Source organism: Argiope bruennichi, chromosome 11, assembly GCF_947563725.1.
Source record: "Argiope bruennichi chromosome 11, qqArgBrue1.1, whole genome shotgun sequence".
Lineage (NCBI taxonomy): Eukaryota > Metazoa > Arthropoda > Arachnida > Araneae > Araneidae > Argiope > Argiope bruennichi.
The window spans coordinates 10,493,035-10,565,123 of NC_079161.1; the positions used below are offsets into that span (position 1 = coordinate 10,493,035).

Here is a 72,089-nt window from a genome sequence, read left to right on the forward strand (position 1 = left end):
TTTTAATTTTTAGTATAGTTAAAATAATTATTTTTCTTTTCAAGTAGTAAAATTTTGAGAAGAATTTACAAAGATTTCAATATATTATTTAAAAAATCTTCCAAAATAAAGAAATTGTGCAAATAAAAGTCTCAGTTTGGTTCGAGATTCTGGGCATGCGCAGACTTATCCCTTCTCTTATACACATGGCTTTCATGCATGGATTTGCACCATTATAGAATAAAAATAAATAAATAAACGTGTGGCTTTAAATTCGGTCTCCAACAGGTCGAATGCTGCCTTGTGGTCCGAGTGTCGGCCTGCAAACTAGTTGACGCAGGTTCGATTCGCGCCATCGGAATCATTTTTATTTTCACTTTTCTACATACTATTTATTTTTTATTTTTTTAATTTTTAGTATAGTTAAAATAATTATTTTTCTTTTCAAGTAGTAAAATTTTGAGCAGAATTTACAAAGATTTCAATATATTATTTAAAAAATCTTCCAAAATAAAGAAATTGTGCAAATAAAAGTCTCAGTTTGGTTCGAGATTCTGGGCATGCGCAGACTTATCCCTTCTCTTATACACATGGCTTTCATGCATGGATTTGCACCATTATAGAATAAAAATAAATAAATAAACGTATGGCTTTAAATTCGGTCCCCAACAGGTCGAATGCTGCCTTGTGGTCCGAGTGTCGGCCTGCAAACTAGTTGACGCAGGTTCGATTCGCGCCATCGGAATCATTTTTATTTTCACTTTTCTACATACTATTTATTTTTTCTTTTTTTAATTTTTAGTATAGTTAAAATAATTATTTTTCTTTTCAAGTAGTAAAATTTTGAGCAGAATTTACAAAGATTTCAATATATTATTTAAAAAATCTTCCAAAATAAAGAAATTGTGCAAATAAAAGTCTCAGTTTGGTTCGAGATTCTGGGCATGCGCAGACTTATCCCTTCTCTTATACACATGGCTTTCATGCATGGATTTGCACCATTATAGAATAAAAATAAATAAATAAACGTGTGGCTTTAAATTCGGTCTCCAACAGGTCGAATGCTGCCTTGTGGTCCGAGTGTCGGCCTGCAAAATAGTTGACGCAGGTTCGATTCGCGATATCGGAATCATTTTTATTTTCACTTTTCTACATACTATTTATTTTTTCTTTTTTTAATTTTTAGTATAGTTAAAATAATTATTTTTCTTTTCAAGTAGTAAAATTTTGAGCAGAATTTACAAAGATTTCAATATATTATTTAAAAAATCTTCCAAAATAAAGAAATTGTGCAAATAAAAGTCTCAGTTTGGTTCGAGATTCTAGGCATGCGCAGACTTATCCCTTCTCTTATACACATGGCTTTCATGCATGGATTTGCACCATTATAGAATAAAAATAAATAAATAAACGTGTGGCTTTAAATTCGGTCTCCAACAGGTCGAATGCTGCCTTGTGGTCCGAGTGTCGGCCTGCAAACTAGTTGACGCAGGTTCGATTCGCGCCATCGGAATCATTTTTATTTTCACTTTTCTACATACTATTTATTTTTTCTTTTTTTAATTTTTAGTATAGTTAAAATAATTATTTTTCTTTTCAAGTAGTAAAATTTTGAGCAGAATTTACAAAGATTTCAATATATTATTTAAAAAATCTTCCAAAATAAAGAAATTGTGCAAATAAAAGTCTCAGTTTGGTTCGAGATTCTGGGCATGCGCAGACTTATCCCTTCTCTTATACACATGGCTTTCATGCATGGATTTGCACCATTATAGAATAAAAATAAATAAATAAACGTGTGGCTTTAAATTCGGTCTCCAACAGGTCGAATGCTGCCTTGTGGTCCGAGTGTCGGCCTGCAAAATAGTTGACGCAGGTTCGATTCGCGCCATCGGAATCATTTTTATTTTCACTTTTCTACATACTATTTATTTTTTATTTTTTTAATTTTTAGTATAGTTAAAATAATTATTTTTCTTTTCAAGTAGTAAAATTTTTAGCAGAATTTACAAAGATTTCAATATATTATTTAAAAAATCTTCCAAAATAAAGAAATTGTGCAAATAAAAGTCTCAGTTTGGTTCGAGATTCTGGGCATGCGCAGACATATCCCTTCTCTTATACACATGGCTTTCATGCATGGATTTGCACCATTATAGAATAAAAATAAATAAATAAACGTGTGGCTTTAAATTCGGTCTCCAACAGGTCGAATGCTGCCTTGTGGTCCGAGTGTCGGCCTGCAAAATAGTTGACGCAGGTTCGATTCGCGCCATCGGAATCTTTTTTATTTTCACTTTTCTACATACTATTTATTTTTTCTTTTTTTAATTTTTAGTATAGTTAAAATAATTATTTTTCTTTTCAAGTAGTAAAATTTTGAGCAGAATTTACAAAGATTTCAATATATTATTTAAAAAATCTTCCAAAATAAAGAAATTGTGCAAATAAAAGTCTCAGTTTCGTTCGAGATTCTGGGCAGGCGCAGACTTATCCCTTCTCTTATACACATGGCTTTCATGCATGGATTTGCACCAATATAGAATAAAAATAAATAAATAAACGTGTGGCTTTAAATTCGGTCCTCAACAGGTCGAATGCTGCCTTGTGGTCCGAGTGTCGGCCTGCAAACCAGTTGACGCAGGTTCGATTCGCGCCATCGGAATCATTTTTATTTTCACTTTTCTACATACTATTTATTTTTTCTTTTTTTAATTTTTAGTATAGTTAAAATAATTATTTTTCTTTTCAAGTAGTAAAATTTTGAGCAGAATTTACAAAGATTTCAATATATTATTTAAAAAATCTTCCAAAATAAAGAAATTGTGCAAATAAAAGTCTCAGTTTGGTTCGAGATTCTAGGCATGCGCAGACTTATCCCTTCTCTTATACACATGGCTTTCATGCATGGATTTGCACCATTATAGAATAAAAATAAATAAATAAACGTGTGGCTTTAAATTCGGTCTCCAACAGGTCGAATGCTGCCTTGTGGTCCGAGTGTCGGCCTGCAAACCAGTTGACGCAGGTTCGATTCGCGCCATCGGAATCATTTTTATTTTCACTTTTCTACATACTATTTATTTTTTCTTTTTTTAATTTTTAGTATAGTTAAAATAATTATTTTTCTTTTCAAGTAGTAAAATTTTGAGCAGAATTTACAAAGATTTCAATATATTATTTAAAAAATCTTCCAAAATAAAGAAATTGTGCAAATAAAAGTCTCAGTTTGGTTCGAGATTCTGGGCATGCGCAGACTTATCCCTTCTCTTATACACATGGCTTTCATGCATGGATTAGCACCATTATAGAATAAAAATAAATAAATAAACGTGTGGCTTTAAATTCGGTCTCCAACAGGTCGAATGCTGCCTTGTGGTCCGAGTGTCGGCCTGCAAACTAGTTGACGCAGGTTCGATTCGCGCCATCGGAATCATTTTTATTTTCACTTTTCTACATACTATTTATTTTTTCTTTTTTTAATTTTTAGTATAGTTAAAATAATTATTTTTCTTTTCAAGTAGTAAAATTTTGAGCAGAATTTACAAAGATTTCAATATATTATTTAAAAAATCTTCCAAAATAAAGAAATTGTGCAAATAAAAGTCTCAGTTTGGTTCGAGATTCTGGGCATGCGCAGACTTATCCCTTCTCTTATACACATGGCTTTCATGCATGGATTTGCACCATTATAGAATAAAAATAAATAAATAAACGTGTGGCTTTAAATTCCGTCTCCAACAGGTCGAATGCTGCCTTGTGGTCCGAGTGTCGGCCTGCAAACTAGTTGACGCAGGTTCGATTCGCGCCATCGGAATCATTTTTATTTTCACTTTTCTACATACTATTTATTTATTTATTTTTTTAATTTTTAGTATAGTTAAAATAATTATTTTTCTTTTCAAGTAGTAAAATTTTGAGCAGAATTTATAAAGATTTCAATATATTATTTAAAAAATCTTCCAAAATAAAGAAATTGTGCAAATAAAAGTCTCAGTTTGGTTCGACATTCTGGGCATGCGCAGACTTATCCCTTCTCTTATACACATGGCTTTCATGCATGGATTTGCACCATTATAGAATAAAAATAAATAAATAAACGTGTGGCTTTAAATTCGGTCTCCAACAGGTCGAATGCTGCCTTGTGGTCCGAGTGTCGGCCTGCAAACTAGTTGACGCAGGTTCGATTAGCGCCATAGGAATCATTTTTATTTTCACTTTTCTACATACTATTTATTTTTTCTTTTTTTAATTTTTAGTATAGTTAAAATAATTATTTTTCTTTTCAAGTAGTAAAATTTTGAGCAGAATTTACAAAGATTTCAATATATTATTTAAAAAATCTTCCAAAATAAAGAAATTGTGCAAATAAAAGTCTCAGTTTGGTTCGAGATTCTGGGCATGCGCAGACTTATCCCTTCTCTTATACACATGGCTTTCATGCATGGATTTGCACCATTATAGAATAAAAATAAATAAATAAACGTGTGGCTTTAAATTCGGTCTCCAACAGGTCGAATGCTGCCTTGTGGTCCGAGTGTCGGCCTGCAAACTAGTTGACGCAGGTTCGGTTCGCGCCATCGGAATCATTTTTATTTTCACTTTTCTACATACTATTTATTTTTTCTTTTTTTAATTTTTAGTATAGTTAAAATAATTATTTTTCTTTTCAAGTAGTAAAATTTTGAGCAGAATTTATAAAGATTTCAATATATTATTTAAAAAATCTTCCAAAATAAAGAAATTGTGCAAATAAAAGTCTCAGTTTGGTTCGAGATTCTGGGCATGCGCAGACATATCCCTTCTCTTATACACATGGCTTTCATGCATGGATTTGCACCATTATAGAATAAAAATAAATAAATAAACGTGTGGCTTTAAATTCGGTCTCCAACAGGTCGAATGCTGCCTTGTGGTCCGAGTGTCGGCCTGCAAACTAGTTGACGCAGGTTCGATTCGCGCCATCGGAATCATTTTTATTTTCACTTTTCTACATACTATTTATTTTTTCTTTTTTTAATTTTTAGTATAGTTAAAATAATTATTTTTCTTTTCAAGAAGTAAAATTTTGAGCAGAATTTATAAAGATTTCAATATATTATTTAAAAAATCTTCCAAAATAAAGAAATTGTGCAAATAAAAGTCTCAGTTTGGTTCGAGATTCTGGGCATGCGCAGACTTATCCCTTCTCTTATACACATGGCTTTCATGCATGGATTTGCACCATTATAGAATAAAAATAAATAAATAAACGTGTGGCTTTAAATTCGGTCTCCAACAGGTCGAATGCTGCCTTGTGGTCCGAGTGTCGGCCTGCAAACTAGTTGACGCAGGTTCGATTCGCGCCATCGGAATCATTTTTATTTTCACTTTTCTACATACTATTTATTTTTTATTTTTTTAATTTTTAGTATAGTTAAAATAATTATTTTTCTTTTCAAGTAGTAAAATTTTGAGCAGAATTTACAAAGATTTCAATATATTATTTAAAAAATCTTCCAAAATAAAGAAATTGTGCAAATAAAAGTCTCAGTTTGGTTCGAGATTCTGGGCATGCGCAGACTTATCCCTTCTCTTATACACATGGCTTTCATGCATGGATTTGCACCATTATAGAATAAAAATAAATAAATAAACGTGTGGCTTTAAATTCGGTCTCCAACAGGTCGAATGGTGCCTTGTGGTCCGAGTGTCGGCCTGCAAACTAGTTGACGCAGGTTCGATTCGCGCCATCGGAATCATTTTTATTTTCACTTTTCTACATACTATCTATTTTTTCTTTTTTTAATTTTTAGTATAGTTAAAATAATTATTTTTCTTTTCAAGTAGTAAAATTTTGAGCAGAATTTATAAAGATTTCAATATATTATTTAAAAAATCTTCCAAAATAAAGAAATTGTGCAAATAAAAGTCTCAGTTTGGTTCGAGATTCTGGGCATGCGCAGACTTATCCCTTCTCTTATACACATGGCTTTCATGCATGGATTTGCACCATTATAGAATAAAAATAAATAAATAAACGTGTGGCTTTAAATTCGGTCCCCAACAGGTCGAATGCTGCCTTGTGGTCCGAGTGTCGGCCTGCAAACTAGTTGACGCAGGTTCGATTCGCGCCATCGGAATCATTTTTATTTTCACTTTTCTACATACTATTTATTTTTTATTTTTTTAATTTTTAGTATAGTTAAAATAATATTTTTTCTTTTCAAGTAGTAAAATTTTGAGCAGAATTTACAAAGATTTCAATATATTATTTAAAAAATCTTCCAAAATAAAGAAATTGTGCAAATAAAAGTCTCAGTTTGGTTCGAGATTCTGGGCATGCGCAGACTTATCCCTTCTCTTATACACATGGCTTTCATGCATGGATTTGCACCATTATAGAATAAAAATAAATAAATAAACGTGTGGCTTTAAATTCGGTCTCCAACAGGTCGAATGCTGCCTTGTGGTCCGAGTGTCGGCCTGCAAACTAGTTGACGCAGGTTCGATTCGCGCCATCGGAATCATTTTTATTTTCACTTTTCTACATACTATTTATTTTTTCTTTTTTTAATTTTTAGTATAGTTAAAATAATTATTTTTCTTTTCAAGTAGTAAAATTTTGAGCAGAATTTATAAAGATTTCAATATATTATTTAAAAAATCTTCCAAAATAAAGAAATTGTGCAAATAAAAGTCTCAGTTTGGTTCGAGATTCTGGGCATGCGCAGACTTATCCCTTCTCTTATACACATGGCTTTCATGCATGGATTTGCACCATTATAGAATAAAAATAAATAAATAAACGTGTGGCTTTAAATTCGGTCCCCAACAGGTCGAATGCTGCCTTGTGGTCCGAGTGTCGGCCTGCAAACTAGTTGACGCAGGTTCGATTCGCGCCATCGGAATCATTTTTATTTTCACTTTTCTACATACTATTTATTTTTTCTTTTTTTAATTTTTAGTATAGTTAAAATAATTATTTTTCTTTTCAAGTAGTAAAATTTTGAGCAGAATTTACAAAGATTTCAATATATTATTTAAAAAATCTTCCAAAATAAAGAAATTGTGCAAATAAAAGTCTCAGTTTGGTTCGAGATTCTGGGCATGCGCAGACTTATCCCTTCTCTTATACACATGGCTTTCATGCATGGATTTGCACCATTATAGAATAAAAATAAATAAATAAACGTGTGGCTTTAAATTCGGTCTCCAACAGGTCGAATGCTGCCTTGTGGTCCGAGTGTCGGCCTGCAAACTAGTTGACGCAGGTTCGATTCGCGCCATCGGAATCATTTTTATTTTCACTTTTCTACATACTATTTATTTTTTATTTTTTTAATTTTTAGTATAGTTAAAATAATTATTTTTCTTTTCAAGTAGTAAAATTTTGAGCAGAATTTACAAAGATTTCAATATATTATTTAAAAAATCTTCCAAAATAAAGAAATTGTGCAAATAAAAGTCTCAGTTTGGTTCGAGATTCTAGGCATGCGCAGACTTATCCCTTCTCTTATACACATGGCTTTCATGCATGGATTTGCACCATTATAGAATAAAAATAAATAAATAAACGTGTGGCTTTAAATTCGGTCTCCAACAGGTCGAATGCTGCCTTGTGGTCCGAGTGTCGGCCTGCAAACTAGTTGACGCAGGTTCGATTCGCGCCATCGGAATCATTTTTATTTTCACTTTTCTACATACTATTTATTTTTTCTTTTTTTAATTTTTAGTATAGTTAAAATAATTATTTTTCTTTTCAAGTAGTAAAATTTTGAGCAGAATTTACAAAGATTTCAATATATTATTTAAAAAATCTTCCAAAATAAAGAAATTGTGCAAATAAAAGTCTCAGTTTGGTTCGAGATTCTGGGCATGCGCAGACTTATCCCTTCTCTTATACACATGGCTTTCATGCATGGATTTGCACCATTATAGAATAAAAATAAATAAATAAACGTGTGGCTTTAAATTCGGTCTCCAACAGGTCGAATGCTGCCTTGTGGTCCGAGTGTCGGCCTGCAAACTAGTTGACGCAGGTTCGATTCGCGCCATCGGAATCATTTTTATTTTCACTTTTCTACATACTATTTATTTTTTATTTTTTTAATTTTTAGTATAGTTAAAATAATTATTTTTCTTTTCAAGTAGTAAAATTTTGAGCAGAATTTACAAAGATTTCAATATATTATTTAAAAAATCTTCCAAAATAAAGAAATTGTGCAAATAAAAGTCTCAGTTTGGTTCGAGATTCTAGGCATGCGCAGACTTATCCCTTCTCTTATACACATGGCTTTCATGCATGGATTTGCACCATTATAGAATAAAAATAAATAAATAAACGTGTGGCTTTAAATTCGGTCTCCAACAGGTCGAATGCTGCCTTGTGGTCCGAGTGTCGGCCTGCAAACTAGTTGACGCAGGTTCGATTCGCGCCATCGGAATCATTTTTATTTTCACTTTTCTACATACTATTTATTTTTTCTTTTTTTAATTTTTAGTATAGTTAAAATAATTATTTTTCTTTTCAAGTAGTAAAATTTTGAGCAGAATTTACAAAGATTTCAATATATTATTTAAAAAATCTTCCAAAATAAAGAAATTGTGCAAATAAAAGTCTCAGTTTGGTTCGAGATTCTGGGCATGCGCAGACTTATCCCTTCTCTTATACACATGGCTTTCATGCATGGATTTGCACCATTATAGAATAAAAATAAATAAATAAACGTGTGGCTTTAAATTCGGTCTCCAACAGGTCGAATGCTGCCTTGTGGTCCGAGTGTCGGCCTGCAAAATAGTTGACGCAGGTTCGATTCGCGCCATCGGAATCATTTTTATTTTCACTTTTCTACATACTATTTATTTTTTATTTTTTTAATTTTTAGTATAGTTAAAATAATTATTTTTCTTTTCAAGTAGTAAAATTTTTAGCAGAATTTACAAAGATTTCAATATATTATTTAAAAAATCTTCCAAAATAAAGAAATTGTGCAAATAAAAGTCTCAGTTTGGTTCGAGATTCTGGGCATGCGCAGACATATCCCTTCTCTTATACACATGGCTTTCATGCATGGATTTGCACCATTATAGAATAAAAATAAATAAATAAACGTGTGGCTTTAAATTCGGTCTCCAACAGGTCGAATGCTGCCTTGTGGTCCGAGTGTCGGCCTGCAAACCAGTTGACGCAGGTTCGATTCGCGCCATCGGAATCATTTTTATTTTCACTTTTCTACATACTATTTATTTTTTCTTTTTTTAATTTTTAGTATAGTTAAAATAATTATTTTTCTTTTCAAGTAGTAAAATTTTGAGCAGAATTTACAAAGATTTCAATATATTATTTAAAAAATCTTCCAAAATAAAGAAATTGTGCAAATAAAAGTCTGAGTTTGGTTCGAGATTCTGGGCATGCGCAGACTTATCCCTTCTCTTATACACATGGCTTTCATGCATGGATTAGCACCATTATAGAATAAAAATAAATAAATAAACGTGTGGCTTTAAATTCGGGCTCCAACAGGTCGAATGCTGCCTTGTGGTCCGAGTGTCGGCCTGCAAACTAGTTGACGCAGGTTCGATTCGCGCCATCGGAATCATTTTTATTTTCACTTTTCTACATACTATTTATTTTTTCTTTTTTTAATTTTTAGTATAGTTAAAATAATTATTTTTCTTTTCAAGTAGTAAAATTTTGAGCAGAATTTACAAAGATTTCAATATATTATTTAAAAAATCTTCCAAAATAAAGAAATTGTGCAAATAAAAGTCTCAGTTTGGTTCGAGATTCTGGGCATGCGCAGACTTATCCCTTCTCTTATACACATGGCTTTCATGCATGGATTTGCACCATTATAGAATAAAAATAAATAAATAAACGTGTGGCTTTAAATTCCGTCTCCAACAGGTCGAATGCTGCCTTGTGGTCCGAGTGTCGGCCTGCAAACTAGTTGACGCAGGTTCGATTCGCGCCATCGGAATCATTTTTATTTTCACTTTTCTACATACTATTTATTTATTTATTTTTTTAATTTTTAGTATAGTTAAAATAATTATTTTTCTTTTCAAGTAGTAAAATTTTGAGCAGAATTTATAAAGATTTCAATATATTATTTAAAAAATCTTCCAAAATAAAGAAATTGTGCAAATAAAAGTCTCAGTTTGGTTCGACATTCTGGGCATGCGCAGACTTATCCCTTCTCTTATACACATGGCTTTCATGCATGGATTTGCACCATTATAGAATAAAAATAAATAAATAAACGTGTGGCTTTAAATTCGGTCTCCAACAGGTCGAATGCTGCCTTGTGGTCCGAGTGTCGGCCTGCAAACTAGTTGACGCAGGTTCGATTAGCGCCATAGGAATCATTTTTATTTTCACTTTTCTACATACTATTTATTTTTTATTTTTTTAATTTTTAGTATAGTTAAAATAATTATTTTTCTTTTCAAGTAGTAAAATTTTGAGCAGAATTTACAAAGATTTCAATATATTATTTAAAAAATCTTCCAAAATAAAGAAATTGTGCAAATAAAAGTCTCAGTTTGGTTCGAGATTCTGGGCATGCGCAGACTTATCCCTTCTCTTATACACATGGCTTTCATGCATGGATTTGCACCATTATAGAATAAAAATAAATAAATAAACGTGTGGCTTTAAATTCGGTCTCCAACAGGTCGAATGCTGCCTTGTGGTCCGAGTGTCGGCCTGCAAACTAGTTGACGCAGGTTCGATTCGCGCCATCGGAATCATTTTTATTTTCACTTTTCTACATACTATTTATTTTTTCTTTTTTTAATTTTTAGTATAGTTAAAATAATTATTTTTCTTTTCAAGTAGTAAAATTTTGAGCAGAATTTACAAAGATTTCAATATATTATTTAAAAAATCTTCCAAAATAAAGAAATTGTGCAAATAAAAGTCTCAGTTTGGTTCGAGATTCTGGGCATGCGCAGACTTATCCCTTCTCTTATACACATGGCTTTCATTCATGGATTTGCACCATTATAGAATAAAAATAAATAAATAAACGTGTGGCTTTAAATTCGGTCTCCAACAGGTCGAATGCTGCCTTGTGGTCCGAGTGTCGGCCTGCAAAATAGTTGACGCAGGTTCGATTCGCGCCATCGGAATCATTTTTATTTTCACTTTTCTACATACTATTTATTTTTTCTTTTTTTAATTTTTAGTATAGTTAAAATAATTATTTTTCTTTTCAAGTAGTAAAATTTTGAGCAGAATTTACAAAGATTTCAATATATTATTTAAAAAATCTTCCAAAATAAAGAAATTGTGCAAATAAAAGTCTCAGTTTGGTTCGAGATTCTAGGCATGCGCAGACTTATCCCTTCTCTTATACACATGGCTTTCATGCATGGATTTGCACCATTATAGAATAAAAATAAATAAATAAACGTGTGGCTTTAAATTCGGTCTCCAACAGGTCGAATGCTGCCTTGTGGTCCGAGTGTCGGCCTGCAAACTAGTTGACGCAGGTTCGATTCGCGCCATCGGAATCATTTTTATTTTCACTTTTCTACATACTATTTATTTTTTATTTTTTTAATTTTTAGTATAGTTAAAATAATTATTTTTCTTTTCAAGTAGTAAAATTTTGAGCAGAATTTACAAAGATTTCAATATATTATTTAAAAAATCTTCCAAAATAAAGAAATTGTGCAAATAAAAGTCTCAGTTTGGTTCGAGATTCTGGGCATGCGCAGACTTATCCCTTCTCTTATACACATGGCTTTCATGCATGGATTTGCACCATTATAGAATAAAAATAAATAAATAAACGTGTGGCTTTAAATTCGGTCTCCTACAGGTCGAATGCTGCCTTGTGGTCCGAGTGTCGGCCTGCAAACTAGTTGACACAGGTTCGATTCGCGCCATAGGAATCATTTTTATTTTCACTTTTCTACATACTATTTATTTTTTCTTTTTTTAATTTTTAGTATAGTTAAAATAATTATTTTTCTTTTCAAGTAGTAAAATTTTGAGCAGAATTTATAAAGATTTCAATATATTATTTAAAAAATCTTCCAAAATAAAGAAATTGTGCAAATAAAAGTCTCAGTTTGGTTCGAGATTCTGGGCATGAGCAGACTTATCCCTTCTCTTATAAACATGGCTTTCATGCATGGATTTGCACCATTATAGAATAAAAATAAATAAATAAACGTGTGGCTTTAAATTCCGTCTCCAACAGGTCGAATGCTGCCTTGTGGTCCGAGTGTCGGCCTGCAAATTAGTTGACGCAGGTTCGATTCGCGCCATCGGAATCATTTTTATTTTCACTTTTCTACATACTATTTATTTATTTATTTTTCATTTTTAGTATAGTTAAAATAATTATTTTTCTTTTCAAGTAGTAAAATTTTGAGCAGAATTTACAAAGATTTCAATATATTATTTAAAAAATCTTCCAAAATAAAGAAATTGTGCAAATAAAAGTCTCAGTTTGGTTCGAGATTCTGGGCATGCGCAGACTTATCCCTTCTCTTATACACATGGCTTTCATGCATGGATTTGCACCATTATAGAATAAAAATAAATAAATAAACGTGTGGCTTTAAATTCGGTCTCCAACAGGTCGAATGCTACCTTGTGGTCCGAGTGTCGGCCTGCAAAATAGTTGACGCAGGTTCGATTCGCGCCATCGGAATCATTTTTATTTTCACTTTTCTACATACTATTTATTTTTTCTTTTTTTAATTTTTAGTATAGTTAAAATAATTATTTTTCTTTTCAAGTAGTAAAGTTTTGAGCAGAATTTACAAAGATTTCAATATATTATTTAAAAAATCTTCCAAAATAAAGAAATTGTGCAAATAAAAGTCTCAGTTTGGTTCGAGATTCTGGGCATGCGCAGACTTATCAATTCTCTTATACACATGGCTTTCATGCATGGATTTGCACCATTATAGAATAAAAATAAATAAATAAACGTGTGGCTTTAAATTCGGTCTCCAACAGGTCGAATGCTGCCTTGTGGTCCGAGTGTCGGCCTGCAAAATAGTTGACGCAGGTTCGATTCGCGCCATCGGAATCATTTTTATTTTCACTTTTCTACATACTATTTATTTTTTCTTTTTTTAATTTTTAGTATAGTTAAAATAATTATTTTTCTTTTCAAGTAGTAAAATTTTGAGCAGAATTTATAAAGATTTCAATATATTATTTAAAAAATTATCCAAAATAAAGAAATTGTGCAAATAAAAGTCTCAGTTTGGTTCGAGATTCTGGGCATGCGCAGACTTATCCCTTCTCTTATACACATGGCTTTCATGCATGGATTTGCACCATTATAGAATAAAAATAAATAAATAAACGTGTGGCTTTAAATTCCGTCTCCAACAGGTCGAATGCTGCCTTGTGGTCCGAGTGTCGGCCTGCAAATTAGTTGACGCAGGTTCGATTCGCGCCATCGGAATCATTTTTATTTTCACTTTTCTACATACTATTTATTTATTTATTTTTCATTTTTAGTATAGTTAAAATAATTTTTTTTCTTTTCAAGTAGTAAAATTTTGAGCAGAATTAACAAAGATTTCAATATATTATTTAAAAAATCTTCCAAAATAAAGAAATTGTGCAAATAAAAGTCTCAGTTTGGTTCGAGATTCTGGGCATGCGCAGACTTATCCCTTCTCTTATACACATGGCTTTCATGCATGGATTTGCACCATTATAGAATAAAAATAAATAAATAAACGTGTGGCTTTAAATTCGGTCTCCTACAGGTCGAATGCTGCCTTGTGGTCCGAGTGTCGGCCTGCAAACTAGTTGACACAGGTTCGATTCGCGCCATAGGAATCATTTTTATTTTCACTTTTCTACATACTATTTATTTTTTCTTTTTTTAATTTTTAGTATAGTTAAAATAATTATTTTTCTTTTCAAGTAGTAAAATTTTGAGCAGAATTTATAAAGATTTCAATATATTATTTAAAAAATCTTCCAAAATAAAGAAATTGTGCAAATAAAAGTCTCAGTTTGGTTCGAGATTCTGGGCATGAGCAGACTTATCCCTTCTCTTATAAACATGGCTTTCATGCATGGATTTGCACCATTATAGAATAAAAATAAATAAATAAACGTGTGGCTTTAAATTCCGTCTCCAACAGGTCGAATGCTGCCTTGTGGTCCGAGTGTCGGCCTGCAAATTAGTTGACGCAGGTTCGATTCGCGCCATCGGAATCATTTTTATTTTCACTTTTCTACATACTATTTATTTATTTATTTTTCATTTTTAGTATAGTTAAAATAATTATTTTTCTTTTCAAGTAGTAAAATTTTGAGCAGAATTTACAAAGATTTCAATATATTATTTAAAAAATCTTCCAAAATAAAGAAATTGTGCAAATAAAAGTCTCAGTTTGGTTCGAGATTCTGGGCATGCGCAGACTTATCCCTTCTCTTATACACATGGCTTTCATGCATGGATTTGCACCATTATAGAATAAAAATAAATAAATAAACGTGTGGCTTTAAATTCGGTCTCCAACAGGTCGAATGCTACCTTGTGGTCCGAGTGTCGGCCTGCAAAATAGTTGACGCAGGTTCGATTCGCGCCATCGGAATCATTTTTATTTTCACTTTTCTACATACTATTTATTTTTTCTTTTTTTAATTTTTAGTATAGTTAAAATAATTATTTTTCTTTTCAAGTAGTAAAGTTTTGAGCAGAATTTACAAAGATTTCAATATATTATTTAAAAAATCTTCCAAAATAAAGAAATTGTGCAAATAAAAGTCTCAGTTTGGTTCGAGATTCTGGGCATGCGCAGACTTATCAATTCTCTTATACACATGGCTTTCATGCATGGATTTGCACCATTATAGAATAAAAATAAATAAATAAACGTGTGGCTTTAAATTCGGTCTCCAACAGGTCGAATGCTGCCTTGTGGTCCGAGTGTCGGCCTGCAAAATAGTTGACGCAGGTTCGATTCGCGCCATCGGAATCATTTTTATTTTCACTTTTCTACATACTATTTATTTTTTCTTTTTTTAATTTTTAGTATAGTTAAAATAATTATTTTTCTTTTCAAGTAGTAAAATTTTGAGCAGAATTTATAAAGATTTCAATATATTATTTAAAAAATTATCCAAAATAAAGAAATTGTGCAAATAAAAGTCTCAGTTTGGTTCGAGATTCTGGGCATGCGCAGACTTATCCCTTCTCTTATACACATGGCTTTCATGCATGGATTTGCACCATTATAGAATAAAAATAAATAAATAAACGTGTGGCTTTAAATTCCGTCTCCAACAGGTCGAATGCTGCCTTGTGGTCCGAGTGTCGGCCTGCAAATTAGTTGACGCAGGTTCGATTCGCGCCATCGGAATCATTTTTATTTTCACTTTTCTACATACTATTTATTTATTTATTTTTCATTTTTAGTATAGTTAAAATAATTTTTTTTCTTTTCAAGTAGTAAAATTTTGAGCAGAATTAACAAAGATTTCAATATATTATTTAAAAAATCTTCCAAAATAAAGAAATTGTGCAAATAAAAGTCTCAGTTTGGTTCGAGATTCTGGGCATGCGCAGACTTATCCCTTCTCTTATACACATGGCTTTCATGCATGGATTTGCACCATTATAGAATAAAAATAAATAAATAAACGTGTGGCTTTAAATTCGGTCTCCAACAGGTCGAATGCTGCCTTGTGGTCCGAGTGTCGGCCTGCAAACTAGTTGACACAGGTTCGATTCGCGCCATAGGAATCATTTTTATTTTCACTTTTCTACATACTATTTATTTTTTCTTTTTTTAATTTTTAGTATAGTTAAAATAATTATTTTTCTTTTCAAGTAGTAAAATTTTGAGCAGAATTTATAAAGATTTCAATATATTATTTAAAAAATCTTCCAAAATAAAGAAATTGTGCAAATAAAAGTCTCAGTTTGGTTCGAGATTCTGGGCATGAGCAGACTTATCCCTTCTCTTATAAACATGGCTTTCATGCATGGATTTGCACCATTATAGAATAAAAATAAATAAATAAACGTGTGGCTTTAAATTCGGTCTCCAACAGGTCGAATGCTGCCTTGTGGTCCGAGTGTCGGCATGCAAACTAGTTGACGCAGGTTCGATTCGCGCCATCGGAATCATTTTTATTTTCACTTTTCTACATACTATTTATTTTTTATTTTTTTAATTTTTAGTATAGTTAAAATAATTATTTTTCTTTTCAAGTAGTAAAATTTTGAGCAGAATTTACAAAGATTTCAATATATTATTTAAAAAATCTTTCAAAATAAAGAAATTGTGCAAATAAAAGTCTCAGTTTGGTTCGAGATTCTGGGCATGCGCAGACTTATCCCTTCTCTTATACACATAGCTTTCATGCATGGATTTGCACCATTATAGAATAAAAATAAATAAATAAACGTGTGGCTTTAAATTCGGTCTCCAACAGGTCGAATGCTACCTTGTGGTCCGAGTGTCGGCCTGCAAAATAGTTGACGCAGGTTCGATTCGCGCCATCGGAATCATTTTTATTTTCACTTTTCTACATACTATTTATTTTTTCTTTTTTTAATTTTTAGTATAGTTAAAATAATTATTTTTCTTTTCAAGTAGTAAAATTTTGAGCAGAATTTACAAAGATTTCAATATATTATTTAAAAAATCTTCCAAAATAAAGAAATTGTGCAAATAAAAGTCTCAGTTTGGTTCGAGATTCTGGGCATGCGCAGACTTATCCCTTCTCTTATACACATGGCTTTCATGCATGGATTTGCACCATTATAGAATAAAAATAAATAAATAAACGTGTGGCTTTAAATTCGGTCTCCAACAGGTCGAATGCTGCCTTGTGGTCCGAGTGTCGGCCTGCAAAATAGTTGACGCAGGTTCGATTCGCGCCATCGGAATCATTTTTATTTTCACTTTTCTACATACTATTTATTTTTTCTTTTTTTAATTTTTAGTATAGTTAAAATAATTATTTTTCTTTTCAAGTAGTAAAATTTTGAGCAGAATTTATAAAGATTTCAATATATTATTTAAAAAATTATCCAAAATAAAGAAATTGTGCAAATAAAAGTCTCAGTTTGGTTCGAGATTCTGGGCATGCGCAGACTTATCCCTTCTCTTATACACATGGCTTTCATGCATGGATTTGCACCATTATAGAATAAAAATAAATAAATAAACGTGTGGCTTTAAATTCCGTCTCCAACAGGTCGAATGCTGCCTTGTGGTCCGAGTGTCGGCCTGCAAATTAGTTGACGCAGGTTCGATTCGCGCCATCGGAATCATTTTTATTTTCACTTTTCTACATACTATTTATTTATTTATTTTTCATTTTTAGTATAGTTAAAATAATTATTTTTCTTTTCAAGTAGTAAAATTTTGAGCAGAATTAACAAAGATTTCAATATATTATTTAAAAAATCTTCCAAAATAAAGAAATTGTGCAAATAAAAGTCTCAGTTTGGTTCGAGATTCTGGGCATGCGCAGACTTATCCCTTCTCTTATACACATGGCTTTCATGCATGGATTTGCACCATTATAGAATAAAAATAAATAAATAAACGTGTGGCTTTAAATTCGGTCTCCTACAGGTCGAATGCTGCCTTGTGGTCCGAGTGTCGGCCTGCAAACTAGTTGACACAGGTTCGATTCGCGCCATAGGAATCATTTTTATTTTCACTTTTCTACATACTATTTATTTTTTATTTTTTTAATTTTTAGTATAGTTAAAATAATTATTTTTCTTTTCAAGTAGTAAAATTTTAGCAGAATTTATAAAGATTTCAATATATTATTTAAAAAATCTTCCAAAATAAAGAAATTGTGCAAATAAAAGTCTCAGTTTGGTTCGAGATTCTGGGCATGAGCAGACTTATCCCTTCTCTTATAAACATGGCTTTCATGCATGGATTTGCACCATTATAGAATAAAAATAAATAAATAAACGTGTGGCTTTAAATTCGGTCTCCAACAGGTCGAATGCTGCCTTGTGGTCCGAGTGTCGGCCTGCAAACTAGTTGACGCAGGTTCGATTCGCGCCTTCGGAATCATTTTTATTTTCACTTTTCTACATACTATTTATTTTTTCTTTTTTTAATTTTTAGTATAGTTAAAATAATTATTTTTCTTTTCAAGTAGTAAAATTTTGAGCAGAATTTACAAAGATTTCAATATATTATTTAAAAAATCTTCCAAAATAAAGAAATTGTGCAAATAAAAGTCTCAGTTTGGTTCGAGATTCTGGGCATGCGCAGACTTATCCCTTCTCTTATACACATGGCTTTCATGCATGGATTTGCACCATTATAGAATAAAAATAAATAAATAAACGTGTGGCTTTAAATTCGGTCTCCAACAGGTCGAATGCTACCTTGTGGTCCGAGTGTCGGCCTGCAAAATAGTTGACGCAGGTTCGATTCGCGCCATCGGAATCATTTTTATTTTCACTTTTCTACATACTATTTATTTTTTCTTTTTTTAATTTTTAGTATAGTTAAAATAATTATTTTTCTTTTCAAGTAGTAAAATTTTGAGCAGAATTTATAAAGATTTCAATATATTATTTAAAAAATTATCCAAAATAAAGAAATTGTGCAAATAAAAGTCTCAGTTTGGTTCGAGATTCTGGGCATGCGCAGACTTATCCCTTCTCTTATACACATGGCTTTCATGCATGGATTTGCACCATTATAGAATAAAAATAAATAAATAAACGTGTGGCTTTAAATTCCGTCTCCAACAGGTCGAATGCTGCCTTGTGGTCCGAGTGTCGGCCTGCAAATTAGTTGACGCAGGTTCGATTCGCGCCATCGGAATCATTTTTATTTTCACTTTTCTACATACTATTTATTTATTTATTTTTCATTTTTAGTATAGTTAAAATAATTATTTTTCTTTTCAAGTAGTAAAATTTTGAGCAGAATTTATAAAGATTTCAATATATTATTTAAAAAATCTTCCAAAATAAAGAAATTGTGCAAATAAAAGTCTCAGTTTGGTTCGAGATTCTGGGCATGCGCAGACTTATCCCTTCTCTTATACACATGGCTTTCATGCATGGATTTGCACCATTATAGAATAAAAATAAATAAATAAACGTGTGGCTTTAAATTCGGTCTCCAACAGGTCGATTGCTGCCTTGTGGTCCGAGTGTCGGCCTGCAAACTAGTTGACGCAGGTTCGATTCGCGCCATAGGAATCATTTTTATTTTCACTTTTCTACATACTATTTATTTTTTCTTTTTTTAATTTTTAGTATAGTTAAAATAATTATTTTTCTTTTCAAGTAGTAAAATTTTGAGCAGAATTAACAAAGATTTCAATATATTATTTAAAATATCTTCCAAAATAAAGAAATTGTGCAAATAAAAGTCTCAGTTTGGTTCGAGATTCTGGGCATGCGCAGACTTATCCCTTCTCTTATACACATGGCTTTCATGCATGGATTTGCACCATTATAGAATAAAAATAAATAAATAAACGTGTGGCTTTAAATTCGGTCTCCAACAGGTCGAATGCTGCCTTGTGGTCCGAGTGTCGGCCTGCAAACTAGTAGACGCAGGTTCGATTCGCGCCATCGGAATCATTTTTATTTTCACTTTTCTACATACTATTTATTTTTTCTTTTTTTAATTTTTAGTATAGTTAAAATAATTATTTTTCTTTTCAAGTAGTAAAATTTTGAGCAGAATTTATAAAGATTTCAATATATTATTTAAAAAATCTTCCAAAATAAAGAAATTGTGCAAATAAAAGTCTCAGTTTGGTTCGAGATTCTGGGCATGCGCAGACTTATCCCTTCTCTTATACACATGGCTTTCATGCATGGATTTGCACCATTATAGAATAAAAATAAATAAATAAACGTGTGGCTTTAAATTCGGTCTCCAACAGGTCGAATGCTGCCTTGTGGTCCGAGTGTCGGCCTGCAAACTAGTTGACGCAGGTTCGATACGCGCCATCGGAATAATTTTTATTTTCACTTTTCTACATACTATTTATTTTTTCTTTTTTTAATTTTTAGTATAGTTAAAATAATTATTTTTCTTTTCAAGTAGTAAAATTTTGAGCAGAATTTACAAAGATTTCAATATATTATTTAAAAAATCTTCCAAAATAAAGAAATTGTGCAAATAAAAGTCTCAGTTTGGTTCGAGATTCTGGGCATGCGCAGACTTATCCCTTCTCTTATACACATGGCTTTCATGCATGGATTTGCACCATTATAGAATAAAAATAAATAAATAAACGTGTGGCTTTAAATTCGGTCTCCAACAGGTCGAATGCTGCCTTGTGGTCCGAGTGTCGGCCTGCAAACTAGTTGACGCAGGTTCGATTCGCGCCATCGGAATCATTTTTATTTTCACTTTTCTACATACTATTTATTTTCCTTTTTTTAATTTTTAGTATAGTTAAAATAATTATTTTTCTTTTCAAGTAGTAAAATTTTGAGCAGAATTTACAAAGATTTCAATATATTATTTAAAAAATCTTCCAAAATAAAGAAATTGTGCAAATAAAAGTCTCAGTTTGGTTCGAGATTCTAGGCATGCGCAGACTTATCCCTTCTCTTATACACATGGCTTTCATGCATGGATTTGCACCATTATAGAATAAAAATAAATAAATAAACGTGTGGCTTTAAATTCGGTCTCCAACAGGTCGAATGCTGCCTTGTGGTCCGAGTGTCGGCCTGCAAAATAGTTGACGCAGGTTCGATTCGCGAAATCGGAATCATTTTTATTTTCACTTTTCTACATACTATTTATTTTTTCTTTTTTTAATTTTTAGTATAGTTAAAATAATTATTTTTCTTTTCAAGTAGTAAAATTTTGAGCAGAATTTACAAAGATTTCAATATATTATTTAAAAAAACGTCCGAAATAAAGAAATTGCTCAAATAAAAGTCTCAGTTTGGTTCGGGATTCTGGGCATGCGCAGACTTATCCCTTCTCTTATACACTCGGCTTTCATGCATGGATTTGCACCATTATAGAATAAAAATAAATCAATAAACATGTGGCTGTAAATTCTGTCTCCAACAGGTCGTATGCTGCCTTGTGGTCCGAGTGGCGGCCTGCAATCTAGTTGACGCAGGTTCGATCAGCGTCATCGACGTCTTTTCCATTTTCACTTTTCTTCCTATTACTTTTTTTTTTCTTTTTAATTTTCAGTATAGAGAAAATTATTATTTTTCTTCTCAAGTAGTAGAATTTTGACCAGAATTTACAAAGATTTCAATATATTATTTAAAAAAACGTCCGAAATAAAGAAATTGCTCAAATAAAAGTCTCAGTTTGGTTAGAGATTCTGGGCATGCGCAGACTTATCCCTTCTCTTATACACACGGCTTTCATGCATGGATTTGCACCATTATAGAATAAAAATAAATCAATAAACATATGGCTGTAAATTCTGTCTCCAACAGATCGTATGCTGCATTGTGGTCCGAGTGTCGGAATGCAAACTAGTTGACGCAGGTTCGATCAGCGTCATCGACGTCTTTTCCATTTTCACTTTTCTTCCTATTACTTTTTTTTTCTTTTTAATTTTCAGTATAGAGAAAATTATTATTTTTCTTCTGAAGTAGTAGAATTTTGACCAGAATTTACAAAGATTTCAATATATTATTTAAAAAAACGTCCGAAATAAAGAAATTGCTCAAATAAAAGTCTCAGTTTGGTTAGAGATTCTGGGCATGCGCAGACTTATCCATTCTCTTATACACACGGCTTTCATGCATGGATTTGCACCATTATAGAATAAAAATAAATCAATAAACATGTGGCTGTAAATTCTGTCTCCAACAGATCGTATGCTGCATTGTGGTCCGAGTGTCGGAATGCAAACTAGTTGACGCAGGTTCGATCAGCGTCATCGACGTCTTTTCCATTTTCACTTTTCCTCCTATTATTTTTTTTTTCTTTTTAATTTTCAGTATAGAGAAAATTATTATTTTTCTTCTGAAGTAGTAGAATTTTGACCAGAATTTACAAAGATTTCAATATATTATTTAAAAAAACTTCCAAAATAAAGAAATTGCTCAAATAAAAGTCTCAGTTTGGTTCGGGATTCTGGGCATGCGCAGACTTATCCCTTCTCTTATACACACGGCTTTCATGCATGGATATGCACAATTATAGAATAAAAATAAATCAATAAACATGTGGCTGTAAATTCTGTCTCCAACAGGTCGTATGCTGCATTGTGGTCCGAGTGTCGGAATGCAAACTAGTTGACGCAGGTTCGATCAGCGTCATCGACGTCTTTTCCATTTTCACTTTTCTTCCTATTATTTTTTTTTCTTTTTAATTTTCAGTATAGAGAAAATTATTATTTTTTTCTCAAATAGTAGAATTTTGACCAGAATTTACAAAGATTTCAATATATTATTTAAAAAAACTTCCAAAATAAAGAAATTGCTCAAATAAAAGTCTCAGTTTGGTTCGGGATTCTGGGCATGCGCAGACTTATCCCTTCTCTTATACACACGGCTTTCATGCATGGATTTGCCCCATTATAGAATAAAAATAAATCAATAAACATGTGGCTTTAAATTCTGTCTCCAACAGGTCGTATGCTGCCTTGTGGTCCGAGTGCCGGAATGCAAACTAGTTGACGCAGGTTCGATCCGCGTCATCGGCATCGTTTCCATTTTCACTTTTCTTCATATTATTTTTTTTCTTTTTAATTTTCAGTATAGAGAAAATTATTATTTTTCTTTTCAAGTAGTAAAATTTTGCCCAGAATTTACAAAGATTTCAATATATTATTTAAAAAAACGTCCAAAATAAAGAAATTGCTCAAATAAAAGTCTCAGTTTGGTTAGAGATTCTGGGCATGCGCAGACTTACCCCTTCTCTTATACACACGGCTTTCATGCATGGATTTGCACCATTATAGAATAAAAATAAATAAATAAAGATGTGGCTTTAAATTCGGTCTCCAACAGGTCGTATGCTGCATTGTGGTCCGAGTGCCGGAATGCAAACTAGTTGACGCAGGTTCGATCCGCGTCATCGGCATCGCTTCCATTTTCACTTTTCTTCATATTATTTTTTTTCTTTTTAATTTTCAGTATAGAGAAAATTATTATTTTTCTTTTCAAGTAGTAAAATTTTGCCCAGAATTTACAAAGATTTCAATATATTATTTAAAAAAACTTCCAAAATAAAGAAATTGCTCAAATAAAAGTCTCAGTTTGGTTAGAGATTCTGGGCATGCGCAGACTTATCCCTTCTCTTATACTCACGGCTTTCATGCATGGATTTGCACCATTATAGAATAAAAATAAATAAATAAAGATGTGGATTTAAATTCGGTCTCCAACAGGTCGTATGTTGCATTGTGGTCCGAGTACCGGAATGCAAACTAGTTGACGCAGGTTCGATCCGCGTCATCGGCATCGCTTCCATTTTCACTTTTCTTCATATTATTTTTTTTCTTTTTAATTTTTAGTATAGAGAAAATTATTATTTTTCTTTTCAAGTAGTAAAATTTTGCCCAGAATTTACAAAGATTTCAATATATTATTTAAAAAAAACGTCCAAAATAAAGAAATTGCTCAAATAAAAGTCTCAGTTTGGTTAGAGATTCTGGGCATGCGCAGACTTATCCCTTCTCTTATACACACGGCTTTCATGCATGGATTTGCACCATTATAGAATAAAAATAAATAAATAAAGATGTGGCTTTAAATTCTGTCTCCAACAGGTCGTATGCTGCCTTGTGGTCTGAGTGTCGGAATGCAAACTAGTTGACGCAGGTTCGATCCGCGTCATCGGCATCGCTTCCATTTTAACTTTTCTTCATATTATTTTTTTTCTTTTTAATTTTCAGTATAGAGAAAATTATTATTTTTCTTTTCAAGTAGTAAAATTTTGCCCAGAATTTACAAAGATTTCAATATATTATTTAAAAAAACGTCCAAAATAAAGAAATTGCTCAAATAAAAGTCTCAGTTTGGTTAGAGATTCTGGGCATGCGCAGACTTATCCCTTCTCTTATACACACGGCTTTCATGCATGGATTTGCACCATTATAGAATAAAAATAAATAAATAAAGATGTGGCTTTAAATTCTGTCTCCAACAGGTCGTATGCTGCCTTGTGGTTTGAGTGTCGGAATGCAAACTAGTTGACGCAGGTTCGATCCGCGTCATCGGCATCGCTTCCATTTTCACTTTTCTTCATATTATTTTTTTTTCTTTTTAATTTTCAGTATAGAGAAAATTATTATTTTTCTTTTCAAGTAGTAAAATTTTGCCCAGAATTTACAAAGATTTCAATATATTATTTAAAAAAACGTCCAAAATAAAGAAATTGCTCAAATAAAAGTCTCAGTTTGGTTCGAGATTCTGGGCATGCGCAGACTTATCCCTTCTCTTATACACACGGCTTTCATGCATGGATTTGCACCATTATAGAATAAAAATAAATAAATAAAGATGTGGCTTTAAATTCGGTCTGCAACAGGTCGTATGCTGCCTTGTGGTCCGAGTGCCGGAATGCAAACTAGTTGACGCAGGTTCGATCCGCGTCATCGGCATCGCTTCCATTTTCACTTTTCTTCATATTATTTTTTTTCTTTTTAATTTTCAGTATAGAGAAAATTATTATTTTTCTTTTCAAGTAGTAAAATTCTGCCCAGAATTTACAAAGACTTCAATATATTATTTAAAAAAACGTCCAAAATAAAGAAATTGCTCAAATAAAAGTCTCAGTTTGGTTAGAGATTCTGGGCATGCGCAGACTTATCCCTTCTCTTATACACACGGCTTTCATGCATGGATTTGCACCATTATAGAATAAAAATAAATAAATAAAGATGTGGCTTTAAATTCGGTCTCCAACAGGTCGTATGCTGCCTTGTGGTCCGAGTGCCGGAATGCAAACTAGTTGACGCAGGTTCGATCCGCGTCATCGGCATCGCTTCTATTTTCACTTTTCTTCATATTATTTTTTTTCTTTTTAATTTTCAGTATAGAGAAAATTATTATTTTTCTTTTCAAGTAGTAAAATTTTGCCCAGAATTTACAAAGACTTCAATATATTATTTAAAAAAACGTCCAAAATAAAGAAATTGCTCAAATAAAAGTCTCAGTTTGGTTAGAGATTCTGGGCATGCGCAGACTTATCCCTTCTTTTATACACACGGCTTTCATGCATGGATTTGCACCATTATAGAATAAAAATAAATCAATAAACATGTGGCTTTAAATTCTGTCTCCAACAGGTCGTATGCTGCATTGTGGTCCGAGTGTCGGCCTGCAAACTAGTTGACGCAGGTTCGATCAGCGTCTTCGACGTCTTTTCCATTTTCACTTTTCTTCCTATTATTTTTTTTTTCTTTTTAATTTTCAGTATAGAGAAAATTATTATTTTTCTTCTCAAGTAGTAGAATTTTGACCAGAATTTACAAAGATTTCAATATATTTTTTAAAAAAACTTCCAAAATAAAGAAATTGCTCAAATAAAAGTCTCAGTTTGGTTCGGGATTCTGTGCATGCGCAGACTTATCCCTTCTCTTATACACATGGTTTTGATGCATGGATTTGCATCATTATAGAATAAAAATAAATAAATAAACATGTGGCTTTAAATTCTGTCTCCAACAGGTCGTATGCTGCCTTGTGGTCCGAGTGTCGGAATGCAAACTAGTTGACGCAGGTTCGATCCGCGTCATCGGCATCGTTTCCATTTTCACTTTTCTTCATATTATTTTTTTCCTTTTTAATTTTCAGTATAGAGAAAATTATTATTTTTCTTTTCAAGTAGTAAATTTTGCCCAGAATTTACAAAGATTTCAATATATTATTTAAAAAAACGTCCAAAATAAAGTAATTGCCCAAATAAAAGTCTCAGTTTGGTTAGAGATTCTGGGCATGCGCAGACTTATCCCTTCTCTTATACACACGGCTTTCATGCATGGATTTGCACCATTATAGAATAAAAATAAATAAATAAACATGTGGCTTTAAATTCGGTGTTCAACTGGTCGTATGCTGCCTTGTGGTCCGAGTGTCGGCCTGCAAACTAGTTGACGCAGGTTCGATCCGCGCTATTGAATTCCTTTTTATTTTCACTTTACTTCAAATTATTTATTTATTTTTTTAATTTTCAGTATAGAGAAAATTATTATTTTTCTTTTCAAGTAGTAAAAGTTTGACCAGAATTTACAAAGATTTCAATAAATTCTTTAAAAAAAACTTCCAAAATAAAGAAATTGTGCAAATAAAAGTCTCAGTTTGGTTAGAGATTCTGGGCATGCGCAGACTTATCCCTTCTTTTATACACATGGCTTTCATGCATGGATTTGCACCATTATAGAATAAAAATAAATAAATAAACGTGTGGCTTTAAATTCGGTCGCCAACAGGTCGTATGCTGCCTTGTGGTCCGACTGTCGGCCTGCAAACTAGTTGACGCAGGTTCGATCCGCGCTATTGGATTCCTTTTTATTTTCACTTTACTTCATATTATTTATTTATTTTTGTAATTTTCAGTATAGAGAAAATTATTATTTTTCTTTTCAAGTAGTAAAATTTTGAGCAGAATTTATAAAGATTTCAATATATTATTTAAAAAATCTTCCAAAATAAAGAAATTGTGCAAATAAAAGTCTCAGTTTGGTTCGAGATTCTGGGCATGCGGAGACTTATCCCTTCTCTTATACACATGGCTTTCATGCATGGATTTGCACGATTATAGAATAAAAATAGATAAATAAACATGTGGCTTTAAATTCTGTCTCCAATAGGTCGTATGCTGAATTCTGGTCCGAGTGTCGGCGTGCAATCTAGTTGACGCAGGTTCGATTCGCTCTATCTGGTTATTTTTTTATTTTCACTTTTCTTCCTATTATTTTTTTTTCTTTTTAATTTTCAGTATAGAGAAAATTATTAGAGATTCTTTATCTGAAAAATTAAATAAAAATCTTTGAAATTAAATAATGTAGTGAATTGTAGCATACATATCATGTAAACGACTATGGAAGAGAAAATTACACGCTATACAGCGACTAGATTCTGGTATAACAGCAAAAAATATAACTTTGGAATTAAGAGTTGGGAAATGTATAGAGGAAGGAATTGAAAAAAAAAATCAGACAGAAATTGAAAAATGGTGTATTGCAGAAGCTAGTGGAAATGGAAGAATAGTAAGAAAAACCATGCTGAAAGGTAAGCATAAAGAAGTTGAAGAAGCTTTATTTTTTATGACATGAGCACTTAAGTGGAAAAGTTGTACCATGTAACTAGGCCAACATTCAGAGTTTAATACCAGTGATGGATGATTAAAAACTTTTTTATTTGGGCATAGAACTCTGGCCTGTCCGGCTTTTTCGTTATCCGACCTGCCCTTCTGCCACATTAAGCTAGATACTCAGAAAATCAAAATTCATTAAAAAAGAAAATTAACATAGCAAGTTTGTATCATTTAGGTGATCTTTCAAATGATGTAAAAGATCAATTTTGTACAGTAATATTTTTGAGGCTTACTGTGGAGAAATGCCAAAATCTATATAAATTTTAACTTAAAGATTAAAAAACAAAAAAACTTCCAAGCAATTAATTTCTTTTTTTCCAAATTATATTTCTGATAAATCTGTTCACTATGAATGAAATTACTCCCCTTTAAAGCATCCCACACATGCACACAAGATCCTTTATTAATAATAGCAATTCTTTATTCTCAGATATATACATTTTTTGAGGTTATTTAAGCCTTTTGTGCATGGATAATTATGAATAAGCTGATCTTGTAGAACTCAATACAATTTCTTGTTTAAAAGTATCTCCAATGCAGTATATTAACTCCCAAACTTTCTCTCCACTTAATCTCATAACATCATCCTCTTTTGTTTCTTTATAACATTGTGCACCCCTCAAGGGCTCACTTTCTTTAGGTGAGTACGGGCGTCCCAATCCCGAGGTACCCAGGGATCTATACTCCCTTTATGTTTCCACTCCCCTACGCCTTCTGCTATTTGCTTAATTTTTTCGTTCCCTCGATGGCAAACGAGGGAGCTCTCCATGAGGAGCTGTTGCCGCTCTGTTTGCTTCTTGCTTCTCATGGACAGCCAAAAACCCCACGTGTTGGCCGTGCGTGGCGACCCATTAGACGGGTGGTGCACTGTTGGTTCCCAGTGTATCAATTCGGTCGGTAGCTAACCACCAGAGTGGTTAGTCTGCTAGGGATCAAGCGAAGGGGTCACCTTCTGAACCTCTGCGTTAAGGGTGGTAGACGTTCCTGGAAGTGGCCCTTAGCGTATAAGTTCTGGCTAGCATCAGAGTAAGCGCCGAGGCTGGAGGCAACCAGAGCCGGTGGCTGCCTTCCCTTGTTGGGCTCCGTGGTGGGCGGTGCCGTCGGGGCTTGAATTTTTTCCCCTTTTTGCATGGGTTTTTCAGACACTTTGCCACGTTTACCAATCACCGAAGATACTAGATTCCTTATCTTACACACACCAAAGCCCTTTAATAAAGTTTCACCTTTCATAGTTCAAAGATTGATTTCTTCATTTATTGGTGATGTCAAATCTACTAAAAAACTTCTGTCCGGGGATCTCCTTATTGAGACCTCATCAAAAACACAGATTGCTACGATGCAGAAATTAACACAACGTTGAGACTTCCCTGTAGAGGTAACTCCTCACAGGACACTGAATTTTTTTCGAGGGGTCATCTCCTATTTAGATCTTTTTGATTGTTCAGAGAATGAACTCATTCAGGAATTCTATTCCCAAAACGTTTGTGCAGCTCATCGCATAAAAATTAAACGTAATAGTTCATTCATTCCAACAAAACATGTCATTCTAACTTTCAGTAGTCCGGAACTTCCGAAATTTATACGTGCTGGCTATATACAATCCAAAGTTAAACCATATATACCAAATCCTCTGCGTTGTTTTAAATGTCAGAGATTCGGACATTCGCAGGGAACTTGTCGTGGCAGCCGTCGATGTGCCAAATATTCCGCTGATGATCATGAAACTTCAGTTTGTAGCTCACAGACCTTCAAATGTTTAAACTGCTCTGCGTCCCATCCTGCGTATTCCCGTGACTGTCCTAAATGGAAAACGGAAAAAGAAATTCAAAGTTTGAAAGTTAGAAAAAATATTTCATACGCAGAAGCGAAGAAATTTGTTTTAGACAGAACACCCAAACCTGGCCTTACTTATAGTGCCGCCATAAGTTCAACATTGAAATGCACTAGTTCTCAGACCGACTTTACAGATATTAATACATTGAAAACCTGCTCCTGTAAACATTCAGCTCTTGAATCAGTAAAGAGCAATAACGTACAAAAAACTGAAAACAATCGAAATTCAGCATCTACTTCTAAAAAATCTTCTCAACCCGTTTCTCAATCTAAAGATTCAGAATTTTCTTTAACTCGTTTCGCTAAGAAGAAACGAAAGAAAACAAAATCTCCTCCAAGTGCCAAAACATCTGACAATGAAGTCCCTCCTAAACCTCCAGATCCTTCTGATATACCAATTACTTCAGACTCTATCTTAGCAATTTGTCCATCTACATCTGATATATCTGAAAATCTTAAGAAAAAAGGAAAATCAAAATATGAAGTGAGAACTGAAAAAACGGAAAGTAAAATGTCTCCAGTTTGCAAAGAAACAAACCTTTCGAAACTTGCATTTGATCCAGCATTTGGTGGAACTGAAGTTCCTCAGCCAACTGGTGAAACTACTAATGTCCCATCCAGTGAAATACCACAGGACTTGAATAAATTTAAAACTGTTACATATAAGAAAAAATATAAAAAAGATCACAATTCTGAAAATATATCGAATTCTAAATTCTGGAAGACTTCACCTCGACAAGTTTCCCAATCTATGCCAGTATCTAATTTTAGTTTTTCGCAGACCATAAATTCGAAATCAGCTGATAAAATGGATGAAACTAACTCTGAGCTTGAAACCATGTCCACAGATAAGTCCAATCAAAATACTGACACCGAAATAGAATCGGATAATACTATTCAATACAACCCTCATGAAACAATTGATGAAACCCCACCTGCTCCGGAACCTTCTACCGATTTCACCGCAGGTGATAAAACGGTTTTTAGACAAAGTCCCCAAAAATGTACGGTTCAATGGGTTGATCTTAAAAAAATTTACAATGAATCTTCAAATACACATATTCATAACAAATACATAAAAAAACATCGAATAAAAAGATTACAATGAATTTTTTACTTGATTTTGTAATATATTGTATCTGTTTTAACGTTATGAGATTTGCATTTTGACGTTTTAAATTACATTGATATTTTAATCTTTTGTCATTTTTGGAAAATTTTCCTTTCTGGGATATAATTTGCATTTTTAAGAATACTGATACTATTCATTATTTATCTTTCATTTTGTCACGAATTTGTAATTTTAAATTGTATGTCTGAATTGTACTTGACATATTTTTTTGATACCATATGCCTAGAGAAGTATAGTGTTTATCTACCATAAGCTTGGCGCAGCATAGCCAAACATGGCTCTTGCGCCAGAAAAATCTAACCAACCTATAACATTGTGCAAAATTATCCACAGAACTATTGATTATTTCTTACTGTATTAATAAGTAGTTGTATTGATTTCCCTTGAATTAAGTTAATTGAAATTAAAAGATTAATTAATAACTCTAACTTCTGTAATTTTGCAATATAAAGGCAAACGCAACACACTCTTTCTTACAGTAATGAACTTTTGATCGCTATAAATACCTATTATAAAATTAAAAATATTATTTTTTAAAGTTATTCTCCAATTTTTTGAAAATTTTTATGATCCATTTAAAAGTTTTTTTACTTTTCGTACCTCTATGTTGTATAACCTGATTTAAACAAATAAGCATAAAAATAGTGTTAAAGTCGAACTCTTTTTAAAGGCTGCTTGCTTCCATTTTTATTAAAAACCTCCCCTTTCATTCTGCATTTCTTGAACACAAATGATAATTTCCCCTTCATTTCAGAAGTTCTTAAAATTAGCTGTCCTAGTATAAAAGTTCCTAATTGATTACTTACCTCTGTATAAAAATTATTATGGTTCTCCTCCCAAATAAAAGGTGGCCTGGTGGCAAAGTCTCGGCTTAATAACCGGAGGTTTTCAGGTAGGTTCAAGACCCGATTCCATCGAAGAACCGTCGTGTAAGCGGATTTGGTGCACGTCGAGGCCAAACGTCCTCCCGCTGGTTTGGTGTGGAAGTGTGGAGAAGGGAGTTCCTGCTCAGGTATCGCCCTCGTCATCTCACCTCGTCCCAAAATAGCCCTAGTATTGCTTTAAAAACGGGACGTTAATATAACTAAACTAAAAACCTCCCAAATAAAAGCCTATAGTATATATAAGACGCTAACATACGTAGCACAGATACCGCTCTTATTACTTATTATCGAATGGCAACAGTTAAATGTAAATAAACCATTGCATGAGTTAATTCTTCACTGAATCGAACGCTCTGCTTAAGTAATTAATGGAAGTGCAAAGGAAAGTTGAACTAGAAACGTTCTGGAGAATGTTCGCTGTGTTCACAAAAAATCCATTCAGTCGAAGAAAAGAAGATATAAAAGAAACAAGTCTCAAACAGAAAGCTTAAGTGAACACAAAAGGCTAATTATTGCAAAATGACTTGCCTACGGAAATTAATGTTCATATCTTCCAAACCAATTATCTTGCAAAATTGTCTTTGTATTATCTCAAAACTCAAAAAATTATTTTTAATTATATGAATTTAACACACAAGTGATTTGATTCAATGCTTTTAAATGTTCTGACGAAATTAAAACACATCCATCAAAGTATTCAACCTCGGGATTAACTCCACAGTAGGATTTTCACTTCTTTTATTTCGTAATATATACACTTTTTAATTTGGAGTAAACTATTTCAATCGTGTTTTTCACTCCTATCAAATAGCAAAGTATATATATATATATATATATATATATATATATATATATATATATATATATATATATATATATATATATATATATATATATATATATATATATATATATATATATATATATATATATATATATATGATTATTTAAAAACCTGAATAGTCAGTAATCTGGTCGGGCAAGTTAATCGCCAAAGACAACTAGATTATTAAATGGCAATAAATTTTGCATTTATTGCTATTATTAAGCTTTTTAGTGACTTAAAGACAATAATGACTCCAATTTGGATATCGATAATTTTATTAAATATTTCAGCATTTTTATAATGGCTATATTTTAACGAGAAAACTGCCAAACATTTGAAAATGCGATGCCTTTAGACTAGAGATGCCTAATCCACGATTTTTTGAATAACAAATAATAATGCTATTGTTATTTTTAAATATGCGTTCCAAATATCTGTTATTTCAATCATATTATTAATTAAAAATTACTTAATATTAAATATAAAATTTATTAATTGTAATTAATACTTAATTTACTAATTTAAGTAACGTGTGATTGAATTCATTTATCTGTTTCAGCTTACTTCTTAAATTTTATTTTTTTCTCAAAACTATTTATTTAATTTATTTATTAGAGTGAACCATTTACTGGAAAAGATGAGTTAAAAATACATGTTATTTCTTTAAAATGTTTACTTTAGTCATATATTCTGGCGCCAGCAGTAAACAGAGTACATGTAATCAAAGTCAATCATGTCACGAGCAATTAAAAATGATCTGTATGGAATAGTGCATCATCAAATACGAATATTGGTCACTCCCGTAAAGTGGAGCGGTGACTTCGCACTATTCAGTGAAGCCTCGCACTTTCCGGTGAAATCACTGCTCCGATAAATTTCAGTGATATGTAATTCAATGATACGATACGATACGATAATTCTAATAACCGGTCCGTTCACTTTTCAATCCAATCACAGATTTCTTCCGAGAGCTTCCATTGGACAGATCGTATCGATTGTTACTTTCCAGTAAAGTCACCGCTCTGGCAAATTTCAGTGATATCGTATCGAATTTTACTTTCTATCATGATCCACAACCTGTAATCGAAATATCATCAGTAAGATCGTATCAAGGATTTGAATCACACCCCTCTTTGAAAAGTATTGATCACTTGTATTTGTGACTTTTTGATATTGGTTACGTAATAACCGCTCTGAAAATATTCGTCATCCCTACAGAGGTGATGATGGACGAGCTCATGTACGCGAATACCCCATGTTTTCTGAGATGTGCCTTTAAAGAAAACTGGTTGTTATATTGGCATGATTTATCAGTTTGTGAGTTCTTGGCGATTTGTATAAAAACTGGTTTGTAAAAAGAAACGCCAAACCGGTTCCCTACCAATTGCATTTTTAAAAAATATACACATGGCGCCTTCTCGGCGCTCGGCACTTATTCACTACTATGTAATTTTTTAGATATTTTGAAGTGGATCTATGTTTCAGATCACTCAGGGTCTAAAAAGTACATTTTTGGCATTGTACCTTTTCATCTCTTTATCTGAGAATAGTTACTTAGAAATACTTTGAGTTCGGCGAATAAAATTTAATCCTTCACACCAACTTTACAAATTTTTATCACCTTTTGAGCGAATCCATGTTGAAAAAGTCTGTGTTTGTAATCATCTGAATACGACGACTACAAAACGCAAAAAATGAGATAGATAAAAGTTTGGTGCATATTTAATATGTTAATCCATTTCAAATTTGAAATAATCTAATTTGACTGGTTACTGACCGTCTGCATTTTTGCATTCATGGAGACATGATAATTTAATAATGTAACATAGAAACTATTTGTTTCATTATTCTGAGACGACCACTTTTCGGCGGTTATCTCTTACTAAGGAACGGCATGAGGGAGGATGTGCGCATTTCCGGAATTTATTGTTAAATGTAAACATCTCCTGCTTTCCTTTTGCCTCTCACCCTTGTTTTGCCGAATTAAACCCATCCTAATTCATGCGCAAAAGTACGGACGGTTTAAAAAAAATAAAATATGGTTCGTTAGTATAGATTCTTAGTAAATATTGAATCAAATCTGTCAAATAGTTGAATGTCTGTTTGCCCAATATTTCCTATACATATTGTTACAAATCTGTAATTTTGCTACCCGGTGCGAATAATGTCATCGTGGGACAAACCGTTAAAACCATTGTAAGATCTGTCCTGTGCCTGCTGAGCTTGGCGACCATTTGGCGACTTGGCGATGAATTTGGCGAGTTTGGCGACTAAACGGATCATACTGGAAAGTTCGAGAAGTTTCACGATCCATCCAGTAGGAACCAAGATACACTCAGATATGTCCTGATTGGTCTGAAGATTCTAGCCCCGCCTCTCGGAACTATAAAAGACGGGCACTCTGAAGCTGCGAAAAAAAGTCGTGTGTATCGTCGGGAGTCGTGTGTGAGAGGATTCGGAGTCGCCGACAAGTAAAAGATTAACAAGTAAAGATAGTAAGCAAGCTGCTGAAGTAGCGATTAAATGCGCTGAGTTATTACAATTGAGTGGCGGTATTTGTAGAAAAATATTTTGTAACAATATAAACTCGAAGACGCAATGACTTAAATAATTAAAATTTGATATGTTACCATATGATTGCAATTGTAGTTTCATGATGTGATTTCAGTCGGCCGGAAAAAAGCCGCCTAAAATTCGGTTTTCTGATACTTGTGTATTAATCAAATGTTGGCGATTAATCTCCAAACACCGCACATTAGATTAAGTAAAAACGCTAGATTCACATCAAAGAGCGATATTTTGTAAATTCAAATTCGCTAATACCATGCATTTAATATGCAAGTTCCGACTTTCTTTATTGTACTAAGAAATATACAACTTGCATGAGTAGGGCTCTAGAAATAAAAATCTGAGCACTTATGGCATTCATGGCTCTAACAAAGGTCTACAATTTTACGTGGAGGGGAGGGGTAACATCTTCATTGAAAAGAATGTGGCATTTTCGTTAAGACCACTCCCGCCGGTTTCCTCTTTATATATGCGAAGAAATGCTTTTTTATTTTTTCAAATAGAAAATTTCTTTAGTTGAAAAATTGGAGATTGGTGATCTATATTTTAATTAAAAATCAAAAATATATAGAACTTTCATTATCATACCCTCTTTCTTTGGATTATGTCTATATAATGATACCTTTTAATCTAATTTTAATCTTAAGTAATTTCCTAGTTTTTATCTTAAATTAGCCCATGTTACTTCATTCTAAAATGTTCTTTTATTTCCTGACCCAAATTCCGGTTTTTTTTAAATTTAATTATTTCTAACACGCTGACACGTTAAAAAAAATTGCTGAGTTTATATCCCTCCAATCGAGAGGATAAAAATTCCTAACACCTACACATTCCTTTCGAACATACCTAAAATTCCCTTTTCTAAGTCTACACGTATAAAAGAAATCCCTAAAATAATCCCTTCGTAAAATCACTCAGGGAAAAAAATTACTTTTCATCTCATTCTTGTATCGCGATGTAAACAGACGCGTCCTTCCGTGTACAAATATGACACCCCTGTTCAAATAAATCGAAATTCAATCCAAAAGTTTCTTCTAATCGGACGCGCATCTACGAAATTTTATCTATATTTGACGAAATAGTTCTGATTTTATGAAGTTTCTATACAGAGTGTTCCAGCAAGCCCGCCCAAACTAAGCACTGTCAGATTTCTTGGAGCTTGGAGTACATAAAAAAATGGTCCAAAAAATTGTACCTCAACGACCCATAATTTTCGAGAAGAATATGGCATATCCAGTATACGACAAAAAGTTATAGGAAATGTGAACATCGGTATTTCCATACGTTTCCGGATAAGATGCTAACAATATCCATGTTCATATCAAAGTATGTATTGTTCTTTTCAAAATCCTGAGACCAGCATTTTCTGACTATTATACTTCGCTAAGGGGTGGTACGCAGAACGATTGACTGTTATTACGCCTCCTAATTCCGCTAATAATCTACATTCACTCTATTGAGAAAATAAATATTTCATCTGCCCCCTCACCTCTTATTTGACAGAATAAACCCTTCCTGACGCATGCGCAAAAGTTTGGAGGATTCCGAGAATAGGGATGACGAATATTTTACGAACGGTTATTACGTAACCAATATCATAAAGTCACAAATGCCAGTGATCAATACTTTTCAAAGAGGGGTGTGATTCAAATCCTTGATACGATCTTACTGGTGATATTTCGATTACAGGTTTTGGATCACGAAAGAAAGTAACAATCGATACGATATCACTGAAATTTACCGGAGCAGTGACTTCACTGGAAAGTAACAATCGATACGATCTGTGCAATGGAAGCTCTCGAACAAAACAGAAAAGAAGAAATCTGTGAATGGATTAAAAAGTGAACGGACCGGTTATTCTTGGAATTATCGTATCATTGAATTGCATATCACTGAAATTTATCGGAGCGGTGACTTCACTGGAAAGTGTGAAGTAGTAGTGTGAAGTCACCGCTCCACTTCATGAGAGTAACCTTGACTTTCCGATATTCGCATTTGATGATGCACTATTCCATACAAATCCTTTTTAATTGCTTGTAACTTCACTTTGCATATATTCCTTTTACTGCTGGCGCCATCTATTGGTAAAATATACAACTAATGTAAACAATTTAAAGAAATGGCATATATATTTAATTCAAATTTTTCAGAAAATGGTTTACTCCAATAAAGAAATTAAATAAATAGTTTAAAAAAATCAAATTTAAGAAGTAAGTTGAAATAGATAAATGAATTCCATCACACGTTACTTAAATAAGTAAATTAAGTATTAATTGCAATTAATACATTTTATATTTAACATTAAGTAATAATTTTTAATTAATCATATGATTGAAATAACAGATATTTGGAACGCATATTTAAAAATAACAATAGCAAAATTATTTGTTATTCAAAAAATCGTGGATTATGCATCTCTCTCCGAGAATGACCAGTAGGCATGCACCGTGGAATGACGTCAAACCGTCGTTTGAATCATAATTGACCAGTTGTATTTCTTAGGCCCAAATGAATTTTTCTTGAAGCCCTTTGGCAATGGGAATATCGGGGCCTTCTTTTCCTTCAAACTTAAAAAAAAAAAAAAATTTTTAATCTATTTTAATCTAGTTTTTGAATAAATAATTTTAAGTAGCTAATTTTGACATAAAGAAATAACAGATCGTATAATTATTGAACACTTTCTAAAAAAGATGCTTTTAGTATAACACAAATAAAACCAGTTGGCGTGATCTCCCCTAAACTTTCTCGCATACTTTCTAATAAAGGAGTTATCCTAGAGAACGTCTTGCATTGCAATAATTCTGAAATATTAACCTTTAATATGAATTTAGCATTTTTACTGAATCTATCTACGTGATTCTTGGCGAGTGTTTTGGCGATAATTTACTGGTATGTGATTCTAGGGTTGCTTTAAAAAGGGGACGTTAATATAACTAAACTAAACTAAAACCTAGTATGCGGTTATTAGTAACCGAAAATTGAATTTGTGTTTTTAGCGGTAGATAATGCGCGAAGGATAGAACCTGGGACTTTGTGGTTTGCAGTCCAGTAACTAAACCAGGATACAAAAGCGTACGCTCGTGTAACGTAGTTGTTAACTCGCTTATATGCTATTCACCACAGTTCTCTCCCTCCAGTGAGTCGGAGGTGAGACGAACGATATGGTTGTTGAGTGCTGATGTATTGAGTTATTAGCTATTGTCTAAATGGACCGGTACCCAGTTGAATAGCGCCAAGCGTTATGGCAAGCGTGTGTGGGTGCTGATGCGCCAAGTGTGTCTGACGGTTTTTGAGTTGCTGCGTCAAGTGAGTCTGACGACTTTGGTTGCGTGTAGATGGCGCCACAACAGCTGTACGAAGGTTGAAGGTTCATTGTCCGAGGTCACCAATGAAGCGATAAATGAAGCGCGAGGACAAAACCTGGGACTTTGTGGTTCGCAGTCCAGTAACTAAACCAGGATACAAAAGCGTACGCTCTTGCACCGTAGTTGTTAACTGGATTATATGCTATTCACCACACTTCTCTCCCTCCAGTGAGTCGAAGGTGAGACGAACGATATGGTTGTTGAGTGCTGATGTATTGAGTTATTAGCTATTGTCAAAATGGACCGGTACCCAGTTGAATAGCGCCAAGCGTTATGGCGAGCGTGTGTGGGTGCTGATGCGCCAAGTGTGTCTGACGGTTTTTGGGTTGCTGCGTCAAGTGAGTCTGACGACTTTGGTTGCGTGTAGATGGCGCCACAACAGCTGTACGAAGGTTCATTGTCCGAGGTCACCAATGAAGCGATAAATGAAGCGCGAGGACAAAACCTGGGACTTTGTGGTTCGCAGTCCAGTAACTAAACCAGGATACAAAAGTGTACGCTCTTGCACCGTAGTTGTTAACTGGATTATATGCTATTCACCACACTTCTCTCCCTCCAGTGAGTCGAAGGTGAGACGAACGATATGGTTGTTGAGTGCTGATGTATTGAGTTATTAGCTATTGTCAAAATGGACCGGTACCCAGTTGAATAGCGCCAAGCGTTATGGCGAGCGTGTGTGGGTGCTGATGCGCCAAGTGTGTCTGACGGTTTTTGGGTTGCTGCGTCAAGTGAGTCTGACGACTTTGGTTGCGTGTAGATGGCGCCACAACAGCTGTACGAAGGTTCATTGTCCGAGGTCACCAATGAAGCGATAAATGAAGCGCGAGGACAAAACCTGGGACTTTGTGGTTCGCAGTCCAGTAACTAAACCAGGATACAAAAGCGTACGCTCTTGCACCGTAGTTGTTAACTGGATTATATGCTATTCGCCACACTTCTCTCCCTCCAGTGAGTCGAAGGTGAGACGAACGATATGGTTGTTGAGTGCTGATGTATTGAGTTATTAGCTATTGTCAAAATGGACCGGTACCCAGTTGAATAGCGCCAAGCGTTATGGCGAGCGTGTGTGGGTGCTGATGCGCCAAGTGTGTCTGACGGTTTTTGGGTTTCTGCGTCAAGTGAGTCTGACGACTTTGGTTGCGTGTAGATGGCGCCACAACAGCTGTACGAAGGTTCATTGTCCGAGGTCACCAATGAAGCGATAAATGAAGCGCGAGGACAAAACCTGGGACTTTGTGGTTCGCAGTCCAGTAACTAAACCAGGATACAAAAGCGTACGCTCTTGCACCGTAGTTGTTAACTGGATTATATGCTATTCGCCACACTTCTCTCCCTCCAGTGAGTCGAAGGTGAGACGAACGATATGGTTGTTGAGTGCTGATGTATTGAGTTATTAGCTATTGTCAAAATGGACCGGTACCCAGTTGAATAGCGCCAAGCGTTATGGCGAGCGTGTGTGGGTGCTGATGCGCCAAGTGTGTCTGACGGTTTTTGGGTTGCTGCGTCAAGTGAGTCTGACGACTTTGGTTGCGTGTAGATGGCGCCACAACAGCTGTACGAAGGTTCATTGTCCGAGGTCACCAATGTAGCGATAAATGAAGCGCGAGGACAAAACCTGGGACTTTGTGGTTCGCAGTCCAGTAACTAAACCAGGATACAAAAGCGTACGCTCTTGCACCGTAGTTGTTAACTGGATTATATGCTATTCACCACACTTCTCTCCCTCCAGTGAGTCGAAGGTGAGACGAACGATATGGTTGTTGAGTGCTGATGTATTGAGTTATTAGCTATTGTCAAAATGGACCGGTACCCAGTTGAATAGCGCCAAGCGTTATGGCGAGCGTGTGTGGGTACTGATGCGCCAAGTGTGTCTGACGGTTTTTGGGTTGCTGCGTCAAGTGAGTCTGACGACTTTGGTTGCGTGTAGATGGCGCCACAACAGCTGTACGAAGGTTGAAGGTTCATTGTCCGAGGTCACCAATGAAGCGATAAATGAAGCGCGAGGACAAAACCTGGGACTTTGTGGTTCGCAGTCCAGTAACTAAACCAGGATACAAAAGCGTACGCTCTTGCACCGTAGTTGTTAACTGGATTATATGCTATTCACCACACTTCTCTCCCTCCAGTGAGTCGAAGGTGAGACGAACGATATGGTTGTTGAGTGCTGATGTATTGAGTTATTAGCTATTGTCAAAATGGACCGGTACCCAGTTGAATAGCGCCAAGCGTTATGGCGAGCGTGTGTGGGTGCTGATGCGCCAAGTGTGTCTGACGGTTTTTGGGTTGCTGCGTCAAGTGAGTCTGACGACTTTGGTTGCGTGTAGATGGCGCCACAACAGCTGTACGAAGGTTCATTGTCCGAGGTCACCAATGAAGCGATAAATGAAGCGCGAGGACAAAACCTGGGATCTTGTGGTTAGCAGTCCAGTAACTGAACCATTATACCAAAACGATCGTTCGGGTAGAAGAGTTGTTAACTGGATTATATGCTATTAACCACATGTTTTAGATGCATTTTTCCTAATCGTCTGAAATCAACATTTAAAACAGAAGTACACTTGTTGTCCCAAAATCTCGTACCGAATTTGATATATTTGATTCATTGCGTTTTCGCGCTATCGCATTTACCAGTTTCTGAAAGTACAGACCGACAGACGGTCAACCCCTATTTGAATTTGCTTCAAAATTTCTTAAGTTTCTACATTATAAATGTTAAATCTGTGTAGTATGCTCTCTTCATTTTATAATTAAAATGTTTTATTTCAACAGCCAGACAGACAGACTTCCTATGAAAAGATACTCAAAAGTTGATAGAAATCCACAGATTAGATGTAAAGACCGTATATCGAATTTCATTCCATTTTGCTCAAACCGCTTTTGAATTATCTGTATTATAAACAGACAGACGAACAAAAATGAGTTTTTCGAACTCAAGAGGTCTAAAACGTAAAGACTCGAGAAACTGTCGAATTCGGGTTTTTTTTTATAATTACAATACTTTCTCTATATTTCGTATACGGGAAAGTTAAAATGCACCTTTGAAATTAAAAAGTAATTTTAAACAGAACAGTAAGTAATAATTAAATGACAAACATTTTCTTGAAAGAAAAAAATTTCGCAAACGTAGTAGTTGGGAAGTCACGCTTTTCCGACGAAGGCGTCGACACAAGGGGCGTTAAGGGGCTTTTTATAGAGACAGACGTGAAGGGTGTTGTAAGAAACTGCGATATTTATATTTCCCAAAGATAATGACAAGGTAGAGTGAATGCTTATGTAAACAAAATAATGCTCGAAGGCATATTCCGAATTTTTCTCTTTCTCTCTTAATTATGATAATCATTCTATAAACAAATTTATATTATTTACTAGCCGCCTTTGGCGACCAGCTTGTTCGTTCAGATTATTAGCTTTCTGGGCTTCTATATGGTAATGTGGAATGTATAATGTACAGAAAAACTTTAATTTAATTGAATGAGTCAAAACAAAAAATATAACGCATACAAACTAAAAAGTGTATATACTACAAACTGGCAACTCCGACCTGCGAGAAGGCACACGGGAAAATCTGGATGACCGTACCACCACAACAGCAACACTGGCGGGAACTGTGGGTGAGTCCTAAGGGACATCACCAGCCACGGTACAACCCTTTCCTTGGGAAGTACGCCCTGTCATTGATGGGAGAAGCTAGATCCCATCTTTTTGTTTACCCACCATAGCGGCGAGAACCAACTCCCATTCCAGAAGCGTCTCATCCTCAGTAATGAGTACCCCCCCCCCATGGAACGAAAAGTGTATATAATAAGAAATAAAAGCTGAAGCTTCAAATTTCATTTCCAAACTCATTCATCAAAGGGCCGGCGTCCTGGCATAGGGGTAGCGCGTCTTCCTCGTGATCTGGGCGTCCCGGGTTCGAGTCCCGGTTTGGGCATGGTTGTTCTTCTGTTGTTCTATCTGTGAGATGTGTGAATGTGCCCTCCTGTAAAACGGGGTTGTGCAAGCGAATGAGTGATGCGTGAGTGGCAAAGTCGTACTCTTGGCCCTAGTTGGCGCTGCTATAAAAAATAAGAGACGCTCCCCCTCAGGCTTAAATCGCTGTCTTCGTAACAGTGGGCTTTTCAGTGGCAAGTGCCATAAGAAACAAACAAACAATTCATCAAAGGAATTTGGGTTTTTATACCTTTTTTTTTTTTAGATTTCTGATTTTGAACATGCCATTTACCTTCGAAACGGACATTTCCGATTCAATTTCAGCCCCCTTATGACTTGAGAAGCGGGACTTAAGCAAGAGTATCCATTAAGGAAATGAGAAAAAAAAGACACGAATAACGAAATCAAATTAAAACGAAGACTGCTTAACAGGCTATCTTGACAATACAACGAAGTTACGCTAGAGTATTTCAGCAAGGAGTAGGCAGAATTCGGATCCAAATCTTTTCATCCTGTGTTTTCATTAACACCTTCGTTGCTGGACCATTACTTTTTTATTTCACTCATAGCATTTAAAATAATCACTGCGTTTTTTTGAAAGGTCTCCTTTGTTTCAGCTTGTTTTAATTTATGATAAGAAAAATAAATAAAATGTACTCCTTTGTACGTACATAAACAAAATATAATCTCAAATTACGTTTTAATTTGAAATTCGATATTCATTTTTTTGTGGTCATCAAAATGAAAAGATGAGGCATTCTGATCGTCCACAAGCTAGATTTGAATCATTATAGTATTTTTTTTCTAAAAGTATATTTACAATAAAAAAAATAGTAATTGAGTGGACCAGCAAGTTTTCTCTGTGAGAATGAGCATGTTTTGCTACTCACTTTAAAATATCATAAATCAATTCGTTTTCCTGCTGAAATATTTTGCGGATAAAAATATCAACATTGTAAAATGTTGATATTTTCATCGGACACAATTGTAATATAAATTATCAATTTTACTGCCCAAATATTTAATTAGTTAGTTAGTTAGGGTTTTATGGCACAAGAGTCATATCTGGCTATGCTCCGCCAGACATATGGTCCAAATATTTAATTAGTTAGTTAGTCAGGGTTTTATGGCACAAGAGCCATATCTGGCTATGCTGCGCCAGATATATGGTCCAAATATTTAATTAGTTAGTTAGTCAGGGTTTTATGGCACAAGAGCCATATCTGGCTATGCTGCGCCAGACATATGGTCCAAATATTTAATTAGTTAGTTAGTCAGGGTTTTATGGCACAAGAGCCATATCTGGCTATGCTCCGCCAGACATATGGTCCAAATATTTAATTAGTTAGTTAGTCAGGGTTTTATGGCACAAGAGCCATATCTGGCTATGCTGCGCCAGACATATGGTCCAAATATTTAATTAGTTAGTTAGTCAGGGTTTTATGGCACAAGAGTCATATCTGGCTATGCTGCGCCAGACATATGGTCCAAATATTTAATTAGTTAGTTAGTCAGGGTTTTATGGCACAAGAGTCATATCTGGCTATGCTGCGCCAGACATATGGTCCAAATATTTAATTAGTTAGTTAGTCAGGGTTTTATGGCACAAGAGCCATATCTGGCTATGCTGCGCCAGACATATGGTCCAAATATTTAATTAGTTAGTTAGTCAGGGTTTTATGGCACAAGAGCCATATCTGGCTATGCTGCGCCAGACATATGGTCCAAATATTTAATTAGTTAGTTAGTCAGGGTTTTATGGCACAAGAGTCATATCTGGCTATGCTGCGCCAGACATATGGTCCAAATATTTAATTAGTTAGTTAGTCAGGGTTTTATGGCACAAGAGTCATATCTGGCTATGCTGCGCCAGACATATGGTCCAAATATTTAATTAGTTAGTTAGTCAGGGTTTTATGGCACAAGAGCCATATCTGGCTATGCTGCGCCAGACATATGGTCCAAATATTTAATTAGTTAGTTAGTCAGGGTTTTATGGCACAAGAGCCATATCTGGCTATGCTGCGCCAGACATATGGTCCAAATATTTAATTAGTTAGTTAGTCAGGGTTTTATGGCACAAGAGTCATATCTGGCTATGCTCCGCCAGACATATGGTCCAAATATTTAATTAGTTAGTTAGTCAGGGTTTTATGGCACAAGAGCCATATCTGGCTATGCTGCGCCAGACATATGGTCCAAATATTTAATTAGTTAGTTAGTCAGGGTTTTATGGCACAAGAGCCATATCTGGCTATGCTGCGCCAGACATATGGTCCAAATATTTAATTAGTTAGTTAGTCAGGGTTTTATGGCACAAGAGCCATATCTGGCTATGCTCCGCCAGACATATGGTCCAAATATTTAATTAGTTAGTTAGTCAGGGTTTTATGGCACAAGATCTATCTGGCTATGCTGCGCCAAACATATGGTCCAAATATTTAATTACTTGTCCAAATTTAAATAATGGTCCTGTCTTGTAAACTATCCATTACTTTAAAAAATTTAGACTAGATTTTTCATTTTTAAGTTAGAGACTAGATTTAAAATTTAGATTTTTCCTGTTTATTGTTCTAAGTCTCTGTAACAAATGGCATCATTTGGAGAACTATGCGAGTTTGGGAACTTCAGCTGCATGATTGTGGTTGAGACTTTGTATCGGGTTCAAAACACTAAATAACAGAAGAGAAGATACTTGTGAATATTTTGTTTGTTGTTGTGTTATCGTCTGATCATTCTAGTACTTGTCATCTTAATACTAATATGATTTAAGCTGTCCCTTCTGAATAATCCTAGAACTATTTAAGTGATAGAAAAAAAAAGGCATACTCTAGTTTTGGCCGTAGGTTTTTATCCACTGAAACATGCCGTTCGGGAGAAATTAAGCGACGAAAATAGGTCTGATCGTATCGCATGTTCTATCCCTTTGATGTTCTATGAAGTCATGACTGATTAAGCATTGGAGAAATATTCTGAAATTCGAGGGGTGATAGTTTTTACGAAAAGTTTATGAAAGTTGTCGAATGCTTAAAACTATAAGTAAGCAAAAATATGTAATTTGCATTAGAATTTCAAATCTCTTATTAAAATATTCGAAATATGAATTCGGTAAGATTTTGTATTTCTAAATAGTTACTATATAAATTTCTAATTTTAACATAATGTTTTAAGCTGTCATTTGCATGATGTGAAAATCAACGGTTGTAGAATGTAATGCTCTGCATCAGCATATATCGGACTAGAGCAACCAAATTTGTCAGTTAAATGTCTTCTCGCCTATCAGGTACTCATTGAAAAAAGATCAAAATATTGTTTTTAATTAAAATCTAATTAACCTTTTAATACTTTCCTCAATAATTTTAAAGCGTATGATCGCATACACGGCGATTATACAATAATTTTTAAAATTAAAAATAAATAAGCTTTTAAATGACATGAATAACATTCCGTATGAATATATTTCTCTAATTTTAAATATTTTCTATAAATACTTTTAAATATAGATTTCAGCAATACTTTTCAATTTAGTAAAAGCTGCATTTATGCTCCCACATGTTGCAACGCCATTAAATGCGTGTTTATAATTAAATGCGGGTGTCATAATTCTATTTTTGTTAGTAAAAAAATATGTTAAAAATGCATTTTAAAATCCATTTTTTTTCTAGTCATGTGAAGCACAATGCGGTCTCTCGATGACAACATTGTATCCTCTTTTAATAATGAAGTACAAGGAAAAATTGGCGATTTGTATTTTGGTGAAATGAGAAACAGCCAATATGCCTGGTCTTCTGGGAACACAGAAATAATCGGAAAGATGATTTCTTCGTCTTCATGGTATGTTGAACATTCTATTTTGATTTTAAAATTAAAAATTAAAAATATAGGATCAGTTTTCAATACACAACTTTAATAAAAATTGTCTCTTAAATTATTTAATTACCATAAACAATGTTTCTTACCTATTAATTAGCTTGGGAATTTGTTCATTCTATTGAAAAGTAGATTTAATATATTCTAGTGTCAAAGTTTCTAGACCAACTGTTTTCCAGAAATCTCTTCATTTATCTGCAAATAAAATTACTTAAATAAAAAAATTAAAACATCCAATGCATTTGTTTATGCATCAGTTTTGCTTAAATGCTAATGTATTTCCTGCTTATTTTCTTTTGCATTTTCACAAGGTGTTTAAGTCGGAATCCTATTTGTAAATTGTCATACAAAGTTTGATTAAAATTCTGCATAATTCTCTGCGGGATTGATAAGCGAACTATAAAATTAGCCGTTACCTTATTTTCAGGTTCTCGCTAAGAGTTTTTAAAAATTAGATTTTTAATAAAGAAACAAATTTGGTTTATCTAAATAACCGGTAAGCAAAAACCAATTATACGCCATTTCAAAATTAAAGCAAACTTTTAAGAGATCAGTAATTTTTCTTTTTTCGCTGACGCACGATTCCATTAGAAATTTTTTCATACAGCTTAACTATTTACAAAATTTACATCTAATTACCCGAAATTCATAACATTATATAACATTCGAGTCATACAGACATGGCGTCCTCTGTATGCTTCAATATTATTTGAGCCGAGATAAATGAATAGATATATTTCCGTTCATCCCTCAATTTAAATATTTAACCGCTTCCAGTGAGGGATAACAGGTTACAAGTCCATATGAAACTTTCATTCTCATAGATGTTCAAAGCATTCATATACGGCTTACAATAGGTACTAGTACCTACATACCGCTAATGGTTTAGAAAGTTGATTCTGTTGTTACGCTGCGATATTTAAGATTCGTATCTTTCATTCTTTTAAAAGGTAAACGTTGTTCGAATGACTATTGCTGATTTAGTTGTAATTTTTTCAGTAGTTCGAAAATTTTTGCATAATTTCTAGGACGATGCTGAAAGATTTGGCGAGGATATTATGACAGCTAACGTCTTGGGACTGTTATGGACGAAAAGCCATAAAGGACAGAAAAATATTGAGGACATATTATGGACAGAAAAATATTGAGGTAATTAATACAATTTTGACATTATAAATAATTTTGAGAAAGCAATTATTTATAAAGCCATAGTTTAAACAATTCTTATCGTCAGTCATTTTTTCTTTTGTAAATTGTGACGTACACGCTGAAGATCGTTTCAAAGGGTAAATCTTCTTACAGCGCAACCAAATTGAACAGAATGGCAAATGCTCAGTTGAAGTTTGCTGTATTTTAATTCGAAGTTAACTGTTAAGTTCATCCTCAGAGTTAATGTTCAGCCTCAGGAGTATTTTGTCGCAAAAAAGTAGGATCTCTTCAAGGTTTAATAATCTACTTGTTCATTGATACCAACGTCAGTTTCATACAATTTTTATAATAAATTAACAAATTGTTCTGAATACATTTTACAAAACTTTTCATTGTTTCAATTACTGGATTTGTACTCGCATGCGTTGCGATGACATTTAATAATTTTTTTGTGTTTTTGCGAATGCCATACAATGAATTTTAAAATGGAGGAATTCTTTTAAAAGTATTATGCTTACCTAGTTTCAAACTAGAAGTTCGAATCTCTTACGCAATTTTTGAAAATTTGCAAAATAGGTCATCTAGTCTTCCTGAGTTTTTTTATCGTTAAACTTGTACATTATGCTCACATTACACTTCAGCTGAACATTGTTGGTAATTTTCAAAGGTTTAGCTCAAACACAAGCTGCATGAGCTTTAATTTCAATAAATGGAGAAGCAAAGAAACATTTAATACAGAATATTTGAATGCCTAATTGGGAAATACTTGTTTTGGCATATCTATGACAATTCTTCAAAAATCATGTAGTACTTAAATTACATAAATTTTTACATGCATCCTGACTTCACACGTAATAGAATTACCTTAATTTTTCCGACTGTTATAGTTGAAATAGATCTTTCCGTGTCCAATAACAAATTGCTCGTTTGCGTAACTGGTTTCAGCAATTTAGTGGTCGTACCAGATATGAAAAGACAGTTAAATATTAGTTTTGTTTGCTCGAAATTCAACTTTGGTTCTGTGGAAGTTTAAAAATTACGAGGTTGCTTTGCTCATTGAAGCGACGACATTCTGAATTCCCTTAACGAGTATTTACTTGCCTAATATTGAAAATAGTTTTAGTTTATTTGAATTTTTCTGGCATGAGAGCCATGGTTTTGACTGTGCTGCGCCAAACCAGATTGATAAAAAGATTGTTTCTCTGCCCTATCTGTACTATCTGTACCACTACCTTAGCGCGGTTTTCAAAATTGCCCTGCATGACAGGATCACGGCAAAAGTTGGCGTGCTCTCCCGCATGTCTCTTGGAGTTTCATCCTTAATCTGTAAAAAAACAAAATAAAAAATGGAGATAGAATAAAACTTTCTCATAGACCATTCTAACACAGCTTTCTTTCCTAAGGTAGGCAGCATAGTAAAAATCTTTTCTGAATATTTGGCATTTATACATGCGGGGATTGCGCAGAAAAATACTCAGCAGGAATCCGAAATTCCTTTGGATACCATAATTGTTGCCGTTGTAAATCTCGTTAAAAATGCAAAAGAAAGTGACCAATAAGTGGGTTCACTCCTAGAATTGAGCAAATGTAGGTGATATTCCAGATGAGTGGACTAAATTTAATTACAAGTGAAGAACGATTTCCAAAATGAAAATGAGATTTAACTCTTTACAGTCCACTGTCAGCTACCAATGGACATAAAATTCTTAATCTGGTTTCCATAAAATTGATATCGAATTTTTTCCATTTCTTTCAAATTATTTCATTTTATAAATTGGACCCAGTTACCAGCACTAAGAAAATCAACGACCGTCAAAGGGATTAATGGTATCGGCTTTTTTTTTTTTTTTTTTTTTTTTTTACTTTACAAAAATTGCTCACTGGCAGTAAGCAATACCAACGATGTGTTCGTGCACGGTGTTGGGGTGGAACTCCGTACCCAAATGGCAGTAAGCAATATAGAAGTTTAGAATAAGGCAATAAATTGAAGGATATTTTTAGTTAAGGATTGCTTAATATCTCTGAAGAAACGGTCTGTAGTTTCACCTGTATTCATATAAGGTTTTATGATATTCAATATTTTGGAATATTGATTGTTATGCTTATTTTCCCTTATGAAGCTTGCGGAGAATGTTTAAAAATTGGTTCATTTTTTTTTTCAACAATGAATACTTCTGTTTATTCATTTTCGGAACGTATTGAATAAATACTGCAGTATTTGCTTTTGGACAGGTTTATTAGTTGAAACTACTATTAAGTGTGCTTGTTGGATCATTTTCCTAATAGAAGGGTCATTTTTCTCTTTACAGGTAGTGAATAGAAATTTCTCTAATTTTGATGTTCCGAAGAAACTCCAAATTTTCACTTAGGCTTCAAAAGTTTTGGCTATACGGATCACTTTGGTTTGTCGAAGAAGCCCCAAGCTATTGCTATGAATGCACAGCCTTCAAAATAAGACCACTCATTTCGACAAATGTAAAAAGTGAGTAAAATGTTTATCTTTACATTTCACATGATTTTTTCACGTGGCTTTTGCTTTGAAATACATCGCAAAGTATAATCAGTTATAGTTGATGTTTCTATTTGTATCGCTATAAGTATATTGCAATATCGAGGATGAAATTTGTTTTGTTAATCTAATGGAAGCATAGATCAACTTTACAATTTATAAATATTTTTATAACACTAAATAACTCATTTTTTATTCAGGACCTATTGAAAGAGACTTTCTTGCGCCGACTGAAACATAGAGCTCTGCTTTTGACATCTGTGCTTAGGACGAGGTACCGGACAGATTGAAGGTTGAAATGCCGTATTTAAAATGGAAAGTCTTGTCAAGAGGTCTTGGTAAAATTATGAACTGATGGTTGTCTATTTTGGCTATATTATTTAAAATTGTTTTAAGCATAAGTATTTCGTGCATTCCTGGAGTAGTTAACCATTCCTTAAATCAAGTGACACAAACTAAATTTTTAAAAACAGACATCGGACGTCATTGATTATTTTCAAACTGTGTCAACCCACACTTTGAGATCTCGATATGTAAATCATTCTGCCAGTAAAATTCCTCGAACGGATCCAGAACTTGATGCTTCGTACATGACTTGGTTTTCAAGTCCAGAATAATCCTTCTTGCCATCCATCGCTTTGGGCAGTATCTTCGTCCGGCATATTAATCCATCTATTTCAATAAAATTTAACAGGAATCTAGAAATGAGTCAGATAATTTACCACAGCTATCCGTATTCTGACTACAGAATAGTTTTTAGAGTTGATTCAAATGCATGTAAACAGTTACTGGTGTCCTTGATTCCATTTGCATCCAGATTTTACTCAATTAGTAATTGCCTCAATTCTACTTCATGCTCTATTACGCATTTATTGTAGTTGGCATTGGGATAATATCAATTTATTTAACATTGAGTTTCTTCCTTTAAAGAATATTTGAAATCCTTTGCTCTACTTTCATGTTCTCATTCTCAGCAAGAGCAAAGCATGCTGAACACTCTGATCAGCTCTTACCCTCAGATCTGCTCCTTGGCGACTGCATATTTAAATTGTAAATGCTCTGTCTTACGCATCCTTGTAGAATGTCCACGTTTTACACCAGAGCAGAGAACATTCTTTCAGATGTCCCTCCCAGATATACATGATTTGATTTTCAAAACTCCTCATATCAACATATATCGTTTTATTAAAAATATTTTTAATACTGAAACATTTTAGTTTTGTTTTCTAGTTTGAGATGTCTTTTTTTTAATTCCATTTTGTGATTACAATGGTATTTGCATTTTTATGCATTGGAACTAGGTTTCTATTTCATCTTTTGTTTTAATTGGATAAAAATACTCTAATGCAAAGATTTCGGCTTAGAACAACTAAAGATGGCTTTTATGCAAAACAAGGGAATAAAACTCAACTGAGCGCAGTTTCTGTTCATTTTGCATACACCAGTAAAACCTTATCCTTAATAAATGGCGGCAGTATTGAAATTTTCCAACTGAGATATAGCAATGTATTAAGCCATTATGGCCGGCTATTTCTACTCAACGATTTGGTGTTCAATTAACACGTGCGCATTTCTTTCGGAGATAATATATAAAAAATACTTGCTCTCTAGAGATTCAGTATCTACGTGTACAATCTGAAATGCAATTCAAACTATTGACCATACTTTAATGTCCTGATTTTTACTAAATCGGTTCAAATTTTCAAAACGATTGTTTAGATCTGAAGGTCTCGATACGTACGCGATTTTCTTTGGAATATTTTTATAACAAATTTAAATTACAAGTTGTGCTTCATGCAATTTTACTTCAGACTAGAATATTTCTTAGCTCTGCTTTGCAAATATTTCTTGTTAAATTTTTATTTTCCGTGGAAATTTTAAGTATTTTAAGACTACTTTTTTATTGGCATCTTCAGACTTAGTTTTTCTATGGAATGCATGTTTGGTGTAGCTTAGCTTATACCTGCTATTGTCACATTTCATCCAACCGGCCCTAAAACTGGACTTGCGTATCCAAACATCTTGGTAGATTAAGGCATGTAAAATACTCGAACTTGCCGAAACTTAATTTCCAATATTTCTGCTGGAAAAAACTTAAGGTATGAAAAAAGTAGAGAAACTTTTTTTTTTTGAAATACAAGCTATGAAGTTTAATAGTGCCTTAAGTTTGCAATACGAATGTGAACTTGCTTTTGGAGTCAAAATTTTAATCGTTTGAACTGAGTGCAATTCCAAGTGAAGGTGCTGAATTGTCTGAATGTTGAGCAGTACAAAGCGAGCCAGAAATGATATATGGTGTCTTTTCACTTGATTAGATATTCTGATTTTGAAATGGATATAGAATTTCATATACTTTTTAAATACTGAAAATACCTTGCTTGCAATTGGGTGAAAGGCCAATCACTGAGGATTCTAATATAAATTTAAATATTATCTCCATTTTTTTAATATCAATCAAGTTAACTGCAAGTAAGACTTCTCTATCTGGGGAAACAATCATTTCGCTTATTTCGGTAAATTTCCAACAATAAAATGGTTGTACAATCAATTAACCATCTGGATATTGCTGTATTGAAATAAACTTGCGCTTATTTGTCCATGCTGACACAGACTGCTCACGGGGTGTAAGATAATGATTTGGATTGAAGGATTTGAATTCTTAAAGGCAGTTTTAATGCGAATGCAAACAATACACAGGTACTGAATTACACATAATGAAATAACTTAAATGTAAATAAACTTAAAAGGCAAAGCAAAGATGAAAGACCAAGTTATAAATTTTTGTAAAAAGAATTATTTAAATCGCATTACAAAATATATCCAAATTTTCATTTTATCTTGCATAAAATATTCCAATTTATATGTGGTTATTCAAAATCTGTTAAAATTTCTATAAACTCCAATTATCAAAATGTTTCATTTCTGAGTTCAAGTGAGGATATCGAGTGAGGTGCGCTGGATCAAGTAGTTCGGCTCTAAACATGAATATTGAGATGATATTCAAATGACACGTTATCGGTTTTTCGCTGGACCCGCCAATCTAAACTTCTAAATAACTATCAAAAGAATAATTTTTTAGGAATCTTTAAACTTCAGTATTTAAGATTTGTAAGCTAAAAGTTTAATTAAACCAGGTAACAGTCCATCAGTTTTAAATTTTACAGTTCGAATGTTAACATATGCGGAATGTTCATCTAATTATTAACTTCAAATATTGGTGGTAGTTAAGGATTGAGGAAAATTTATTAACACGGATAGGCTTTAATCTCCAGATTTCTTCCATGTTCTGGTGTTTGAGGTATCATGCTAAGCTTCTTTATAAAGGTAATTTACGGAATGAGAGACGGGAGGGTTACGAATGCGGGGCGGGGGGGGGGGGCGTTGTAGAGGGATAAGAGTAGTTCAAATCGTCTAATCATACTTCCGAGGGTGGGTTAGGTGCCAGCCGGCTGGTGAGAGGGAGGGAATTTACGGATATCGATTAAGAAAACCCGTCTTAACTTAATAATCTTACGAATTAACAAATTGGTTCTACTAACAGTCGTATCTTCATAAAGAAGCTTAACATATACTTTCAAATCTTGAATAATGGGGGATGTCTGAATCTATTTAGGGGAGGTAAAACATCGCGCCAATTTTTTACTCTTTATTTTAGATTAAACTTTAAAGGTGAGTTTTAAATTAAGAATTGCAACGTTTCTGTGTATAAACTGTAGATTTAAATTTTAAAACTTCCTTGGCCAATTGAAATTAAGTTTAAAGCTTAGTTGCCGAGAATAGAAACCGAATACGTAAAATAAATTCAGACAGGATATTGTGTAGATAGAACATTGTGTATTGATAGGGATTGTGTATATTTGAACATTTTCTGAATATTCATGGTTGGAGCACAATACTCGCTTGTTATTGAGCAGACTATTTACCTTCTGATTGACTGCATTTTTTTTTTTTTTCATTTTGGTAATTAATTTCTTCTGAAGTTTCACGATTTTTCTGGCAAATAAAATAATTCAATAAGAATACTAAAATAAGGCACGCTTCTGAAAGGCAGATAAAAAAACAATTTGATAAAGACTTCAAAAAAACAAATTATTGCAGTTGATATCACTATACAATACAAAATTTCTAATAACTTCAAAAATACTTCAATATGCGTACGTTTGCACTTGAAGGCCGCAATGCAAACTTAAGTTGGTTAAAAGACCAACTATTGCTTTAAAGTTAACAATCGAGAAATTAAGAAAAACCTGTGCCAAAAATTTCATCCATAAGTTGAACTATCTTTAGAAATATTTGATAGTTGCTTTTTAGTATTAAATTCATATTTATTAAAACTAAATCTGAAATTTTAAAGTGCCCAACATTATAAATTTGAAATTTTTTCTTGAGCAGCAATGTAATATTTTAAATGGCTGGCTGCGTTTCTTTTTTTACTCTAGAATAGACGAATAATCTGCCTTGTAGAGTATACAACTTCTAATTTCTTTAGGGATGACGAATATTTTCAGAGCGGTTATTACGTAACCAATATCAAAAAGTCACAAATACAAGTGATCAATACTTTTCAAAGAGGGGTGTGATTCAAATCCTTCATACGATCTTACTGATATTTCGATTTCAAGTTTTGGATCACGATAGAAACTAACAATCGATACGATATCACTGAAATTTGCAGGAGCGGTGACGATACGATCTGGCCAATGGAAGCTCTCGAAAGAAATCTGTGATTGGATTGAAAAGTGAACAGACCGGTTATTGGAATTATCGTATCGTATCATTGAATTGCATATCACTGAAATTTATCGCAGCAGTGATTTCACCGGAAAGTGCGAGGCTTCAACTGGAAAGTGCGAAGTCACCGCTCCACTTTACGGCAGTGACCGATATTCGTATTTGATGATGCACTATTCCATACAGATCATTTTTAATTGCTCGTGACATCATTGACTTTGATTACATGTACTCTGTTTATTGCTGGCGCCATCTATTGGTAGAATATAGGACTAAAGCAAACATTTCAAAAGAAATGCCATATTTTTAACTCATCTTTTCCAGAAAATGGTTCACTCTAATAAATAAATTAAATAGTTTTGAGAAAAATAAAATTTAAGTAAGCTGAAACAGATAAATGAATTCAATCACACGTTAATTAAATTAGTAAATTAAGTATTAATTACAATTAATAAATTTTATATTAAGTAATTTTTAATTAATATGATTGAAATAACAGATATTTGGATATTCAAAAATAACACTAGCAATATTTGTCATTCAAAAAATCGTGGATTAGGCATCTCTAAATTTCTTGAGTTTCCATCTAGTCATTCCAATAGTGGAAATTTCATTAGCATTTCAAAGTAATTGGAGTTGCATTAGATTTGGTAAAGATTACAGAACTGCAACTACGATTCATTTAACTGATTTCCTGGTTGCCATATGCAGGAGCAATGCATGGCGCAAGCGTCTTGCATGCTCATGATCGATTTTGATTCGTTTTGTCTATTTCATTTCCTGTATACTCAAATGGACATTTGAACATTTTTAGAAATTCCGAGTATATAATTTCCAAATCTATTCGCCCCATGGCATGGGAACGGAATTGGAAGACTGAAATTTTTCTGGTTGTAAACGCTAAATGCGAAAAACTTTTATTTCCTGTATTTTTGACGCAAAATCTGATTTCCTATAAGGATTCTCTTGGTTGTGAATACGGTGTAGCATTAAATGTTCAGATTGAAATGGTTGAACTACTCCAAGGTTATGCATATGAATTGATAATGATTTGGGCTTAATTTTATCAAAAATGGTGTTTCATCCTATTTATATTTTTACGCATAAATCATTCCAGTCAAACATGTTAAATTTACAAGTTAAACATGGTTTATGGCATTCTGTAGTCCATTGCCAGCCGATATAATAGTTTATAACAAGTCATTTATCTCTTTTTAAAGCTGTTAAACTGATCCTTTCTCATAAAAGAATCCTAGAATGAATATTTTAAAATTTGAAGAAAATATCAGTTTTTGCCCCTAGAAGTTCAATTTCTCAATTTTTATTTTCTCTTTAAAAATAAAAATTTAATTGTAGAAAAATGGAGACAATGGGAAATTCAATTTCACTGAAGTTCCCAAATTTTTTAATATAAGCTAAATTTAAATTTGAAATTTAAGAAAGATGGAATTTTTTTTTTTTCTCTTTAGAGAATTTCTTTTAAGCTTCTTCACTTAGGACTTAGTAGTACGAGTCTTCGTTCCATTTCAAAAATTGTGAGTCTTCGTTCCATTTCAAAAATTGTGATTGTTATCATTTCTCTTCTCTGGTGGAGGAAAAAGGAGATGTTATGTTGAAGGAAATATATATATTAATGCTTTATTTACAGTACTTTTCAAAATAAACTGTTTTGCATAAATTGCGTTATATAGTTTTATTACTTGTATAACATTGTTTCAACATTGATTTGTATTATTGTTTTATGTTTGCCTTTAAGTTATCATAATGTTAATGTAATCGAAGCTTTTTATCTATTTTAGACGTTCAAATATGTTGTGTGTAATATTTTGCATCTTCCATATTGTGCATAAATATTGAATTGAAAGCAAATAATTTTACTATCGAGGCTGGGTGATATTTTGAAAGAAAACCGATTCATTCCCTATTGCAAAGCACTGTAGATCTGAATTTTTAAAAAATGAAATGTGAGTGTGCGTAAAACCTTTCCGGTTATTTTTAAGTGTCGATAGATGCAAATCAAGTAATTCAGTGGTGATTGGAATAATCAATGACTTAAATGTTTATTAAATTGTCCTAAATAGTTGATTTTTTTTTAAATAACAAATGGCTTGTGAAAATGGGGTATCTGAAATTTTAAATGTTGAATTTCTTGAAACTTGTGCAGTCTACTTAATCGTAAATTATGAACTTATTGCTTGAAATAAGATCTGCAATATTTAGAAATGCATTGCACCACTTGATCATCCCCATGCCTTATTAACGTAGCTTGTAGGGCCGCGGAGGCCTGGTGGTAGGGGCTCGGCTTCGAAGCCGGGAGGTTTCAGGTTCGAGATCCGATTCTACCGAAGAACCGTTGTTATGCGGATCTGGTGCATGCTAAATCCATCGGGGCAAACGTCCTTCCGCTGATGTAATGTGGAAGTGTGGAGAAGGGGGGAGGGTGCCAGTTCGGGAGTCGTCCTCGTCATCTGACCTTGATTAAAAATTAAGAGCCCTCGTGTTGCTTTAAAATGGGACGTTAATATAACTAAAACTAAACTTAATTTGTATAACGATTTGCCATTCAACAATGCAACAATCAGAATAACAAACGCCATAAATTACTCGAGTTGTATCAGTTTTTTGAAAACTTGGATCATTTTAATATTTAGTTATTTCAAAGGGGAAAAATCGAGGTTTAGAAGATTTTTTTCTCAATATTCCAAGCTCTCTTTACCTAAAATGTCTGTAAAAATCTTGGTTCAATGATTACATCGTATTCTGTCTTGTGCCTTTCTCATCACTGATTCTCTGAAGAAACTCTTGGATTGTAGTTTTATAATGGAACCAGTCATCAGATCCAACTGTTGCTATAAAACGCTAGTAAAATAAATACCATTTTTGCAAAAAATCTTTAATTTTTTTTTTCTTTCACTCAGAATTGTTTGACACTCATAAAGTCTCTTTTAATAGAAATCTGGCATTATTGAAAAGAAATGGATTTTTTTTATTTCTATTTGTGGGTTTTCCACGCTTTTTCAGTATCATTTCAATAAAAATGGACTGTCATGCATCTTTGTTTAGTCCGCACTTCTAACGCTGTTTAAAGTGCATTTCCGTATTTGCCAAAAATCTCATGGTTGTCTTAAAACCGTGAATTTTTTCATTTCAGCTTAGAACTTCACTCTATCCAAGATTTTGAGATGCAAGTAGTTTAACAATTGGCAAATGATAAAATTTTAGAATACAAGGCATTACAGAAATATATCTCGGCGTGCATCTTATCGCCATTGTCGCTGGTCCAATAGATTTATTTCCTTGAAACCGCATTTCTACGCAACAGAAGAGTATATTGAATCGATACCGCTGAAACGCAGACCTCGCATTTAAAATGAAATCGATCTGAATTCCTTGCATTAATGAAATATAATGTTCTGTGACTAAAGCTAGCCTTCTGGCGTATGTCCAAAATTAATCAAAACCTAACTTCATTTTTGCATAGCAATCGAGATAAAGAAACCTTAAATAACTTTACCTTCTAATAAAGCGAAGAATCAAAAATGTAACTGATATTTCCACTTTCGACCTACATTATCGGAATTAGCAAACGTTGTCAGACAAATGTTTGAGGTTAAGTTTTTGTAATTACAAAGGTAATTTTTCGAGAAAAAAAACGGACATTTAATTCCACAAATTTGACATTTTGTTTAACTTAACCTTATCTGAAAACTCGCATTTTGGGTGCCTTTTCAAAGTTTCTTCTTAAAAATCTTTGCGTTGTAAATATCAGCTGGAAGTCTTTATATCAAGATGAACATCTTGAAAGAGGAAGATGTTTCGCGTTTTATCGAAAGGAGCTATTCATTCACATGTACTTTCGAGTGAAACTGTGGCGCAGACAGTTTGCCGTCGTTACCGTATCTCGGAATGAACGCTTACATCGAGCCCCACTTTCGTTGCCATTAGGGCACGTAAGCTCGCCGCCTTGGCTAAGTGTATGGGATCTGCTTTGGCGATTCGAAGATTGCTTCAGTGTATAGGGAATAGAAATCGGTGCCAGGCCGAGGCTTCTCTCCGTAGTTCTTGTTTTTGTGTGGTTACTTCTGGGAATCATTTGGCGTTTTGTTCTATATTAAGATTACAATCCGTTTTTAAACATCAGTGCTTTGATTAGGTGATCAGGAATTTCAAAATTAATAGATTATCTAAACCAGCGCTTCTATAATCGTACTTCTATTTGTATATTTAAATTGCCGAGTACTTCAAATATCTGCTAAAATTTTCACTCATACCTTTAATAAAATATAACCATTAAAATTACTATAGAAATGTGCAATTGTCTTATAATGGAAATGTCGTTATCTAAATTCTAAAATGAAGACCAGGAATTCATATATCGCGTTTCCTATACGTTAAACTCTCCCAATTCTGTAAGATTTACGAAATCTTGCGTTGCCTCATCGATGTGTGTGGTTTTTCGGTACCCCTTGGTGTGTGTGGTTTTTCGGTACCCCTTGGTGTGTGTGGTTTTTCGGTACCCCTTGGTGTGTGTGGTTTTTCGGTACCCCTTGGTGTGTGTGGTTTTTCGGTACCTTGGTGTGTGTGGCTTTTCGGTACCCCTTGGTGTGTGTGGCTTTTCGGTACCCCTTGGTGTGTGTGGCTTTTCGGTACCACTTGGTGTGTGTGGCTTTTCGGTACCCCTTGGTGTGTGTGGCTTTTCGGTACCCCTTGGTGTGTGTGGCTTTTCGGTACCCCTTGGTGTGTGTGGCTTTTCGGTACCCCTTGGTGTGTGTGGCTTTTCGGTACCCCTTGGTGTGTGTAGCTTTTCGGTACCCCTTGGTGTGTGTGGCTTTTCGGTACCCCTTGGTGTGTGTGGCTTTTCGGTACCCCTTGGTGTGTGTGTGTGGCTTTTCGGTTCCCCTTGGTGTGTGTGTGGCTTTTCGGTTCCCCTTGGTGTGTGTGTGTGGCTTTTCGGTTCCCCTTGGTGTGTGTGTGTGGCTTTTCGGTTCCCCTTGGTGTGTGTGTGTGGCTTTTCGGTTCCCCTTGGTGTGTGTGTGTGGCTTTTCGGTTCCCCTTGGTGTGTGTGTGTGTGGCTTTTCGGTTCCCCTTGGTGTGTGTGTGTGTGGCTTTTCGGTTCCCCTTGGTGTGTGTGTGTGGCTTTTCGGTTCCCCTTGGTGTGTGTGTGTGGCTTTTCGGTTCCCCTTGGTGTGTGTGTGTGGCTTTTCGGTTCCCCTTGGTGTGTGTGTGTGGCTTTTCGGTTCCCCTTGGTGTGTGTGTGTGTGTGGCTTTTCGGTTCCCCTTGGTGTGTGTGTGTGTGTGGCTTTTCGGTTCCCCTTGGTGTGTGTGTGTGTGGCTTTTCGGTTCCCCTTGGTGTGTGTGTGTGTGGCTTTTCGGTTCCCCTTGGTGTGTGTGTGTGTGGCTTTTCGGTTCCCCTTGGTGTGTGTGTGTGTGTGGCTTTTCGGTTCCCCTTGGTGTGTGTGTGTGTGTGGCTTTTCGGTTCCCCTTGGTGTGTGTGTGTGTGTGGCTTTTTGGTTCCCCTTGGTGTGTGTGTGTGTGTGTGGCTTTTTGGTTCCCCTTGGTGTGTGTGTGTGTGGCTTTTTGGTTCCCCTTGGTGTGTGTGTGTGTGGCTTTTTGGTTCCCCTTGGTGTGTGTGTGTGTGTGTCTTTTTGGTACCCCTTGGTGTGTGTGTGGCTTTTCGGTACCCCTTGGTGTGTGTGTGGCTTTTCGGTACCCCTTGGTGTGTGTGTGGCTTTTCGGTACCCCTTGGTGTGTGTGTGTGTGGCTTTTCGGTAACCCCTGCGGTGTGTGTGTGTGTGGCTTTTCGGTAACCCCTGCGGTGTGTGTGTGTGTGGCTTTTCGGTAACCCCTGCGGTGTGTGTGTGTGTGTGTGGCTTTTCGGTAACCCCTGCGGTGTGTGTGTGTGTGTGGCTTTTCGGTAACCCCTGCGGTGTGTGTGTGTGTGTGGCTTTTCGGTAACCCCTGCGGTGTGTGTGTGTGTGTGGCTTTTCGGTAACCCCTGCGGTGTGTGTGGAAATTGTTTTCTATTCCCCTTAAACTTAGTTTGTTCCTTTCGGCGAGTTATTTAATAAGCGTTTAGTATTTAAGAAGGCGCTTTTCATTTTAGATCCTAAGGGCAAGTAAATAAATGACATTTTAAGTGTTAATTTCATTTTTAAATTCTAAAATGTTTTTAAAAAAATTGAAAAATTTTGTAGGATAAAATATACCTAAATAGTGTTTTGCGTCGGAATAATGCAAGCATCCTTCCCTCCTTACCCAGCATTTAGAACTTAACTCTTGATAATCAAACTTAGTTTCAATTTTCTAATCGGTTTCGGCTTTTCTCATATAGCGAACAATTTTTCTTTGAATTTAATTTGCATTGAATCGCATCGTTCAAAATTTTTCTCTTGATTCTCTAATACTTGGCATCCTTAGATTTATTTTCCATTGAATCGTCAATCTTGTCTTGCAAGCTTAGCATGCGTTTTGGTTCTCTTGGAGAGATCATGAGAACTGCAAAATACGAATAGAAATTCATGTAAATTGATATTTATGAATACAGGTGCACAGATGCGAGAAAGGCGAACAAATGTCAAAGTTCGAATATTCCTCATTCTAGAGCACTTTTTAACTCAAAATATGAAGTTACTAGCAGTATCTACTAGCAGTTGGTGGATTTAACATGCAGTAATCTGCTACGTAGATTGATGAAAGAAACGTGACAATGCTAGTCGGAATAAAGTTGTAAATGTTATTAAATGCTCTTGCACATAATGTCCTTGCATTCTTAATGTGTGTCTTCTTAAGAAATGAAATGCTCTCTGAGAACCGACTAAAGATCTGTTGCCATTCTCGGTATCGATTAACACTTTGCGTCAAATCTCGAGTTTCATAGAAGTGCGAAACTGTCCGTTTCTCTGTATTGTTTCTTGATTGTATGCTCACTACTTTGGAGTAATGTTTCGTTTATTGGGTCTTGCAGCTCTTTTGCTGCTAAATACCAATTTCATTGCTTAAAATATGCTCTGGTATTATAAATGCGAGTAAATTGATTTTTACGACGAATTCAATAAAAGGTTATAAAAATTTTGTTTCTCTTTATAATCAATATCTTTCAGGATAGAAATTATGTTGAATTGCGTAGTGCAAACAGTTAATCACACCACGAGTCACTTTTATTGGAGCGAAAGCGCTAAAATCCTCTCTGGCTCAGATCACTCCGAAGTTATATCGGCGATTCTCTGAGAAATATTTTGAAACCAATTTCATCATTTTTGTAGTTTTCTGGGCTTCCGGTGTCTTAATGAATCTGTTTTGCAGAGAAGATTCTGATGTGGAGAGAATACAGTTTTAATCATATACATTGAACGAAGTATTCTTTAAATATTCTTCATCCCCCCCCATCTACTTCATACAGATTCAAGGGCATAGGTTGAGTATTTTAATCTACTGGAGCCAGTAAACATTAAAAGATATGGACGTTTCCTATAAAACGAAGAACTGACAGTCATGCTGAAATCTATAGTTTATATAGGTTTGTTAAACTGGTTTCAGTGATTTATCAGAATTCAGAATACTACCTTGTTTCCTAAACTAGCAATGGAAAGGTTATTACCGAGATTGTACACTAAGTAGTCCCAAAAAACCTTGTTTTAAAATTGCAGAAAAGTATGCAGTTCGTTTTCTTTCCTTGTATTTAAGATTGTATAATTCTTGCTTTTATTTTCCGAGGTGGGATTTCTTCTATAAACTTATTTCCATCGTAATTGAACCCTGAAGTCTGGTTGCTCTGCATGGTATTCAATTTACCTTAACTGCTGCTGGCGTCCTGGCATAGGGGTAGCGCATCTTCCCCGTGATCTGGGCGTCCCGGGTTCGAGTCCCGGTTGGGCATGATTGTTCCTTTTCTATGTTCCATCTGTGAGGTGTGTGAATGTACCCCCCTGTAAAAAGGGGTTGTGCAAGCGAATGAGTGATGAGTGAGTAGTCAAGTCGTACTCTTGGCCCAAGTTGGCTCTACGATAAAAACAAGAGGCGCTCCCCCTTAGGCTTAAATCGGCTGTCTTTGAACAGCGGGATGGTCCGTGGCAAGTGCCATAAGAAACAACAACAACCTTAACTGCTTGATTTTCATTTTTGACCAGTCGATTCGGGAATCTATTGTGGCATGTAGAGTGAATTGGAGATACTTCTGATAAACCATGGTATATGCTCGTTTGGTGCGCTTTTTATTTTGGGAAACTTTAAGCTTTTGTATGATTCAAAATATTACATTAGGGTAGAGCATCGACTAGCCTTTAGTTAAATCAGTTCCTTTATCGGATTGTCTCTCATTCATATCATATGTTGCAAGATGATTTAAGAGCGATGTTGATTTCTACATTCCTGCTGCTGTCCTTCTGCTAGCTCCGTTATGTAGTGAAGAAAACCAAATATGTATTTGGGGTCTCTTCTCTTTGATCGAAACTTATAGCAGGTCTTCTATGGGGTAAGGACACAACAAATTCCATTTAGCTGATTTCGTGTTTCTTCATCATGTTCACAGGCCTACTGACTGTCTACTTATCAATTGTTTGATATAAAATCTACTTGTAAGTTGTTTGATTCCCTCTCTAATTTTGGAAAAATTATATTTGGAAATTAATCATTGTGGCACGTGTTTTCAAATGGTTGCTGTAATAAATTTCTAGTGATAAAATCCTATCCAAAATTCATTTGGTTAATTAAATTTCCTGCTATCGTTTCCTCGTGTGCAGGAGCGAGGCTCGCTGATAGCTTATTCAGAATTATATAACACATTTGCAATTTTAGTAGCAAAATTACTTGCTATTTTTGATTGACCTATCTCATTGTGTTTTCGAGTTATCGTGTTCAAATAAATGAAATCCAAAGGAAAAATCAACATCTTATTTAAGTGGCTCTGATGACGTAACATAAAAATTACTATTCATCACCATCCCTCCATTATGGTCCCTATAAACCTAAAACCAGCTCTTATTTTCGTATAGAAGTTTTATAAATATTACTAGAGGTGTTTTTTTTTTATTATTATTGGATTCGAACCGGCTGAAAATAAATTGTTAGAAAGGAGCAAGATTCTGCCATATTTGTAAATTCGTTTAGCTCTTAGAGGATGGAAGTAGTGGGTGGATGAAAATTTAATTCACCTCATAACTCCCTTACTATTGAAGGTGGACAATAATTTAAATTATTTAATTAAATAAGTTTTGGATTGAAAACTTTTAGTTCTCAACAGTTGCTCGGACGTAATGGTTAAAAGTTGATTTTTATTATTAAATTTATTGCTTTTGAAACTACGCGTGCAATATCTTGTTGGAGAGCCCTTTTCCATTTAGATCGATTCTTTCACTCTTCGCAACTCCAAGCCTTACGAAATTAAAGTAGAAAATGGCAGGGAGGTATTAAATTTTCCTTCCCCCTCCATCCAACAGAAGAAATCTGCTCTAGTCTTCCGGTTTGCTGGTATGAAATTATTTGGCTATTATTGCTTGTTCAGGTGAATAATTTCTGCGTGAAATCGAAAATTGATATTTCGCCCCTAAAAAAAAAAAAAAGCATCTTTTGGAGGAAAACATTTTCTGCACTTGATTTTAACTTGCTATGAAGTGATCATGTCGCAAATCTATAATCACGAGTTTCAGGTGTTGCATTTGTGAAAAACTATAATTTTCTTTAACATATACATCACCCAGCTTTAAAAATTGTTTTGTATCTTATTGAGTCTCTTGCTATTTCTCATTAAACTACATTTTTAGAATATGCTTTGAAGCTATTTCTCAAAATATTATGTATTTCGGTATTATTTGTATTAAAAAACTTGCTTTATGTTGCATAATTATATAATGTTAAACACATTGCGTACGTGTCACGATATTTCTCGTTTTCAGCAGACCGAACGTTGTGGCAGAGTCACGAGATATCTCGTTTTCAGCAGACCGAACGTTGTGGCAGAGTCACGAGATATCTCGTTTTCATGTTTTATCGGTTGAATCGATGCATAACCAACTAGAGGCAAATATTTGTTAGGTTGCCAGGGTAACGAAGCCTTACGCATTCTTATGACAATTGCGTAACAAATAACAATATCGACATTCCAAACATGTGGAAATAATCAGTCAGTATAGCCAGTTCGTCGGTAGATCTGTGTCGACCGTTTACCTACCTTATAAAATGTTTTATTATTATACAATTTATTTTAAAGTTCATGTTTTAATTTCTAAGGGAAACAGCTTTTTAAAATGTAAAAACATATTATAAATACATGTAAATACAGAGTAATATTTAAGAATACTTTATGTAAATATAATGCCAATCGTAAATTAAAAATTTGCACGCATGCATCCTATTGTTTGCCAGGCATGCTTCAAGAGCGTTCAAAAATGTGCGAACCATGGGAGCGCGTTGAACGCGCCGTACGCAATGTGTCAATCGTAAATATGTATGTATAAATTTATCAAAGATCCTTTTTTTTTTAAATTTATCAAAGATCCTTTTTTTTTTTTGTATTGTTTTTAGAATTTTTGTATTGTTGTTGAATGTATCGATTGAAATGTTTCATTTAATATTGAATATAGATTTTAGCTTCGTTTTGTAAAGTTGTCTATTGTACTGGATGTTTTTATAATTATTTTAATAAAATGAATTTTTACGGAATTTTGGATTGTAACTTTTTTTTCCTTCTTTCTCATAATGCTGTAGTGCATAAAATTGGATCTTTTTATAATTGTGTAAATATCGAATATAATTAACCGTTTTAAAGAATTGATAAATGTCTAGTCTCTTTGGTTAATGCGGATATAACATCAAAATTATACTTGACAAACCAGAATTTTGAAGGACAGAAATCCAAACTCTTGACCCGGCATAGGTATGCAAACTCTATTACAATCGTTCAAAAAAATTCGTAATTTTTAGAACAAATTTTGCTATTTCTTTTGCGACCCCCTCTAAATGTTCTTCTGCCATGGCTCTGTTAATGACGATTCCTTCCCTTATTTGGGTCTTCTTCAACCCATGCTTTCCCATCATGCAACGAGAAAGAAGCAGCCAAGTTTCAAATCGTCTGCAGTAAATTGAAACCATTACATTTTCATTTCGTATTTTGAATATTTCAATATATTGATTCATCTCGGTAATGAGGGGTCGGGTGGTAAGGTCACTTCTTCGAGACCAGAGGGTTTCAAATTCGAGACACCGGACCGAGGTTAAAAATTACGAGGTTCGTCCCAAAATAGCTGTATTGTTGCTTTAAAAACGGGACGTTAATATAACTAATCTAAATTAGACTTAACTTGCATACCCGATTAGAAATATTTCTGTAACTTTCTTCTTGCTCTATAATATGTAATGATTATAACTTCATCGAATTTCTCATAAAAAGCATCAACAATTTAAAGTAATAAGTCAGGACGGTATTAAACTGAAATTTGATATTTAAAGATTCCAAACTCTTGTAATCTTATTTTATTTCCAATTCACTGAGGAACCACTATACAGTATATTCTAAACCTTCTGATTCAAGTGAAAAAAAAAGGACAATGCCGGTGTTATAACATTTGACTTATTCTTTAAAAATTCTTGGCACGCTTGCATAAAGTTAAGCTGACTCTTCTGTATTAATCCGAATTTTGAGATTTAGTAGTTAACATTTTAAATAGAAATTCTTAATATTGTAAATGTAATAATTATTTAAACCATTTGCATATATTTCTGAATACACCATTAAAATTGCTTATTTATGAAAGCTAATTCAGGTCAGCTCACACAATTGCAACCGATTAAAGCTAATCGTTTTATTTGGAAATTACACAGTGATTAACACTAGATTTATCGTCAGTTGGCATATACCCATTTCTACCAAAGGGGCAAAAACTACTCCTATTGGTATTTAATTAGGAAAAATATATGCCATCAAAAACATAACTTGTAAAAAAACCAAATCTCGCAACTCAGTTCTTCTATCGTAAAAAGTCGTGAGATCCATGTAATACCAAGTCGGTCCATTTATTCAGTTCCTACTTAAGGGTCCTTCTGTCTTAAGTTATTACGTAATAAGCTAACCTAACAACATCTTATAGTGACCATATCAATATTAAAAATCTTTTATGGTTTAAACAAATAGATTGACTTGGCCATCGCATGAAAACCCAATATATCTTTACATTAAATTAGATTACATTAACATATATTATATTAGATTGTTTAGTGCGATTGCCAAGTCAATCTATTTATTTAAACCATAAGAGTTTTAATATTGATATGGTCACTATAAGATGTTGTTAGGTTAGCTAATTACGTAATAACTTAAGACAGAAGGACCCTTAAGTAGGAACTGAATAAATGGACCGACTTGGTATTACATGGATCTCACGACTTTTTACGATAGAACTGAGTTGCGAGACTTGGTTTTTTTTACAAGTTATGTTTTTGATGGCATCTCATTTCTTTTTGTAGATAGTCATTTTTGTATGGATGGAGTACGTCAATATTTCGACTTAACATGACTTTTACTCCTATTTTTATAATTATGTTCTCTTCCAGGCCTGCAGTCATAGAAGCATCGTCTTCATATTTTTTTATGCATTCACGAGTTCTTTTTGTTAGGTATCTGGGGCAATCTATGCTATCTACAGCTGTAAGTTTTATTTATGGATGCTGTAGGATGCCAAGCCAGTGATCCTAGAGCTTAATGACAAACTTGGCGACTTGGCAACGAATTTGCCGACAAAATGGATAATGCTCGAAACTTCGAGAAATTTATCGATCCGTCCATTATTATACGCATATTTTAGTTTTTCCTTGATTTATACACTAAACACTAATTGTATTCTAAATTTAAAACTTCTATGTCTGCTAGAAGTGGCTTAGAGTTTTGATGATCGGTCAGTCAGTCAGTCAGTGACAAAATTCACAAACTTTGACTAGTTATAATTCTTAAACTACTGGTTCAAATTTAATGAAATTGGAAATATACAGTGTTTATATAATGCCTGCTTGGTTATTGAAAATTCAGGCTTCTAGTTTTATCCACAACGAAGTTATAGGGGTTCGAAAATTGCCTGAACTGCTTCGAGAAAAGGATGGTACTTCCGTGCCGCTTGTTTTTGCTCGACTTGGAGGGGGCACTGCCGTGCCCCCAGATATTGGCCTATCTATTATGAAATTAAAATGCTTTTAGAGAAATCAAAATCATCCTTTGGTTAACCTAGTGTTAAGAAAAAGATAATACAACGCAAAACAATACACTTAACAATAAACAAGTAGTTATATTAGATCTATTAATGTAGTAAGCTGTATCAATCAAAATCAGTCTGCATATGATATGCACTTAATGTCTGCGGTGACAGGAGAAGACTGCGAGAATGGAATATACGTGTGATAAACATTGTAAGTGGATTATTCCCCTGGCGTTCACAAATGGGAAAATATAATTTTTATGGAATGGTTTTTTTAATGTGTTTCAAACTTGATTTATTTTGAACAATTTAGTGTATACTACAATACTTTTGGGGGTTTTTTTCGTTTTTATTATATGTATTGCAAAATAAACCAACGTATATTTCGGAAATTTTATATTCTAGTGAATTGTTTCTTTGTAAGCAGCATGAATATATTAAATTATTCACTATATGCATTCATTTAAAAGTAATCTATTTTTTTCAAATATTTGATTGAATTTTTATTTTAATGTTTTAAAACTTAAATGTACAGTTCAATCAAATTGTTCGGGTACCCTAGCATTTCTAAGAAAACAATGTCCATTAAATACCATGTAGTTGAATTCTAAATTTTTTGCTTGTAATGTTCAGTTGAAGATTCTTGATTGGTTCGGCAGGCCAGCCAATCAAGAATTCTTTCAATTTAAGAAATCTTTATTCAATCACTATGATGATTATTACAACTGTAACCTACAGGTTTTGCAAATTTCTTACGCTCTGGTTATTGGAATTAAATATACTCATTTCTTAAGGAGTTAAAATCGTTTTATTAACACAAAGCCCAGCACACAGACATACACCATTACACGAAAGGAATACGAACAGATCTACGTACTATCGTCTTTTAACATCAAATCATTTTATACTAAAATTCTGACATCATACAGTGACGTATTGAAAGACCAATCAGTGATCGTTTCATCACATTCCTTCAAATTCTGTTACGTAGGGATGTGATGTCACAGTTGCGATTAAGGACGAATTCGTGAATAAGAAATAATGCAATGGCGTCGCAAGTAATCGATATGTTTTAACAAAAGCGTGATTTAATTCTTCTGTAAATTTAGCTCAAAGTGAATTATGTAGAAGTGTTCTTCATGAATAAAAAAATCGCTGTTTATTCCTAAAAAAAATGTTGAATGAATGCAGTTAATAGCAACAGAGCAGATACAGAATATTTTAAAGCTGTTTCTTTATTGAGCTCTAAAAATGTTCTGCTTCTTCTGATATATATTTTAAAAATTCCTCAAAATTTCTAGATAGTTAATTTATTCTCAATGAAATAATTTTAAAAGTTAGATAAGAAATCTTTTGGAGTTACTAAGGCTAATTTTGGCGTTGGCAGCAATTCATTTAAATACGTTATCGATATTATTTGAAATGCTCGACATGCTATACTAAAACATCCACTTAAGACAATTGTTTTAACTACATGATCCCTTTTTATTTCACTTGACTTGTATTACATTTATAAAGATGGAATTTCGTAATCGGTTTTTCATTCACTTCCTGAAATGCCAGACTTACATAACATTATGCAGTGGTTTTCTGTTTAATAATACACTATTGTCGAGTTTTTAGATATTAACTATACGTTAAATAATGTAATTAAATTTTGATTCTATAACACTAGAAGTCAAAGTGAATTTGAGAAAACACTAATAATGTGATATTATAGAATTTGTAATAAGGAATTATAATGTAACATTCCCCGTTTCTCTGTACTGATAAGACATTTACAGCTAGCTGTGTCGTCGCTGTTACTTACCAAACCCCTTGAGATAGCCAGATGGCGGATCTTTTCACCTGGGTGGTCTCGCATCTGTTCATTAGCGACTACAGTGAAAGATCACATGTGGGAATTTCTCGTCCAAGAGATATTGATAGTACCTTCAAAGAGAAAGGGGTTTCCAAACATCTGAATGCTAAATGTTTTATGTTGTGAAAGGACTATGATAACTCCGTGTTCCAGATTAATCAGTTACGAAAGGTGCATCACTAGACCTTCCCACGACCGACTGGCGCTTCAGTCCTCAACATTCAAAAGGAGCATTCTATATCTAAACTTTTGAAAAATCTTATTTGAAGCGGTACACCGAAGTCTTTGGCATACCAGTTATTCGTGCCACTTCTCGTGCGCTACTGACTGCACTTGTAGACTGTTCCCTTAGCGTGTCCATTTGCGAAGAGACATCGGGGGTACGGACTGATGTTAAACGAGGTGCACCACTGCATGGCCGATGACACAAACTTCCAGTTTATTCGAAACGGCTAACTAAGGAAACAAGTCCAGCAGGAGTGATCGGACCTGAATATTTCTTCAATATTTTCTAGGTCCTAAACTTTCGTAAGGCTACAGCCGCCGATTCGTTGCTGACATAAAATAATTTTACCAAAAGTGCTTTATCCACCAGTGTCAACATCTTAATACAAACCTTATGCAAACCTTTAGAAATGATGTGTCAATCGCTCACTCTGCCTTTCATAAGATTTTAATTTGCATATTTCCACTGATTTGCTTGTGTGCAGCGCCCTCTATTGACAAATTTTTGAATTATTTATTTATTTTTCTGTATCAAAAAAAAAACCCCTCTTCATGAGAATTATAGTTTCGCAAACCGCATTCAAATATAACCAGTCCTTCAATTTTTATGAATTTTTAAAGTATTTACAAATTTATGGGACATCCGGTATATATATGCTCCTTACTTTATAATTTCTTTCAACACTCAGGATGAGAAACCCCATTAAATAACATAGAACTTTTTTGTGTATGGCAAAAGCAGTGGTAGTGATAATGATTAGAATAATCTTATTTGCATTGTATATCATTTTTAATGACATATTTTAGAAGTATGCAAGTATACATTTATTATACAAGTTTATGAATCCTGTTATTGAATGGTTTTTGAAATTTGAGGAAAAAAAATATGAAAAAAATTATTCATTTTTATTTTTATTAAGTAGTTAATACTCCTGTGGAAGTTAAGGTAGCTTTTTTTTTTTTTTTTTTTTTTTTTTACGAATTCCTTTTCAAAAAAAGTTTCGTACTGCTTTTAAAAGGGACCGAAATTCAGCTGCATTAAATTCTTTAGAAGGCTACGGTGACTTAATGGGAGTGTCAGATATTTGATAATTCTTGACCTGAAACCGTCCAGTTAATGAAGAATCAAACATCTTCGCAATGTTATAGAAAAGCAATTTGCAGAGTAGTGTACCATCTCAGACAGCAGTGAGGTTTCATAGTTTTGAAAATTTAAGTTAATTTAAGAAGTAAGCTGAAATAGATAAATTAATTCAATCACACGTTACTTAAATTAGTAAATCAAGTATTAATTACAATTAATAAATTTTATATTTAATATTAAGTAATAATTTTTAATTAATAATATGATTGAAATAACAGATATTTGGTACAAATATTTAAAAATAACAATAGCAAAATTATTTGTTATTCAAAAAATCGTGGATTATGCATCTCTACCAGGAATCATCAACTTAAGAATGTAGCAAAACTGAGTGTGAACCGTATAAAACTGCAACTGTACTTGTGCATATATACAGTTTTCTATCAATATTATTGTTAAGCTGCATTTGTGACAACGGAAAATTACAAAGAAATAATATAACTTTTGATAACTGCGGATAAAAATTAATTATTTTGATCCCATTGGGGAAAAAGTGTTTAATAGTAAAATAAAAATTAAAGTAAAAATTTTTATCTTTTCTCTGGTAACAAAATAAGCCTTTCATTTTTAGTATTAGTAAAAGTTGATTTCATGACGTTATTCATTAAATTAACTCGATGCATTGACTGGCAGTGAATTTCTTTGAGTGGTAATAAAGATTTTCTCTTCATTTCGGGCTACAACATTCAAAATTCTGTCAATACGTCATACTAGATGATATTGCAAACAAAATTCGAATTCACATGCACCGCAAGACTGTCAAGAATGAGCAGTGACGTAACTGTTATAAACCTTTTTAACGTTTATATCTTTAATAATATAAACTGTTGTATTTTTAAAAAGATAAAAATGTCTTAAATAATTAAATTTAAGCGAATAAATAACAAAATCTATTTTAATATCAGATTAATCAATAGATGGCAGTCCGTGTTTACGGGCAGTTAAGGAATAAACAAAAATGCATTTCCTTCAAAGGCGAAATCTGGAACTGATCTAACTGATTTGATTTCGTTGGAAAAAAGTTTTTAGTAGTTAGATAAAAATTAACGTAAATACTTTTTTCTTTGTTTGGATCTTGCAGATACAGCAACAGCTGTGTGACTCTAAGAAGTTTCGTGTTTAGATATTTTATTAATCAATCAAGATGCTTGTGTGGTGAAAGCTTATAAGCCAGCTAACAGCTACAGGACACAAATAATTACTCTTGTCTTGTGGTCTTGTTACTCGGCTGCGAACTACAAGGTCTCAGGTTCTATCCTACCCAATGCAACTTCCACATTAGTAACCTCGGACGATGAGCAAAAAAAAAAAAAAAAAAAAAAACTATTGATATATATTTTGCATATTTTTTTTATTCACTCCCGGAAGTATAATTAACATTTTTTTTTTTCGATAAAATACATTTAAGCTTATTTTTATTTTTTCTTCTAATTTGTCTTCATCCAAAACAAACTCATCATTGGTGTTTTACTTTTGTTTCCTTCTTAAAGAACACTTTCACTATGTGAAATATGAAATAGTCTTCTCTTGTTCTACGGCATTCGATCAGAAATTTGACAGTTTTTACAATTTGATACATTAAATTGATATTCTTAAATTTACTATATTTTGATATTTTGTAGAAACGCCAAAGTTTAATTTTTTTTTACCTTCCAAAAAATGTTTTAA

At 33.7% G+C, this 72,089-nt stretch overlaps 1 long non-coding RNA gene across 2 annotated transcripts; it reads left to right on the top strand.

Moving 5' to 3' along the window:
• The first annotated feature begins 44,700 nt into the window (after nt 1–44,700).
• On the top strand, nt 44,701–52,045 carry LOC129957385 (uncharacterized). Of its 2 annotated transcripts, none has more exons than XR_008782757.1 (5): nt 44,701–44,793; nt 45,420–45,588; nt 46,653–46,773; nt 49,083–49,255; nt 49,483–52,045. It is a non-coding gene; the product is annotated as an uncharacterized LOC129957385 (long non-coding RNA). The 2 variants fall into 2 exon arrangements; XR_008782758.1 differs by having other exon boundaries at nt 44,739–44,862.
• The last annotated feature ends 20,044 nt before the right edge of the window (nt 52,046–72,089 follow it).